General features: G+C 41.3%; 2 protein-coding genes across 8 annotated transcripts; one reads left to right on the top strand and one right to left on the bottom strand.

Moving 5' to 3' along the window:
- Positions 1 to 3,562: 3,562 nt before the first annotated feature.
- ZDHHC22 (zinc finger DHHC-type palmitoyltransferase 22) lies at positions 3,563 to 11,423 on the top strand. Of its 2 annotated transcripts, none has more exons than XM_027804685.2 (2): positions 3,563 to 5,184; positions 5,671 to 9,397. In XM_027804685.2, exons 1-2 carry the CDS (start codon positions 4,623 to 4,625, stop codon positions 5,823 to 5,825), a joined length of 717 nt encoding a protein of 238 aa, XP_027660486.2. In that variant the 5' UTR covers positions 3,563 to 4,622; the 3' UTR covers positions 5,826 to 9,397. The 2 variants fall into 2 exon arrangements, with proteins under 2 accessions (XP_027660486.2, XP_005438825.1); XM_005438768.4 differs by lacking the exon at positions 5,671 to 9,397 and adding an exon at positions 9,404 to 11,423 and having other exon boundaries at positions 3,569 to 5,184.
- Positions 11,424 to 25,348: 13,925 nt separating this feature from the next.
- On the bottom strand, positions 25,349 to 37,553 carry CIPC (CLOCK interacting pacemaker). Of its 6 annotated transcripts, none has more exons than XM_055715939.1 (5): positions 37,444 to 37,553; positions 34,672 to 36,609; positions 34,371 to 34,545; positions 33,318 to 33,487; positions 25,349 to 29,828 (listed from the first exon to the last, which is right to left on the bottom strand). In XM_055715939.1, the coding sequence occupies exons 3-5, from the start codon at positions 34,435 to 34,437 to the stop codon at positions 28,950 to 28,952; spliced, it is 1,116 nt and encodes a 371-aa protein (XP_055571914.1). In that variant the 5' UTR covers positions 34,438 to 34,545; positions 34,672 to 36,609; positions 37,444 to 37,553; the 3' UTR covers positions 25,349 to 28,949. The 6 variants fall into 6 exon arrangements, with proteins under 6 accessions (XP_055571914.1, XP_055571916.1, XP_055571912.1 ...); XM_055715941.1 differs by having other exon boundaries at positions 35,197 to 36,609; XM_055715937.1 differs by having other exon boundaries at positions 34,371 to 35,264; positions 36,470 to 36,609.
- Positions 37,554 to 62,240: the final 24,687 nt, after the last annotated feature.

The raw sequence follows: 62,240 nt of genomic DNA, 5'->3' as shown, positions 1-62,240 counted from the left end.
ATCACAGAAAATAGCACAGATTAACTCACTCATTTCAGGGGAAAATCACCATCAGACTGTATCCTGAATGCTAAACTAATGGGGCTGTCGGAAGCAATGCACATTTTGAGTTGCAAGAAATTATACATAATTTGGGAGGCAATTTAAAGTGAGACCTTGAAAGATGTTGAGCAGGCTGTATCAGAGCATGACATCACCTGTAAATGTATTTTATTCTGCTTAAAATGTCTGAGCACAAGGAAGTAGGAGATTCAGGGACCAAGCTACCGAAACTGTCATCTGCCAGTCATCATCAAATGTAGCCCAGGTTATTGAACTAGAAGATGAAAACACCCCCTGGCTGACAACTGCATAGATTATACCAGTGATTTCCCACCCTGCTTGCCAAGGGGACATACTGGGAAAGAGTCTATACCAGAGAAAGCCCCTCCACACAACTGGTCAGCAGAGGAGAGCGTGGTGGTGACGCTCAGCAACATCAAGGCTGGGGTGAAAGAGAGGGACTGGCAGCGGTACGCTGTGCTAATTTTGGGACAACATCTGCACAGTAGATAATAACAACAATAAATTGTTCTTACAGGTGCTCCTCAAGCCCAGCTGTCAAGGTCTTCCAGAGAGAGGCATATAGCATAATCCCTACCCTATTCAAGACAGGAAAATCTTGACACATGGGTGAAATGATACCTGCGGTTGAAAAGCAGGATGGGGAAAGACTCCATCTCCTGGGTCACAAACAGACTCTGTCCAGGGAAATGCTATCACCCCAGAGAAGGAAAAGGGAGATCATGTTTCTGAGTGCCACACATCCAAGTTCTCTCATGTTGTTGAGTTTACAGTGCCAGAAAATCAAATTCCTGCAGTAAATATTGTTACTTTTTAATGCTTGCTCCCAATTAACTACTGTTCTCATTATTCACTTAATCCCCATGCTAATCTCCTTATTTACCCATATCTCTCTCTTATAAACACATGCACATGCATGGGCAAATTCATCCCCAGACAACTTCTCCCTCATCCTGCCAACACCTCACCATATAAGAACAACAGCACTGAAAGAGGAATTTTTTTTACTATATTCTAAAATATGAAGCCAGTATTTTGACAGTGACAAATCAGAAGCGTCAATTCGCAGGAGCATTTTAATGATAGTGTGGGGGATAATCTGCTTCACCATTCTTTCATTCCAGTGGAAAACAGTTTTCCCTTCCCTTCCCTTCCCTTCCCTTCCCTTCCCTTCCCTTCCCTTCCCTTCCCTTCCCTTCCCTTCCCTTCCCTTCCCTTCCCTTCCCTTCCCTTCCCTTCCCTTCCCTTCCCTTCCCTTCCCTTCCCTTCCCTTCCCTTCCCTTCCCTTCCCTTCCCTTCCCTTCCCTTCCCTTCCCTTTCTTGACCTGCCCTGTCCTGTTCCTTCCCTTCCCTTGCTTCCTTCCTTCCTGCCTTCCTTCCTTCTTTCCTTCCTTCCTTCCTTCCTTCCTTCCCTCCTTCCTTCCCTCCTTCCTTCCTTCCTTCCCTCCTTCCTTCCTTCCTGCCTGCCTTCCTTCCTTCCTTCCTTCCTTCCTTCCTTCCTTCCTTCCTTCCTTCCTTCTTTCCTTCCTTCCTTCCTTCCATCCCTCCTTCCTTCCCTCCTTCCTTCCTTCCTTCCCTCCTTCCTTCCTTCCTTCCTTCCTTCCCTCCTTCCTTCCTTCCTTCCCTCCTTCCTTCCTTCCTTCCTTCCTTCCTTCCTTCCTTCCTCCCTTCCTTCCTTCCTTCCTTCCCTCCCTCCTTCCCCTTTGACTACAGCTTATGATGCTCCCTATGCAGGCAGGATTAATGTCTTTCATGACATGCAGTTCCTTCAGTCAGGAGTCTTTAATGACATGAAAAGGTTTGTCTGTAATTTCTTTTTATTATTATTATTTTGATATAAGCCATTAAAACATGGAGAAAACACTGATTATTTAAAGATAAAATCAGGCTGGGTCACGTATGTCTGCTGCAAGCCTCCATCTACTTTAAATTGATGAGTTGAGGGAATATTGGAGAATTTTTATTCTCAGTAGTCGTGACAGGAGAACGAGGGAGGTGGGAGTGAGAGCCAGAGCAGCTCTGAGCTGCTTTCCCTCCTGTTCTGCTGAAGGTGTCTCTTAGTTGTTTGTCACCACAAATCCAGTGCCTACAGGCTGGTTTGTGCTTGCTTTTATTATTGCCACCGTTTTTCTGAGAAATGTTGCATCATGAAAGTTATCCAAGAAAAAAAGTTATTCCTGATAAAGAACCCTTGAACGCTGGGTGGCTGTCACCACCCTCCACGCCAGTACTCGTGCAGGAGACAGCCGCAGCCACCCTCTCCTCCAGACCTCTCTCCCTGGAAACTGAGACATGAAACACAGTTGAGTTTTGCTCTGAACCTTCTGGCAAAAGGAGAATCTCTTTTGGAGAAGCAGAGCCTGTGCTGAGGGGCTGGCCAGTGAGCCTAGGACCTAAGATGAAGTTAAACCCATCATCTTTCTTTGACTTTTGACCAGTGCAGTCTGAGTGTCCCCAGGGCCAAAGCTGCAGCCAGCAGCCCCCTCCTCTCCCCTTCCCATGTCACGGGTGGCTTCTCTGTGGAGGGAGATGGGGATGCTTTTCACCAGAGCTAGGAAGGTGCAGCACGTAGGTGTGCAGGAGAGGGAGAGGCTGTACACAGCGCCTGTGTAAACAGTACAAGGACTGTGTGGGTGGGCAGAGGGGGCTGAGGGTGTGCAGCTGTCAGAGGGCAAACATGTCGCAAAGCTTCTACCAGCATGTCATACTGCCCAGGCACCACCTGCCCGGCCCAAAGCCTTTCCTAGCTACCTGCTGTTGTGCAGAGGTGCCCTGAAAACCCAGGGAGGCTTTGAACTGCAGAGTCTCTCCCCTAAATTTCCCCTTACATCAGGCGCTGGTTGCAACAGGGGCAGCTTTGGGGTGGCAGGGGGGCGTGCAGAAGCCTCCCCCCGCCTCCCTCACCCACACCGTGGGACGCGAGGATGCTCTGCGGGCTGGAGAGGCAGGACGTCCCTTCCCACCCCCCTGGTCTCCCGGTGGCACTTGCCAGGGCCTCAGCGCCCCAGGGTCACCCGTCCCCTGCCCAGGGCCCGGGCCGTGCGCGCAGGGAGGCGGAGGGACCCGCCGCAGCCGCGGGTGGTGCTGAAGGGACAGCTCCGGGCCGCGCCGCGGGGACACGGGAAGGGACATGGACAGGGAAGGGACACGGGCAGGGCAGGGACACGGGTAGGGAAGGGACACGGGCAGGGACGCGGGCGGGGCAGGGACACGGGCCGGGCCGAGGCAGGGACATGGGCAGGGACACTGGCAAGGGGAGCGACAGGACACGGACAGAGTCGGGGGAGAGAGAGAACCGGACAAGAACAGGACTGGGAAAGGAGAGGGAGGGAGGGAGGGAGGGAGGGAGCGGGAGAAGAGAGGACAAGGGCTGAAAAGCACAGGGCGAGAGACAGCGCGTGAGACGGAGACAGACACGGGGCAGGGACAGAGGTGGGGAACAGGACAGGGACAAGGCCGAAGCTGGCGGGACAGTAAAAGAGCCGGAGGGGAGGGGAGAGGGGGAGGGAGAGAGGGAGGCAGGGCACGGCAGGCGCCGGGCTGCCTCCGGCTTGGCTGCGGGGGGAGTTCGGCATGGCCGGGGGCGGCCGGAGCGGCAGCAGACACGCCGGTACCGGGCGGCACCCGCCGCGCCCGGGGACAAGGGGACTGCAAGGTGGCGGCGTGCAGCCCCCAGCGCCGCGGGGCCCCGAGCCGCGGGGGCTCTGCAGACACCGAGGCTCTGGGGAACCCCTGGGGCTGGCGGCGAGGGGGTGCTGGGGGTGCCGGGGCACCCACACCGCCACCCAGCCAGCTCCCCGCTGCGTTCGGTACCCCGGGCTCGCCTGTGCCCCGGCGATGCGGGCTGAGCCCCGGGGCCGCCCGCCCGGCGGGGATGCGCCGTGCCCGGCCGGAGCTGCGGCTGCGGTTGCGGGGCCGCCCGGCTCGGTAGCCCAGCGCCGCAGGTTGCATCCGGACAGCACTTCACCAGCTGTTTTGTGCATTTTCTAATTTCGTGCAGAACAGGGCAGCGGTCAAAGAGGTAATCTGTAGATCCGTGGCTTTAAGGGATAAATTAGAGCATTGGATTTGATCCGTATTGCAGTGGATTAGAGCAACCTCTCCCCCCTCCCCTTCTCCTCCCCCCCCCCCCCCCCCTCCAATTCACTCCCCCCTCCTCCAGCACCACCTTTTTTCTTCTCATGCAATACCAAAACTGACCCTGCCTGGCAGAGGGACGGTGCTGGGCGAGCAGAGCGGTGCCCACAGCGCCGGCCGCCGCGGGAGCCGGCTCTCTCTTCCAGCCTCCGCAGCCCCGCCGGGGCATCGCCGCCGCAAGTGCCCGGAGGCAGGCGCCGGGGCCGGGGGTCTCCTCTGGGCGCCGGGAAGCGGTCGCAGCCCACGGGCTGTCCCCTTGCCCCGACCCGGCCGGGGCCGTGGGGCGGGGGCGAGAGGCCCCCGGGGGGCGTTTGCCGGAGGCAGCGGGGCCGGGACCGGCAGGAAATGGAAGGATGAAGTGTGCAGCCGGAGCGGTGATGTTCCTTCTCTCCTTGCTTTCCCCTGCAGGAACGTAATCCGCAATGCTAGTTCTCAGGTTGCTCAATGTTGTCGCTCCAGCCTACTTCTTGTGCATCTCCCTAGTGACCTTCGTCCTCCAGATCTTTCTCTTCATCCCCAGCATGTTCAGAGACCCTTCCACCACCCCACTTTTCTCTCCTGCTCTGCTGCATGGGGCCCTCTTCCTCTTCCTCTCAGCTAATGCCATGGGCAACTACATCCTTGTGATCCAGAGCTCCCCCGAGGACTTGGGCAAGGGCTTAAACTTGGGCAAAGGAGCCGAAGTGGTGGCGGACTGGCTGGATGGAAGCAGGTCCCCTGGCTCAGCCTTGCCTAGCACTCACTTCTGTAGACTGTGTGCCAGAGTCACCCAGAGGCATGACCACCACTGTTTCTTCACAGGGAACTGCATCGGGAGCAGGAACATGCGAAACTTCATCATGTTCTGCCTCTACACCTCCCTGGCTTGCCTCGACTCCCTGGTGGCAGGCATGGCTTACATTTCTGCGGCACTCTCCATGTCCTTTGCGAACCCGCTGGCCTTCCTCACTCTTCTGCCTCACTCCATCAGCCAATTCTTCTCAGGTAAGGACTCCTTCCTGGGAGATGAGGACCCTGTTCCTCCTCCAGGGCTCCTGGGGTCGGGGGGACATGATCTTCCTCGGATAGCTGTGTGTGGGGAGCAGTGGTGGGGAAATGGGCAAGAGGGACAGCTGGCTGTGTTCATCAGAGCCCTCTTTGGAGGCTAGAGAGAGCCTTTGCAAAGGGCTTTGATTCGCCTGAAATAGAGGCTGGGACCCAGCCAGGTTATAGCCACAGACCTATTAGTAATGCGTTAGGCTCTGGAAAATGCCCCATAACCAGCTTGCCAGTGACAGAACAGGGCTATCTGTTGTGCAGGGAGTGTGTTGCAATTAGACGAAGGAGAGGGATTTCGCTCATTGTACTACAGGTGAAGGGGATCTTTTGCCTGTCCTACAGGCAGAGGTGGGAGGTCTGTAGGATTTTGTATCCTACAAGTCTGCAGGTTCCCTGTATCCCAGTGGAGATATTCTCATTCCCTTCTTCCAGGTCCACTCACCGCCTCCACTGCCACCCACCTCCTGCCTCCTGCCAGCACAGACTTGCTGAGATCTTGCCATCCCTCCAGCACAGGAGAATTGGGGTTAAGGCAACAGAAACCAAGAGAGGAGTTGATGGGACAGGATGACGCACCTTTCTTATGACCCTAGTCTGGGACAGAAGTCTGCAGAGAACCAGGGGAAATTCTCTGTTCCTGCTCTTTGCAAGACCTCCACCCAAAAGCATCTCTCTCTTTCTCCTTGTCCCCATCCCTTACCCTTCCTTCTGCTTCTTCTCATTTCCTCTCTCTCCCTGCCTTTCCATAAATCTCCACAACCCTTCCCCCTCCTGATTCTGCTCCCATAACTCTTCATCTGCTCTTACAGCCTTGCCTCTTCACCTCTCAGCATGCCCTCAAACTCTCCAGCCTCAGCCCTTCCCCTGTGCAAACCCAGGAGCTAGGTAAAACCTGATCTCAGAGAAGAGACTGTGCAGGTAGCCTAGACTGTTCCTCTGCCCTGAAAGTGACTGCAGAAAAATGCCGTTCCCCCACTATGCAGCTCATACCTTGCACACTTAGATCAGCTTTCGTTAGACTAAAATAGGTATGCCATATATTTTAGCTTTGCAGATTCAGCTGATCTCGGTAAGAAGGGACTGGAGTCTGTTTTGGCTCATGCACCATCACCAGAAGAGTTGATTATGATCTGAGCGTGGAGTCTCCACTGCTGGGGATACAGGAGCCAGAGAGGCCCCAGCTTGCTTTTCAGATTCCAGGCTGGGTTTGCAGGGTTGCCATCTGAAAACAAACAAATATCTCTCTACTTGGCAAATTAGCAGATTTGTCATGGTAATCACTGAGAGACAATAAACATGAAATCCTGCCATGACATTTTTATGGAGTCATTTTTCCAAGCAGAAGAATTTTTGTAAATAATGTTGCACAAGCTTCACTAGCATTAAAAACACTGGGAATGATTTTCTGGTCTGCTCTGCTAAGCTCTGCTCAGCACAGCAGCCTGGGAGGGGGAGCAGGGATGTGGGAGGCAATTACCAGGGAATTAGTTCTCTCTCTCTGACTCTGAGGGCTCATCTACACCGAACCGGTCCTGGCTTATGTTTGAAGAGCCACTGAAGTGCCCCAGCTCTGGTGGCAGCAACTGCAGTGCCACAGGCAGCCCGTGGGCAGTGTCTGAGTGGGACACCACTGGGCTGGGTGCAGGGCTGGGAACTGGGAGCCAAAACACCCTCAAGAGACAGCAGCTCCCACCAAACCTCCAGCTCAGATGGGGTGAGAACTGCTGCTTCACACAGAAATATACGGCCACGGGGCACCCCAGTTGCTTGGGAGGAAGGACAAACTGGGTTTCTACTGGTGCATTTAATCTCCAGTACAGGAAAGAAAACCACAGCCTGGAATAGTTACCTGGAAGGGTTGTCCATCTGATATTTTTTAGCTAACATAACTGTTACTTCAGGGTTGTGGTAGGATCCAAAGAGAGCACTGTTACATCAAGGAAATGCTTTACCCTTCTTCTTATCCCTCATGTCCTCTGCACTGGAGGAGGAGTAAAGGAGCATGAAGGGTGAATTTCCTGGTCTTATGTCAACTGAGTGTTCCCTGCTTTCCTGCTGGAAAAATTTTCAGTTGGCTCATTCTGCCCAGACTGTGCTCAGGCATGGATTTCAGAATCTGACCCAGAGCCTATAATTTCAGTCTGTGATTCAGCTTTTCTGGCATAGATAATATATGGCAATAAGCTTGAGATCACATCAGGTCAGTTAGAGCAGAAGTGAATCTGAGACTAAAATGGACTGTGGTGATGAGGGACAAAGGAAGAGCACCTTTGTAAACACTGGCCAGACTGGATCCACAAAAGAAATTATAGAAAATGCTTTATGTAGGTAACCTGAAGAAAAGGTTAAAAAAAACCATATATGTGGAAAGCACGGCTCAGAGATGCTTAATATTTGCAAAGGGAAACAAGGGTAATTACTTTCTTGATGTTGAATATGAGCAGCTCATAGAAATAAAGCTTACAGATGCCTTGCAAAGGCTCTAAGGAAAATAGCTGTCTTTCTCCATATCCCATCTGAACATCAGCTGTAGGAAAGAACAAATGTCTGGCACACTCTGGGCCAGCAAAAGAGGGGTAGAGAAGCCCGTATTTAGCTCTGGGCTTCCTACCTGATAGATTAAGTTATTCCGACAGAATTGGTATGAGGATTTGTCATCGTCCTAAGGGGCTTGTTCCTCCCTTGCTGCATTGCATACAAGGCCCACTAAGCTGAATGGGATCTAATGAGAAAGGAAAGATGACATTGCATTTAGGAAGAAAACTGAATGACTCCTGTGCCTTTTTCAAGTAAGGACAATCTCTGAAAGCTTGAGGCTGTAGTCAGTGTCCTTACAAATCATCCTCAGAGGAGCCTGCTGGCTGAGCCCAAAGCTTGACATGATTGTCATGGGTCAGCCCCGATCTCTCACTTGCAGCACTGCCAGGTGGGGAAGCCAGGATTCACAGATTGCAAGAACAGAAGACACTACCTAATCCAGCCTTCTGTATAAGAGAAGCCAGAGATGCTTATCCAGCCACCCTTGTATTGAACCTAAAACCTGAGGCTGCCACACACCTCTGCTGCCCATGCCATCTCTGCTCCAGCAGAATTGCTTCTGTAGGGCCTTAGAGCAACCAGAGCTTTCACCTGCCCAAGTCTGCCCCGTGGGCTTCCAGAGGGATGGGAGCACGTGAGAGCTTTTTCATTCCTAAACCTCACAAGAACCAGTGAGAGGATACCAGCTATTTATATCAGTATTGACACACATCTAATTTTCTTTGTGTGTCTGTGTGTAAATATGGGTCTTTAGTAATACACCAATATACACAAAATATATGTGTACACATTCATATACACACACAGAGAATATTATTTTAATGGGTTTAGGTCTGCCTACACACTGAAAGGTCACTCAGTGATACCTGCTATTACACTAATATTTTCCAGAAGGAGATCTAAAATCATTGTAGAGGAAAAGGTCCACAGAATATTTTTATGTAAATAGTCTCAGCGTAAATATACAACACAAAACATGTTGAATTAGGAGCTTCAGACCTACAAAGTATTTTGAGTATTCTAGCACAGCTTTAAAAAAGGAATTTGGATTGCATTTTTGAAATTATCTGTTTCTTGCATTCATATGAAAACTGCCTTTGCCCAGTGGTAGGAAAGTCATTACTGATTTATTTTTCTTTTTTAACATATTAGAGAGAGAGAAAAATCCAAAACCTTTCTGCCTAGTATCAATGCACACAGTAAGGCTTCTAGAAGCATCTGCATGCTGTAGGACCCACATCTCTTTTCAAAAGAAACCTGGAAAACTTAGATTCACTGACAAGCAGGTAGATTCTTAAATAAATTAACCATTCTTCAAAACAGCACTGAAGTCTTACAGACATGCTTCACTTCTGGCTGAATTTGCCCCTGTAATCTAGATCCTCACATTAACAGCAAAGGGAGAAGTGTATGGGGATCATTATCCCATTTTTTTCCCCAGTGGGGTCCATTGCATCAGATGCTACAACGGAACGATTTTATATCATTAGATCAACCAGCCTGCCTTGTTCCTAACTCCCCACTCATGGCCCATCGGTTCTCGGGGCTGGGTGTTACACTGCTGTGTGAGGTGTGTCTAAACTCTTTCCTTTAATTTTCCTCCCTCCCCCTGACTTTTGGTCTGCAGGAGCTCTCCTTAGCTCTGAGATGTTTGTCATCCTCATGCTCTACCTCTGGCTTGGGATCGGACTGGCCTGCGCTGGCTTCTGCTGCCACCAGATGCTGCTGATCCTGCGTGGGCAGACACGGTACCAGGTGCGGAAGGGGATGGCGGTAAGAGCCCGGCCCTGGAGGGAGAACTTGCAAGAGGTCTTTGGCAAGAGGTGGCTGCTAGGACTTCTCATCCCTGTGCTGAACGTGGGAAGTGACTACCATAGGCAGAAAGAGAAATAAAATACCCATGTGTGTGTGTGTGTGTGTGCATCTCATGCACACATCACCTCTCCTGTTCTCTCCCACTGTCTCCTGGATCGCTAAAGAGCTGGGCTACTCCATCTCTTGGGATTGCAGCCTCTGGGGGAGGAAAGGACTGGGTATCAAACAGAATAAATTTAGCATATTAACTAGGAGATCAGAAACCACGTAGATGAAGAGATAACTGCAGCTTAGTAGTCACATCACTGCATCTGCGTATGTGGCAACAGTCTTTGAACTAGCAGAAAAATTAGTCAGAACCTCCTGTGGCTCCCTGCCTGACTGCTCCAGCCCCAGCCCCATCAGCCACCCTATACAAACCCTAATCTCTGCAGCAGGAGCTTTCAGAGAGCCTGGGCTGTTGTGGTAGACGGCAAGAACAGCGTCTGTTCCTTGGGAGGGTTTTGCAGGGTGCCTTTTTGGCTCTTATATACTTGAGGTAACTTCACATTACTGAGAAGCCTTTAATGACAGAACTGCAATGCAATCAAGCTGCCCTAGGAGCAGGCTATGCACGTGGCTAATGCAGCAGGTAAACCTTCTCTCCACAGGCTAGAAAATCAGGAAGAAAACAGAGGGAAATGCAGAATTTCTCATTTCTCTTCTTGATCTTCTCCCTATGCAATGATATGTCAGGACTGTAGCTCTGCTACTTATTTTTAGCAGTCCTTTGCCCAATGACACAGTCCAGGCAAAGCTGCCCTTCTGACAGGGAGCAGCGAGCGGATAAATCACGATCAGATGGAGGCACAAGGAGAGAAAACCACAAAGGTGAATGAAAAAGCTGTGTTTGAGAAGCTGTGTGATTAGGCAGGCTATGCGTGCCTGTGAGAGAGACAGAGGTGTCAGAAGGGTGCCAAGAGCCCTGCTGACGTGGCTGAGCCCTGATGCATCACCCCCTCGCAGGGGGCACCCGCACCATTAGTGCTGTGAAGAGTTCAAAATCCCAGAAGACAGGAAGGTTTTCCAGCTGGTCAGGATGCGTCACTTTGCACTAAAACAAACAAAAAAAAATTTACCTCGGACATCCCTGCCACACCATAGTTTACAGGCTCTCCAGGACAATTCCCTCTCACATTGCTGCAGAGGGGTAAATTCATGCATGTTAGAACTCCATTAAGGAGGTTAATGGAATTATTACAGGGATTAATCAGCCTAATGTGTCAGTTGTTTTCTAGCTGCAGCAACAGCCCCTGAGATCAGTGCTGAGATCCTATGCTAATGCCTTAAGGAAGGATACCATGACATCTCTACCAGGATCATAGCGCTGGCTTTCCCAGCAGCTGCAACAAGAAGCCTCCATTTTGGCAAACTGCATCAGCTTATGTGGGCTGGATAGGAATCCATTCTTGAATAGGCAGCAGGAGAGTATGCTGACAAGCCGTCAAAAATGTTTTTTCTTCCTCAGAAATGCTCTCGGTGCATCCCAGGTAGGGGAAGGCACTTGCTTTCATCCTTCCATTTCTCATGAGCCAGAACAGGGGCACTCATTCCTACAGGCTTTGTAACTGTCTTTCAGTGCTTCACACTTGTATACACGTTTGGATCAATAACAAAGTCTGTTGTGATAAACAGAGAAACCATGAAAATATACTGGAAAAACCCTTAGCTGGATAATTAAAACATACAGGATACATATTCTTCCACACTGTATGTGTTCGCATGAACACACCGATCTTTCCATGCGTAATAGGCTGTATTTTCACTAACAGTGACAATAAAAAGTGTTCTGTTTTTTTACATGAGTTGTATTGTGCTTTTTGACAGTTCATTAGCTGTCTCCGTACATTTGTTACAGCATACACACAGACATGTTGAAGGAAAAAGTTAGGATTTTTTTATTGGCTTTTCCGATAATTCATATCATAGGATTTTGGAAGAGTCCTTTCACCCTTTCCACTTTAATGTAATGGCCAATCTAAAAATGCATCTAATAACCAACTTGCAGACCCATTTTAATTACTGTTTATGAATTACACTATCAACCTCAACTGAAAGCTACAGAAAATTAAGCTACTATCATTGCCCACAAACAGCATCCTGATGTAAATTATTCCTCACTGGCACGATAGCATCAAGGTGAGCAGACAGTCACCTTGTCACTGGAACCAGAGCCAGTGCCTCGTGCCATACACCTTGCCTTGGAAGGATTCCCAGGATTATTTTTATTCCACGGACTGGTTGATCCCACTTCTTCCCTTTCGTGTATTTCTAAAGGCAACAGGCTCCCAACATTTCAGCCAGCAGCTCCCTCACGTCAGCAGAAATCATGGTTTGACACCCTCACCCTCTGCTTTTGGCGTTTGATTGATGCTGCAGTCCCAGGCAGCTTGTGGCACGGGGCACCTGCTGCCACACTGCCCCAGGTGATGGGTGAGCTCCTCGGGGCTGCACGCTGAGAAGGGCACAACCAACTCCAGTTTCAGTGGCCACTCTGCAAGGACAGCCCCCACGCAGCACACGAGGATTAGTTGTCCATGGAGCCTGTTGCATCTTCTCCCCAGGGTTGGATCACGCCCAGCCCCTGTGTCAGGATCGGAGCTCTCCACCCTCACTGTGATGCTGTGGTCCTTGCTGAAGCACCGAGAGATCCCAGTCTGAGTAACCGCAGCAGTTCCACACAATTATTCTTTCTGTCAGACACTTCTGCTCCCGACTGTAAATAGCTGCATCGCCATTTTATGCAGCTAAACGGTTCCTTTGCAGCAAAGTACTGGATTTCAGCAGTAGTGGTGGAACTTTGAGATGGATACAGCCTTAAAAGTTACAGTCCTTTGGGATGAAGAGAGCTATAAAAACGTGACATTAGACTGACCCTGTATATTGGCTTATTTCTTTGCTCATTCCCAAGTGTGTGGACTGCCCTGTTTGGGGTAAGAGTGGTGGTTCTGCAGAAACAGTTGAGAGTTGCTCTTTAATTATCCAGCTGCCCTGACATCCTTTCCTTGTCATACCTGTGCATGCACTTACAGAAACCCTTGGCAATAACATGTAACAGGGCTCAACGACTGAACCTTTGCTTTTAGCTATCATTTAGAAGATGAAGGCTGAGCTCAATGGCAATGTCACAAATTCTAAATTTATTCAATGGCTCTAAAGTTTTATAAGGGTAAATAATAAAAGCTTGTCAGTTTCTGTGCTTAGAGAGCCATTACTTATTATCTGCATTTTATTAAATAGCAGCTGCAATAGCAAAGATATTTTGGATTATGATTTCTTGTGACAATGTCTACATGCTTACAAAAACCCCAAAACACTTAGGGCTTCTCTGGCTTTGGAAAATCAGATGAGCATCATTTCTTCTCTGATAATGCTTGTGTCTGAAGTAGAAGCTCCCCATTGCTTAAGACCTTGCACAGAAACCATAGACTTTTGCTTATTGGCTTATCTATTTTAAGTGTGGCTACCTGAAAAAGTGGTGCCACCTCTAAAGTCTCAGAAGTCTTTGCAATGACAGTATAGAGTAAATTAGGGATGCAACCATGAAGCAAACCAGAAGAAATATGTTCTTACGTATAGTGAGAATCTTATCCAAAATAAAAAGTAGATGGTTTTCCTTTTCAAACTGCACTACAGGGCAGCCCTCAAGGCCTGCATGCAAAATGATTCCATCTGATAGCTTCAGAGGATACAGAGTTAAAACATGAAGAGTCTCAAGTAATAAGGCACAGGGAACGTACGAGAAAAGATGACATGGAACTGCATTTATCTTGTTTAAGAAATAGCCAACTCAAGGGAGATGATCACAGTTCAAAAATACTTGCAAGGAGACAGAATAAATGAATGAGGAGACTCATTAACTGTAAGGAGATAGGTGGAGAAGGACCAGCAGTTCTGGAATGAGAGAAAAAAAACCTGAGGTCACTGCTTAGGGCATCTATTAAAACAGTCAGAAGAGAGCAATCAGAGAAAGTGGTCCCAGTGAGAGCAGAAGTGATTTGACATTGGTAGGGATGATGCACTGAGAGGCATCAGGTGGTAGGAGGTATGATAGCAGAATTCAAGTAATCTTCATGGATTATCGACTGATTGAATGGACACAAAGAAAGTCCAGACTGAGAAAACTAATTGCTAATCACTTTCTGCACAAAAAAACCCCCAAAAACCAAACAACAAAAAACCCAAACAAACTCAAAGGCCCAGCAGAGCCAAAGGGGTTTTTCTGCTCTTGAACAGCAAATGTTACAAGCAGGAGGTGCATGGGTAGAAGTCATAAGTAGCAGCAGCAGAGTCTGTATGGTTCTCTTTGAGTTATTTAAAGACTACCCAGAACTATCATGGCTGGAGAAAAGCAATGACCTACTTGTTCAATATAGATAAATAAAGGGAGAAGAAAATTAAAAGCATATACGGATTCTCTGTGCCCTGCTAGATATTAAATCACTGGGAACATGTCACACATACTAGCAAACAGTAAGATGTTTTCTAATTAGCTACACGTCCACATGTGGCTTCTCTACTTCTCCAGCTCTTTTCCATAAAGCCAGGGCAATAGAAAGTTCTTGAAATTACACCAAAAGCCAGCACATATGGACCAAATTAGTGCTCCAGTGCTCTTACAGAGCCACCCAGCCAGCAGCCCTGTTTTCATTACACCAAAGACGTTTTAGCATTGGTTGTCCTGCTGAATCTAACTGCCAAGTGGTGTCAGAGCTTAGGCAGGCTAGTCCCATATCCCTTAAGGCTTTTGGATCCAGCTTCTTCTAGCGTCCCCAGACGTTTACAAATAAAAAGTGCAAGCTCTCAAGTACCAGTGTCATATGCTGTTTGCATAGTGCCTCATTTAACATGTTGGCAGACACCTTAATAGTAGTTCCAGAAGTGTTATCAACTAAAAATAAATGGAGCATGTTGATCAGTTTACTTTGAAAGAAGCAAAGTGGTGGACAGCGATAGCAGTGTGAAAGGCTCACCTTGTGATCAACAGGGATGGGAGAGTGTCATTTGTCTGCTACTGATTTTCTAAACTGATTTTCTAAACACTGCTTTTGATCTACCTTGACCTCGATGACTTATCAATTTGGGTTTTCTGTGATGACTGTGTACCCACCAGCTTAGGGGAATGCACAGCCTCTGGCATGTATTTCAGCTGTTTTGCTCAATACCACCAATCATTCCCAGATTCACATTATTATGTGTGGCTGGAAAATTTAAATTTCCATTAGATGTCAGGCCAGTCTTTTAGCTGCTTGTGTTGGATGAGAAGAGATGAAGACATGAACCTATGTATCATCAGACTGCTGAATATACAATATATTGGCTTGCCATCGCTATACCCTTGAGATTTTTATATATTCACTGGGCAATGGACCCACATGAGAGTGCCCTAACAAGCAGCTGCTGAATACAGCCTTGTCACAGAGGCCGTTATCAAGGAATGATGTTATCATCCAGAATGGCTTGAGACCACAGATGAGCTTTATGGTCAGTGATAGAAAAACAAGCGACAGATCCAGCATCATCAGCCAGGACTTCTAATGGTTTGTGATGGCTGGGAGGAAATTGTTGACCAGTACAACAAAAGCAATCTTTGTAGGTCTAAACATGAACTGCCAAAGTCACACAGGTCCACAAAGTCCAGATGCTATGAAAGCTGCTTTGAGAAAAACTTCAAAATAGCATTACCCAAAGGAGCGAGTGTTTCACTAGATAAGAACTTCCAAACACACAAGGTTAAGATCAGTGTTTTGAGCAACTGAAGTTCCTTCAAGACTTGGAGAACCTGTCCCCCCCCCAACAACTTTCAAGTATCAGTTCTTTATTAATCTCCACTGAGTTTGATATTCAAGGCTGTCGCTAGATGTTCTCCCAAAACACCCAGTGCAAAATTAGAGTTTTATACAATACTGAAGTCCACCATGGATCCTCCCAGTAGTATGTTATTGATACTATGATTTTCTTCTCTGAGGAACACCTCTAACAGTCAGTAAGATGGATTTGTCTGAGAAAACCTTGACTAATCAAGCAGTTTGTTACACTAAACAAAACTTGAGTGAGATTTTGGAAGTGTTATTGTCAAGGCAAAGAACTTTTCTTTTTCTCTTCAAGCCACAGGATAGGGTATAAAAATTTTTTTGGACCCATCTATCCACACCTCTAAACTAGTACGCACTAGACTGCAATTTTATGAGTGCTTTAGCAGTCTGCCCTTATACTGCCATTGTCACTAACATCTAAGGAAATAAGCCAGTTTGTGAATATGAAGCCTTGAAAGAAGGCACAAGGAAATAAAGGGGCTGACTGCAGAAAGCAAAAGGTGACAACAAAATTCTGCTAAGCTTTCAGTGACACAGTTCATAGAGATTTAAAAAAAGCTCAAAAAAATTTGTAAATTTTTTGTAAAAAATTTTTTTATGCCAGGAGGAAACCTGAAATTTCAAATCAAACTGTAAGACCCAGTTTCTGCCTCCCAGAACCGGTGTGTTTTTCAGGTGTATGAATTCAGCCCACCACCACCTCAGCTCACTCTGTTGCTTCAGGGTAGTCAGGAGTTTCAGAAATGTGTCTGTACAACCCATGCAGCTGGCAGGCACGGTCAGCCTGGGCAGAGCCGGTGTCCCGCTGCGTGAGATGCCATCGGGTCAGAAGGAAACGTTACTCCCCAGGCTGTCAACGGCACACTAAAAGCCCCTTAGCTCAGGCGAGGATCCTTCACGTAACACAGAAGCTTTCTGTCAGATCCAGGTTTGGAGGAGAAGAAATTCTGCAGCCAGGCCAGAGGCAAACACCACACCTCTCGCCTCAACAGTCTCTTTTTGGCTTTGTGTACCGACTACTCCTTACGAACTAATTTGGCCAGAGCTTGTCCAGCGTCAAACAGTCAGCTATTGGCATGTTCTGGGAAAGGATGAATTTCAGCGGGGGCTCATTAGGATATATATTAACTTGATGGGAAAAGAGTAGGAAACTGAAATATGTGAAGGAGCATGCCAACCCAGCCTACAAATTATAGCATGATGGACAAACTCAGTATGAGCCTGCAGAAGAGGGTGGCAGCATTTCAGACTGCGTATGAGAACGAACTTGAAGCAAAAAAAGTTACAGTAAATGTTTTCCATGGTGCTCTGATGCAATAAAGACATGGAATATCACATTCAGCTTTGTCTTCATCAGTCAAACCAGATGGAGTTCACAGAAAAGCCATAAATGATTAAGAAGCTGAGAAATGGATTAGTAAGAGGAAAAAATGGTTATATTTGCCTAGCTTGGGTAATTACAGCCAAAGTGGATGTGAGGAAAAATGTGGCAACCGTCCATGTATTTTGGAGGATGGAAGAAATAATTCTTGTTGGATAAACAAGCATCAGCTAGAAACAGAATTCAATTCAAGAAAAGGAAATGACATGCTAACATTTCAGCAAATACTTCCAAACAGCAGTCCTTCCTCTGTCAGCCTTTAGAATAAACTTAGGTTGGAGAAGCTGAAATCTTCACATCTAGGGAGCTACAGAACTGAACAGAGGAAAGCACAGTGAATAGGGAATGCTGTTGCTGGAAAACTGAGGAAGAATAAACCAGAGAAGCTTCCACTTTTTTTATCTAGACAGTTGCTCAAGCTTAAGCCAAGAGGCTTACATACTCATCATACTCACCCGGGATTTGTTCATATTATTATGACCCTTTTCTATTTTGCACTGCACCTTGTTGCCATCTCAGCTGGGTTCAAAATAATTATTAGTATCAGTGCTTTATTCAATAGAAGCAACACGAAATACAAATAGTTGTGCAAATAAAGTAATCGTATATATAAGCGATATGTGTTGAAAGAAAGAAGCACAAAACAGGGTTTTGGTCTTTATAAGCATGGGATTAGAGCATGGGATTCCCACATGGCTTCTGTTTGTAAACGCAACAGCAATGATTCACAGATGGCAGAGAACTTCACAGTTTTATATCCATGAAGTAATCTTCTATTCAACGATGAGTTGTGATGATATTTCTCAGCATTTCAATAGGACTAAGAGGTACCCAAACCACTTAGGTTTTTACACTCTTTTATACTTTCAAGTACTGTCAGAATGACCACTCTGTGTATGTAAACTGAAGAAATCATACCTATATTTCTATTGGAATTTTTTTAACCTTGAAATGAACAGTTAGGTATGTAAACTTCCCATAACACAACTTTCAGGTGCTTTGGAGAAACATTGTCAATTAAGAACTTCTGGAAATCTCAGAACCCCTAAATAAATCAGCTACATAAATATATGCAAACTGAAATGTCATAATAGGTTTAAGATCAATTTTGAATCCTGACATAATTTTAAGGTATTCTTTCTCTTCTTTACTCTTGCTCCATCTCCGTCTCCTTCCAAATCTAATACAGGGAAATGTTTTTGGTTAAACATAGCAGGTCATATAGACAAGATTTACATGGAAGAATTGGGAGACCTTCACAATATCTGGGAAATAGCAGAGAGAAAGTAGACATTTCACTAGTTCAGCTATTATTACTTATGAATCAACTAGAATGACCTTTCATACTTGTTTGATAAAATTTACTTACTGAAACCCCAGTGGAAATGTAACTAATACATAATTTAAATCTCAAGCAAAAGCCTAAGATTAAGGTTTACATTTAAGCCAAAGCATTAAGAGGCTCTACAGATTTTCTACAAATTTTCACTCCCCATAGGAAGTCCCTGAGGCATTAGAAGCATTACTCTGGTGGTCAGAAGTCTCCAGCACTACATCAGAGAAAGTAATCCCTTTGCAGTTAACTATGCAAATGTCAAGTCTTTTAACAAATGTGAATTTTGGGAGGAATGTTCAATCACTTGGGTTATATAGGTGCACAAATGGTGAAACCATGCCCCTAAAGTTTCTTCAAGGCATACAAAAATTCCACTTACTAATGCACTATTATAGATTACAAGCCATCTGAGAGAATTATAAATCTTTATGCCATCTCAAAAGTCAGTCCTTATAAATCCTGCGTCCTGCTCTTTTTCACTTCAGGCTTTGAAAAATCCCAGTGTCTCTGCAACAAAATTGTGCAAACTATGTAAATACATGTAAGCAAGCATGACAGAAGCTCCATGGATGAAGAGACAATAATAAAAATACTCAGCCCTACTACTGCAGAGCACTATAGCTCAGTCCAGCAAAAAAGATTTGAGCATATTCTACAGCTGCACTACTCACACCTTCATTTTACTCATGTGTTTCTCATTCTGAGTATTGCAGCCTAACCAACAATGTCTTTCAGGACTGCATTGAGTGTATTTTCCCGATTTCAAATATTGTAACTTTTTAGATATGAAAATGTAACATCTGATAAGCCTCCAGGCTTTTGACCCCAGTTTCACATGTTACATTACCACAGTTACACGAACAGGTTTACAGGCTGGGGAGGAAAATGACATGCGTGGGCATAAATTAATACATGAGTGGGGCAAGGCAGATGTCTACTTATACCACGAAAGATTTTTTTAGTCTCTGCAACACAACCAGCTAACACTTTCTCCATTCTCCTAGCCTTATCAATCTTGAGATATTTATAAAAATTTCCCTGGATAGGCATAGAAGTAGAGATTTTAGCCCCCTACATTCCTTCCATTCAGTTTTGCAAACCACAAGGAACCAGTCTCTATATTCACTTGTGGAATTACATTAGGGGAAATTAACTCAGTGATTATACAGTTTGATTTATTATTATGAAACAAAATGTAGGTTAGTATAACCACATAGATACTCAGACTTTAGAAAACCCAGCATTAGAACCATGACAGCCCACAGCCATGACTAGCAATAAATACCAATATTGCAATTCTTATATGAGAAGCATAAAGCAGTTTATAATAGGGAACAAGTATTACTTTTCTAATTTTACAGCTGAGAAGATCAAAGTGTCTTCTCCAAGGTGAGACCAGGAATAGAGCCTGCGGCCATCTCAATTCCAACCGTATGTTATCGTTTGAATTATTTCATGTTGCAGTAGCAATGCCAGTGCCAAATGCTTTTGAGCTGGGTGCGATTTGCAGGATTAAAGCCACAAACTTCAGCCTACAGCATACTTTTCTGGATGGAGGAAAAAGGAGGGGAGAGGAGCAAGCACTCAATGAAAGCAGCAAGTTGATCTCCAACATCAAGATGCATTTCAGTTTACATATCTAGATCAAATGGGAAAAAAATAATCTTCTGCAGTTAAAACCACAGTGTTCAGATTTTTAAAAAGAAACCTGAAAAACAGGTTTAGGACACTGTGTATGAATGGTTATCTTGAAATCTATTTTCACACACCTATGAGAAAAATCCTTGGTAAACATCGCTGTTCAGTATTCTTTTCCTCTCCTCTACCTTTGTTCAGCTGCCACCTACTTATGGCATTAATTTTGTGGAATTTACTTCATCTTTTTCCACCTTCTTCCCCTCAAATTGTTGAGATTTTCCGTGTCAGACATATTGGCAACCAGTTCCTCAAAGTTCTCTTATTTTATCTTCTACCTGACATGACTGTTTAGATTGTAGAAAAGGAAAGGAAAAGGAGAGCACACTGAGAACAGTGTATGATTTAAAACAAACATTTTGTCATGCCAAGGAAATATTGAACATCAACGGCAATCACTAAAACAAGATTGAGAGCGGATACTACACATCATAAATATCACATCTACATCAAGAACTTTTTTGAGTTAATAAGAAAGAGACCAGGGCAAATCTCAAAAAAGGAAAAAAGTCCAAAAGCATGTTAGACATGTCAGTGCTAATGGCACTTGTTGGACCTTCAGTGTGAACACAATTGCCAATAAAAATGTCATGCTGTTATGTGTGCTCAGGTTAGAGCAGTTCTGACCTGGTGCTTGGGTGCCATGAAAATGTACAAGAAGAGTCAAAAAAAAGAAAGAATTGACTGCTGCTGTATTTGTTCTCATCCCAAAAAGAAACAATTTCAGACAAACAGACTTATTTTTAGTCACATTTATATTTTAAAGGGACCTAAACCAGATACAGTAGCACATTTACTGAAAAATGATGTGCTAAGGACTGAACTTGCATCAGAACTGGGCGTGATAAATTACAAATGCATGTCCAAAGTTAAGCTAAGCTGTGGAGAACAATGTGGAGGTTTTACTCATCCCCATCCTAATGTAAGATAAAGGCAGTTGCCTGTTATTATTGTCTATTTTTTAAGAGGTAATAGTGAATCTTTATAGGGCTACTGAGTGCTTGCTTGTTACAGAACCAACTGCCACAACAGCAAGATGAAGCAAGTATACAGGTACTCCTCTAAGGTGTTCACCAATAGATAAACAGATGCTATAATGACATGGAGCAGAAAAAGTGATATTGGGGAGTAAACTCGCTCCCATTTCAGGATTTTTTATTCATAGGCATTCATCTGCTTCCACTCACTCAACTGAGCTCACTGATAAATTAACCCCTTTTACATCTGAAGGCTCTGGTGTCTCAGGCTGGTAGGTGTTTAAGTGCTGGCGAAGCAGTGGAATGTGAAAAAAAGCAAGCCTTAGAAACTGCAACAATGCTTCCCATGACTGTGCTGGCTCCAGGATCAAGCAGAGGCAGTGCACCATTCTGCTCTGTTTAACATCGCTGTTTTAAGTTTGGCTGCAGAAAAAATGAACAGGGTAACAATTTTAATGAGCAGGCAAGTTTTACCTTTGCATTCCAGCCTTTCAAAGAAATCGACCCTTTGGCTTTGGCCATGAGGCACGCGTTCAGACTGCCCAGCCTGATTTTGAACTGCAAGAAACTAGTGTTTTGAACTGCAAGAAACTAGGGCCATTGGTGTAGCTGTGCACCAACATCTCACTCTCAATGGCATCGCCTCTCTAACTGCAACAGTCTCCACCCAAGCACTGCCACTGCAGACCACAAGCACAGCAACAGACCCTCAGCACAGTTCACCACTCTGCTCTGTTCCAGTTCAGGCTGGCTGCAGCTCCCATTATACATCTGGAGGCGTTTCAGTATTCAGATGATTAACTGCAAGCTCAGACTTGCCTTCCTTGCACAATTAGCATGGAAACAAATGTTTTTGAATTCTTTCCGAACACTTCTCACACAACTGATGTCAGCAACCCACTTTCAGAGTGTTCTCACAAAGCATTATCATGTAAGCACGATGCGAGCATGGTCAGCGATGGGATGTTGATCAGTGAAAGCCAATCTCACTTTGATGAAGACTATCCTGTTCTGATTTCTGAGCATGTTTGGACATATATAGCATTATCATTTGTGTGGGAGACAATACTTAGCAAGAATACAAAACAACAGGCACTGTTAATATTCACTCTGGGTAAAGCAGCTTTCCTACTGTCTACTCATATTTCACACTTTCCACACTAAACACAGCCCATCTCACAAAATAAGTCATTGCATTGAACTCTGCCTCTGGCAAATGCAGAGCAACGCCTATCTGGCACAGTGATGTTTTGTACCAAACAAACCCCTTAATATGATTTTTAATTAGAATTTTAATGAATACGGTGAAAAAATGGAATTTGTACTCACTGAGCTAGCAGTTTTCTCAGGAGATGCTGTTTCATGCTAACTCAGGAGTTCTCTATTAGTCTCTCCTCCATCACAGACAATTGAGCAGTTTTAGCTATGTGGGCTTCTGCTTCTTCAGCAAGAGGTGATGGAAACATCCAAAACAACCAAAACCAACCCAGTGAAAGACGATGAGGGTAAAGGGAAGTAACACCTTCCCCCACCCCTGCAGCCCAGACTATTCCCACAGTGCTTGAGGTTCACTGAAAAATGAATGCTACAACTTATGTTGCAAAACACTAAGCTTCCAGCCAAAATAAATTTTCATTTCCAATAAAAACATAGGAGATTTCTATTGAAAACACAGAAATTTTTCAAGCAGTCCTATCTATTAAAAAACAATAAGGATTGGTTTTCTGTCTGTTACTGGATTTTTTAGTCCTGGTAAATATAAATGGCCTAAAAACCCCCTTACTACTGCCATGGAAAAAAGGTAAGATTGCCTAAGTGGGCATGCTAAGAGTCATTCCAGTTCCATTAAACTAACTCAATTAATTTAATCGCAGTAGGAACGAGATGAAAACAATGAAGATGTTGATGAGACTCCCCTTTTGGCCCTGGAAAGCCTACTTCCTCCATTTCTTAAAATGTACGAGATGCATAAGAAATCTTTATGCTGGCAGTGCTCCAGTTCAGGATGGAAATTATATTGCTGCAGTGCAGAATGGCAAAAGCATTTCACAAAGATTTCTGTTGAGCAATTAGAAAAAAGTCAGATGTATTCCTCTCATATGATGACAGCAGCTTGATTTCCACTTCAAAAAGTAATTCAGGGTATTTTAAACAATGGTTATTGAAAATTTTAAAGTCAGCAAGTCTGAATAAGTTGCAATCAAAAATTTAACAGGAGCTAACCAAGGAGCTCTCTGGACCATCCATACTATTTCAAAGAATTTCAGAACACTAGGAAAGATTTCAGAGGACTGAGGGAACAGAGGAACTAATACAGCATCAACCTTTCAGTGGGTAGGCAGACTGCTCTGAATGAACATAGGCTGGACAACTGAGAGAAAATAATGGAATAACCCATGATTTTTGATTAATCCAGGCCATATAAAGCAAAAATAATTGAAATTAATGAAGCTTGTAAGAAAAAGAGCTGGCCAAATAAAATTGACTCATTTTGATGAACTAGAATTAAAAATTGGTTGAGGACAAAGCCAACAATAGAATTTTTATACTTCTGATGGGCATTTAAGTGTGCCACATGACACAGACTGAACCCAGAATTATACAAAATTAATCGGATGGCATGAAACGCCTTACAACTATGGGTTTTGAATCATACACAGAAATCTATTAAAGACTATCTTCTACTCTTATTTTGAAAAAGGTATAAAATTGATTCTTGACTGTAACACAATTTAATATTATTTTTAATAAATAGAACACAACATAAAATTACCTTTAAAATGTAAAGGTGTAGAAGTTTTGAGAGAGAGAAGCAGACATAATTAATGAATGCAATTGGTCACTTACTAAAAACAGGGGTTTTGTTCTCTGTCTGGAAACTGCTTTCAAAGGACTGCGGAAACAAAAGGACAGGGGTTCACCAACCGCAGAAGCAAGAGGTCCAGGGATGATTTAGACTTCCAATCTGATGCCATGGCTGAGGCTGCTATAAAAATGAGGCAGAGTAGCAGCAGGAAGGGTTGACATTGTACAACTCTTTTAGCAATCCTGTTTTGCTATTATGTTCAGTTATGTTAGTGTTCCAATTAAAAATGCATTTAAATAATTTTAAAGGACCCAAAGAAGAGCACCACAGATGAATAAAGGATTCAAAAGATTTGAGAGCTTATCAGTTACTTTAAAAAAGAACGCTGAAGAATGACTTTTTCAGTTTGTAAATGCCTACAGTGAAAACAGTAACGTCACAGCATGCACTTCACTTTAGCAGACAAAAGGCAAAAGATCTGACAGCTGGGTACTGAAAGACAACAAATTCAGGCTCAATTTAAGAGGCACATTTTTAACAGTAAGTAATTACATTTTGAACAATTTGGGTGGATTCTTCATCCCTAGGAGCTTTCAAATCAAAGCAGAATGCTTCCTCTATAAACACGCTTTAGTTCAAACAAAAATTTGAGGAACTCTTGGAAACTGCTATACAAGGAAGCAGACTGGACACACAGCGTTTGCCTTCTGCCTTGTGAATCAGATTACACTGGAACCATTAAGTTTGCTTCGTGGACGTACCTCAAAGGAGGTACTGATTTAAGAAGGAAAAGAAGTGCAGTGCACCTGAAAGAAGCAATTCACCTTTTTGGCCTCAGTGAAATAAAGGTGAACAGGCCTGATATCCTGCAGATAGATGAGCCAGAAGAGACAGACACCTGAAAATTCCCTGGGTACAATTACCCATAATTTTTACAAATACAAAATTTGCAAACACTGAGGTTTCTAGTCTCAGAAAATAAAATTACTTCAATTGATGGCACTCCTTTTTGGATGTAAGGTAATGAGATTAAAGTCATTGCCTTGCCTGGTGCCAAGAACTCTAACCAGAATCTCTCTTACCTTAGAACAGGATCTCACACCACAAGGCTGCTGGATGTTCTGGGCACGACTGCCCAGTTCTCACTGCAAGAGTCATCTTTGAACAAAGACAAGACTGTGTAAAGATAGCCCCATTTTGAAAAATGTGCTTTAGTGAAAAGTTGGTATAGAGATTTTGTTGAAGAATGTTCTTCAAGACAGAAAAGTTATTCACTCAAGTAATTCTTTCGGTAGCCAAGATCCTACGTTCGTAACTTAGAACTCCTGCATACCCAGCTGACAGGATTAAGATGCAGTATAGGAGTTCACCCTGCACAGACGGTGAGCATAATGTACAGTTATCACATAGAGATAACAGTTCAGAGATTAAAAAAATCCTTCCAGGTTGTTCATGACAGATCTATGGCAATGGTCACCCATGACAATAATTTTCAAGAGTTCTGTACTCTTTTACTCATGCTCCTCCCAGAGACCCTTTAATTCATACATACTGTTAAAGCTCACATGACTCTCTTCAGAGATACATCATAGTATCACTTTTGGATCTCCACTTTCCCACATGGGCAACATGTTGCTGTGGAGCTGTAAGTAAAGTGTGCTTTGGAATCAAGGGCTTTGCAGTTTAACAGCATCAAAATAACCCACAACCTTTTCAAGTATATACTTTATTTCATTCATATTTCACAGTCTGTTTCTGTAAAGTTTTAGCAAAAATGTCATGTTCTATAACAGAGTTCTTGGGCTACTGTATTCAGAGCTGGCAACAGACTTAGAAAGTACAGAAAATGTTTACATTCCAACTAAAGCAGTAGCATTTGAAAAATACGTAGTAAAAGTAATCAAAAATACCAACAATTATTAAAACTTAATAGAAAAACAGCAGTCTGACCCATCAAGCGACCCCGCCTGCTAGTTGTCAGCAGCAACTGAAACCCTAACAGGCCATCCGATTTGACTTTTTAGACTGGGACAGCTGTCTTCAGCTAACTTGTTAATACAAAGTCTTGCTGCTTCAAAGGTCAAAAAAACCCTGGAAGTTGCTTACAGGTTTCCAATCAGAGAAGCTAATGTTTCTGCTCATATCTACTGGACCACTTCCAGATCCTGCCCAGAATCAGGATCTATTCTGGTCCTGATGTAGTCAAGTAACTTTCTCGACACAGTTCCAAGCTAACCTATTTTATTAAATTGCAACCAAAAAAAGGAAAGCCCTTATTGTTTAAAGGTTTACCAGGGCTTCCAGGAATAAAGGCTGCTAAGAGAAACTGAACAGAACGGCAGTTGATGACATATCTATCACTGGGGTCTTCAACATCCTCTTTTTATAGATGTTGCATCAAGATTTGCAGTTATCTAGGGATATGGTTCCTAAGGGGCCCCAGATTTACATATAATAGTTCCAGAGTGGATTTTTCTAGTTCAGCAAATACTATTATAGTCTGGACTGATGCCCAGTACGAGATTTCTAACCAGCTGCTGGACTTTATTCACAGATTTATTGAATATATGTTTATACAAATTACACCAGCTGAAAGGCCCATCAGCTATAAGCACACCCACTTCAGGTCATCCTCAGTGCTGTTGGGGAAAAAAATACATGTAGTACTGTGAGGGCTATAAAAGATTTCTACCAGCCAAAGTCTCCCTAAGTCAGAGGGTATTACCCTGCAAAGCCAATTTTTCCTTCCTTTTACTCTATCAGACCAGTGGAAATAGGATGGAGAAGAGAATACTGGTAGGCTTACTTTTTCTTGTCTCAAACAGAAAAAAGAAAGAAGTTGAACCCCTGCTGACTTCCTTTCATCTCCAGGTAGCCTGAGTCCATCCATCACCTTGTTTTCTAGGGCAATCACTTCCTAAAAATATATACATTCTGAACCTCAAATTCCCCTATTTGATGGGTAAAATAATAATTTTAGGAAAAGTAGAAAAGATATCCCATGCATTTTCTCACAGCTCACCTCTAGGTGACACCTATTACAGGCGTCAATCAATGGAACTGCCTCCTACTGCCTCCTTTCCTTCCTGTAAGAAGCTCAGAAGAAACAAGCTTATCTTCTGGAATACTTTCACAAACGGCCGGCCTAAGGTACTATCACATCTGTCCTGTCAAATGTCATTTGGTAGAGATATAACAACTGATTCCAGTAGAGCTAGATCGGACATGTCCTACATTGTTACACTGTACTATGCTGTGTTCTTGTCTTCTGCATTTGCTGGCTTAAGTTTCAATATTGCTGTGCTGTGAATGATGAGACATCCTAGTACGCAATTATAGCAGGTATATTTAAAAAAATACATGACAGAACACAGGCTATGAATGCTTTCCTTTTAATCAATTCCACGGACTGCACTGGTCTCTGGAGGTGGGCAGGATAACCATGAAAGGCATGGCTGCTAGTCTGCTACAGCTCCACTAGGACAAATCCTGCCATGAAATCTCTCTCTAGGCCTATGGCTACTACAAATATGATTCACATCTCCTCTTCGTGAGGCATGTACGGCATTTTTCATCAGTGTAAAAAGGGGGAAATCCCTTAGAAGAGAGAAGGCCCTCTCAATTTCTCTAATGCACGTATTTGAGGAAGACTACAAATGCATTCTCTACAGTTTTCTGCAATATTGACTCCCAGACGCATCAGAAAATGAAAAGGTCTAGTCACAAATTAGCTAGACATCTACTCTACTTTTGTTTATTTAAGAATCTGAAACAGATGATAGAAGTGATCAAAGCATCAAAATACCCAGCCACCTAGACTGCACAATTTTTTTGAAAACACTGTCACACAGAAAGGAACATACCATAAACAACCCAGATTCCTTAACTTTCTTAGACAAAGCCATTCTTGGTTCTCTCCACAGACTGCCTCGGAAAAAATCCCTTCAGACTGGAGGAAATGACATAACTGAATGTCTAGGTAATGTCTGTAGAACAGCTTTTGTAACATGACTACTGTAGATCTCTACTAGTAAGGCTTAGTATCTTATGCACACAGTGGTATTACCTGTATCTCAAGGCAAGCAGGCTAGGAATGATGTAAAATTATGTGGAAGAACAGTGTTTTGTGGTTTGGCTTTTGGTGGTTGGGTTTTTTAAGTTCAAACTCAGGCAAATAAAATCCTTCAGGGAAATTATCCAAGCTGACATATCTCTCTCTCTTTCCCTCCTGTTCCCTTCTCCAGGTAGATTCATCTGATTTCTTCAAATAAAAAGGAGAGGGAAGGGTCTCGGGAGAAGGACCTGTTTCTCCACAGGCCATTATGCTCCTTTTCCTTTCACCCCCCTTTTTTTTTTTTATATACTTAGCAATCTGATTTCACAGAAAAAACAGGAGTTTAGGCTTGTAAACTAAAGACACACATACCAAATAATACGCAACTAGTCTTGTCAAATTAAGCCTGGTGAGTATCTTCCTTGTATTGTTTTTGAAAAAGTCACTTTATGTGTCTTTAAAATTAAAAGATTTTAAAAAGTCTTTAATAACAACATTCAATTTGTTAGCTACTGAGAAAATCCGAAGCCACTTGCCCTGTACACTTATTAGCCATTAATAAATATGGCTTTGGAACAAACACTTCCAGTGCAAGCCTTACGATTTTTGCTCATTCAACTCTACAGATCAAAATCAAATGCATACTCATCAAAACACATCATTTCGCTTCGGTCATAAGACACTCATCACTTTGACCAAAGACTGCAGCGAATATAGGCTGCTGCTTCAGCACAAGCAGATCTCCAGTAATTCAAATGTGTTAAAACCACACAGCAAGACTTTCTGCTACAACAAAGGACAACAGCCTAAGGATACCACCCCACCAACGTAAGTTTCCTCTCCTCACACCAGCTCCCTTCATCTACTTGCAACTGATGATGGCCCAATACTGGGGCTTGTTCTGCTGTTCCCTTCTCAGAACCGACTACCTGAAGATGTGAACAGGAAGATGGATGCTTGCTTGCAGAACACTGCAAACAACTGTCTTTCCAATGCAAGAATGGGAACATGCCAGCACACCACATCCAAGCTTCTCGAGTTCAAGGGAGTACCCAGAGTTAGCATGGAGTTCAGGGTCACACTGAAGTAATAAGTACCCATTCAAGACCCCAACACGCTATTCCAGTCCCACAACTGGCTCTGAAGACAAGCTGTTAATGGCATGCCACTTCGCAAGTCCTGGACTCAGAAAATACTCAAGACAGGAAATAGGAGGTACAGAAATAACTTGACCAACAACTATGTACCTTTTTACTAAATGTTGGGATACGTGGGATCTTCAAGGTTGTTATCAGCTTTATCAGATCCTGTTAGAGATGCTTCTAGCTCTGCCCATGACTGTGGAGCATTGTTCTTTATTGCCTCTATGAAAAGCTGTGTTTGGTGCTTCAGCCGGTCCAGCTCAGCCTGAGTCACCTGGTTCTGATGAATGAGCTCCTTGGTTTTTAAAGTGATCTCCAGCAACCCTGACCTGCGTAGCACAACAAGCGTATTCTGAAAGCGTCTGCACTTGCTTTGTTGTTGCAAGAGCAACTCAGGGGTTGTGCAAATCTCTTCTGGTACCAGTGGGGGGCTCCACACTGCAGACTGCACCGTAGTCTGTGCTGCACTCTCGCTCTCATGAGGGGTGCACTTTGGTGCCTGCAGAGTTCCAAAAGGCAAAAGGGGAGTCAAACCTGGCACTTTCTGAGTGTCACTGGAAACATGATGAAAACCAGGAAGAGCTGACAGTTTTCCACTTGTCACCAGCGTTGAAGAATTTTGCTGGTTAGAATCCTGAGGGGTCTTAAAGCTAACTGGTAGGTGGGCAAAAGGACTAGTAGGCAAGCCTGTGCTCCTTGATACAGGAGAAGTCTCCATCTTGGGTGCTTCTGTGCAGAGTCGTTTATGGCAATTGGCTCCTTGATGTTCTTCTAAATCAAAAGAGTGATCTCTTTTGCAAGGCTGTGGTGCTATTTTGGGATAAGAATTCAGGATGGGCAGGTAATTAGTGGAGTCATTTCTCTTTTTCCCAACAGGGTGAGGGTTAATGGGAGGTGGGATTGATGGACGAAGAAACACTAGCTGTGGCTGAGCTGGAATCACTTCAAAGGATGGCTGTACAGTCCAAGATTGAAGCTGTGATGAACTCCCCTGAGAAGCACAAATAGGGAAAAAACAGAAGTTTTACCACAACATTGTAGAAAAGGATAAAAAAACCTTATGAAACAGATGGACTGTGCCATTTCTCCATATTTGATATACACTGTCCAATTAATACATTCTGAACAGTTTTCCATCAAACTCATCCTTCTCTTTCTCTGATAACAGAGCACAGCACCAGAATCAAAGCTATAACCCGTAATCCTTTTACAATGGAGCAGCAGATAAATTTAAAAACAATTCAATCTGAATTGATACATGCTTTTCTAAATGAGGATTACAGTGCATGCTTACATTGTACAACGCTCATGTAAAAGTTTGACCCAGACTTGGGGTTGAACAAGTGTATAGAGAAGGTGAAACATAATTAAGCATCGTGGTTGTGAAATTTTAAAGAGTCAAAGACTGCACAGACATTTTAGGAACAAATCAGACCCCCTCTATGTTGAAAGGCAGCAACTCTAATCTTGTCAATTCTATTCTTACAGCAAGCTTTTGAAATGGTTATTTAAAATAGACAACAGCTGTTCAGTAACTCTTAAGTACAATACACAGTTTCAATAAATTTAGAACTCTGAAGTAGAAAAACAAAATGCTGAATATTAACCAGTGCAAGAAAAAAAGCTTGTTGTAAGCCCAGAGCACTTTAACTCCACACCTCTGCTGAAATAGTGTGCGCCAATAAAAGCACTGTATTTCAAGAAAAATGCCCCAAGTTTTTACTCCTTCCCACAAGCCATATTCTGCAATATAAGGAAATACATCAATTTTTACAAGACATTACCTCTTCCTCCTCCAATACATTACTATGGAACTTCATGGTATCTCCTGGCCAAAAAGCATGCCTGCTTTTCTCCGAACATATCAAATGGTCTAGTACGAGATACTATTTCTTTCTGAAGCAAAAAATGCCACTTCTTAATCTATTTAAGTCATCACCACAATTATACTAATATAATATACTGTCAGCTGTTCTTCCATTTCCTTCCAACTTGGAATGCTACTGGCAGGCCTGCTGAAGGCCCAGTTTTTAGCTAGCACAAATGCATTTTATTATTTTTGGTACAATACTGAGTCATCTGAAATCCATCTTCTTTCCTCTAGTTTCACAAGATTTAAACTGGCAAATGCTAATGTGCTTTGCCAAAGTTCGTTCCCACAGTAAAGGGCTAGAGCACAAGCAGGTATCACCCACCAATTCAGACACTGAGACTTGGAGATGAGATTCAATTACCTACACTGACACAGAATTTCTTTGGTTCAGTGGCCAAGATGCTTATGGAATAGGGGTACAGAATAACTACCTGTAAAATATTACTACCTTGTCACAGAAGAAAGGACAAGCATATTCATAAGAAAATTATCCGGAGATATTAGGAGTAAGGAAGTATATTAATACCATGGCTATACACACACAGGACAGAGCATACACAGCCTTAATGAGCCAGGTTTTGGGGGAAGAAGTTGTCATTTACTGCACAATTGTACAGTATCTAACACAGCACCCCAAAAATCACTGAAGCTAGAAAAGCGGTGGTAACTGCTTATCTTGTTCTTGGGTTTTTTTATCTGTTACCTACTTTCTTCTCTCTTCCTCTCACCTTGTATTCTACTCTTGTTCTCCTACCCAAAATCTCATTTTTAGTGGAGAAGGACATGTTTATTTCACTAATTCTGCAGTGTTGTTTTGGGATTATTTTTTTTTAATGAAAACTAACATCGTGCATGTATCAGTGTCACTTGTCTAAAAAGCCTTCCTACTTATTAAGGACTTTTACAGGACTTACAGAAACCTTGCCACAAGCAGCACCGTGTTTCAGAGAATTAATCCCTGCTTATTTTTTTTTTTTAGTAACATTGTTAGCTGTTTACACTCTGAAATTGGGACAGCAGGTAACCATCAATGCACAGGATCACAGTGGTTCTAAGACAGAAGGATGATGCTGATTGAAATTGAAACTGGAACAAATAAACAGCCGTAACTGGATGCTGCTTTTTTTTTTTGGGGGGCCAATGAGCCCAGCCAATCGCTGTGTTGAAAAGACCATTTTAAAAATATGATCAGCATGACTATCTGAGGTAACTAGGCATAATGGAAAGAGGCAGAAACTCTTCGTTATTATTCTGATCTAGACTTGTTGCTTTTGTTTATTGCAGTAAACATTTTTCAACTTGACAATATTGTCCTTAACCATACATAATCAGACTTAGATGTTATGACACACTGCTCAAGAAAGAGTCTGGTAATTTTATCTATCTCCAATTCTTCCTCCCCAAATTACCTTTCTGCTACACTACCAGTTTGGTTTTTGTTTGTTTGTTGTTTTTTTTTTTAAATGTATATTAGCCAGTTCTCCTAACTGTTTGCAACACAACCTGGAACTTAATACTAGACTACCACTGCAATCTGTGTTTAATTTTTCAGCTCTGGGCCAAAGACTATCAACCTTTGGTGAAGCTTTCCTACTCCCTACTAAATGAAAAATTCAGCATTTGTTTAGACAGTATTGTGTCCACACATTTAGGAATACAAGTATAAAATTGCTTCTTGTCAAGATAAAGCACAATACTCAGATCAGAACCATCTCCCCCACAAACGCATAACCTGCCAAATACTAACAGAAGCCAGTATCTGTGTTAAATTCAAATACTGTGTATCAATGCTAACAGGTTTTGCTTATTGTCATAATAAATCCAGCAGAAAAAGAATCAGGATCTGTATTCTTTTCTCCCCTTCTCAATGTATTCTCAGAAGTTTTCTAATAAAAACCACTAAAGGGCTTTTTGCTCTGCTCAGAAAACATGAGTACAGAGCAAGAGGTCTAATACTATGGCATCACTTTGAACTTGGAGCTCTGGTATCTTGTTGCAACATAAAAATTAGGAGTCTCACAGATGTGCTGGAAGAACACACAACCAAACATTGGAGGACATAAACAGGGAATGTAATTGTTGCAATATCAGCCATCACATGCAACCAAGACAAACAACTGTCAAAGTAAAAATACCAGAGCTAACTTCAGACATTGATTTCATTTTTTGATTTATAACACTTTGGATTAGTGTTTCCCATTGCACATAAAGCACTTTTACGACCAAAGAACTAGAAAGCAAAACCTATCATTCTACTTTACCATCCTTATTGAGAGAAAAGGAAAACAACAGCTTTCAAAAGGAAAAAAAAATAATTTTTCATCGGATCTTTGGTGCTATTTACATAACATTCCTAAAGATCTATTTTTTGGGGAACGCTTTGAGACAAGGAGGTTTAGTAAATGTAGCAGAGCTTCTCCATTTCATGTATTTTCAGTCTCAGTGATTCTAGCTGCCCCTCAAAAGAACAGGCAGTCACAAAACTTTTCAAGTTACCAGCTATTTTCTGAACTTCAACAACTCTGTAAAACCTTTTTGAAAGGAAAAATATTTTAAAACACCATTTAAGAACATGCAATATTTTCCAACATATCATTTCTTCCCTACCTGCTTAACTAACACATTTTTCATTACGACCATAGGAGAAAGCGCAGGAAAGGAGCTGCTTGTGGTCATTGGGCATCGCCATGGCCCATCCTCTGCGTTCCAACCCAACGCATTCAGCACGTCCTCTGAGTCAGTCTGCTCCATAGCACTCAGGCACTCTGAGCTTCCATCTGCCACATGTAGAATTCAGCTGTTAGCTGTTTCATATGCAGTATCCTTGCTATTGCCTTTCAGATCTACTATTCTGCTTCCTTTCAACCAAGTCACAAAGAACAATAAAGTTTACTTCTGGAATACCAATAAAATTAGATCTGCTGTGACAGCTGTCAAATAGCCTTTAATAAAGGACTTTCTATTTCAGGCCAGTTCTCATGCAGATGTTGTCTCCCAAAAAATCTATTAATTTTTGTACTTTTGTATTTAGTCTCCCGTGGACTATGCACTAGCACGAAGACTGCTCTGAAATATGGTGCAGGGAAGAATTACGGGCTCCAGCATTGCCACAGCTTCAGTCTGTGCTGCAGGCATTTTGTGTCTTGGTATCTCTCATAAAAGCATTTCTTTTTTCTTTTAAAGGCTATCTTTGCAGGTTTTTTGAGTATTAAAATGGCATACTGTCTACATTTTACTGACATTATAATAATTACTCTCTGGTTTATCAGGCTCTACTGACAATCTGGTCAAATTGTAAGAGACATCAGGCAGTGTAATCCAATAGTTCATTTGTCCCTACAAAGAACAAAAAGTAATTTTGCATCCCCACTTTAGACTATGAAGTCTGAGATCTTTCCATTCATTTCTTTATTAGGCACATTTTAAATTCCCATGCCATTTAAATTCAAGGATGAACTTTATAACTACATAAAGCTCCACTCCAAAAATGTTTTGATGGTAGGATGATTGCAGATGCAACCTGTCTTGCACAGAAAGCCCCAACAGGTAATGAGACACAACTATAAGGGACTAGAGTCAGATTTGCCAATCATCACCAACAAAAGCAAAGCCTGAGCAAGATAACACACACACACACACATATAAAAGGTAATGCTAAACCTGAATAACCGGAGTCCTTGTCAGATTCAGCTGCCGCCATGGTGAAGTGATGGTTCAAGCTCTTCATTTCTGTCACTTTGCCCAATAATTCCTTGAGGGTCTCAACAGATGACTATTTTGTCTCCATGCTTCCATAGTGCTGCAGGCAGTTTTTAACACCTTTTCCATTGAGAAACTACAAAAACAGTTAAGAACACAAAAGGACTTTCTCTGAATCTAAAGAAAGTTCCATCAATATAAGACAACAGAGAAGGCCATGTTTGTCCTTATGGAAATCTGTACAGGCAAAAGTTTGCTGTACCTGTTAAGAAACCTGTAGAATTCTGTTAAACTCCCAGCTTCACATTTGCTGTTTATCACACATTTTGATTAGCAAAGGCTTGCCAATAAAATGACAGTTTTAGTCCCTGCAAAACTCTCCAAACTATGCATGTTTAGTAACACACTACAGAGCAGAAAAGATATGCAAAAATTCTTTGCATCAACTGAGACTTCACTTTGTAGAATCTTCTGGACTAAAGTTAGGTGCTTTTTTTTCAGTTTCAGGAAAGTTTCCACAATCCAATCTTTCAGTCCCCTGTACCAACTACAACAGAACAATGTCATATTAGGCATGGCTGTTGAGTCCTTTAAGATAGGTTAAAAGATGCAAAAAATTCAAATGCATAGGAAGAAGAAATTAACGGAAGCAGAAATATAGTACAGATATTTTACTTATTTTAAAATGTCATTGGTTTCACTACTGCTGTGAATGCCATCAGCAAATCAAAGGTATCTTCAAAGCACTGAAGACATGGATGCAGCTGAAGGGGCAGAATGCACCTGCCTCATTCAGCTCCTTTCTTCAGTGGCTGAGTAAGTCAGAGCACAGGTCAGCCAATCTTACTGAATTACCTGAAACAGAATCATTTAATACTTAAAATTAACAAGTACACAATAGATTCATCTGGAGAACACAACGCATAAGTAATTTCTAACTATGTTACAAAGTCGGTCATACAAGGTAATAATTCCTTACTGTACACACAATACTTGGGAAATATGAACATGATTTCCTGATCTGCTAAAAATGTAATGTCCAATTCTATGAAGCTCAGCAACATGGGTAACCAAGATAAAATAGCAGATATGAAGTGTATGGTTGTTATCTGTAATTAAATCAACATCCCTCCAAGTCAAGTGGGATGGTTGCCTATTGCTTTTTACACTGCCAATGAGCTAACTGAAGAGTTTCAGCACAGAAATATCTCAGGTTATTCCAAGAATGAAACACAGATAGAAAACTAATGTATTAGACAAGTTTCTCCACCCAAAAAAAAAACCAACCCCAAACCAAAAAGCTAAAAGCTTTTGTTCTTAATAACTCCCCCCCCCCGAATTAAGTTACTTAGGCCATATTTATGTTACAAAAACCTAGCTACCCCAGGGCCTGAATCCCAAAACAAGTCAGCTGTGCTGGGTGAAGCCCATACAACAAATACAGCTGAACCTGCAAAGCTGTAGGTTTGTTAATACAGTCTGTTTCACTCTCAAAAGTTAAGTCAGTCATCAGAGAAAAGAAAGTGATCAGAGGATATGCTGGGGCTAAAGAACTCCATACTGCTAAAAACGCAACACATACTATACGTCCAATGCACTCCTAGGGGAGACCTGGCCTTAGAAATACCCTCTTCTTCCCACACCCAGAATGAGAACACTGGGAGGCTGACACTAAAAGCTATGAAAAATCAGAAAAAAATGTATAATTACACTATGGCCTCCCATACTACACACTGGTCACAACCTTCAGTTGCTTCCTGAGGGTAGGCAGACTCTAGTAAAACAGAACAAAGTATCTGCTCCTCTTAAAAACAGTAGCTGAGAGTTTGGCTAAGAGAAAAATTACAGAATGAAGTACAGAAATTATTTCTAATATTATTTGTAGAAATTATTTCCTTATAAAGCAACCCTCGTGTGTTTCATGTTAGAGCTCTGTATTTAAATTACAAATACAAGAACTCAGGAGTGCGCATCACACTCAAGCCAGCAGTACATTAATGGCAGTATCCAGTGCAAGCTACTTCGAATGACATTGCAGCAGACATTCTGGAAAAGTCTACCTCAAAAGGCAAGTTCCTTCTTAAAGTCCTGAGAACTGGTTGTTAGAATTCTGCTCCAAGATTCCGTCAAGCCTTGGCACCTCCAGTAAGGAATTCTGTACATTAGGTAACACTGCTGAGATGGTAGGGAGAGTGTTTACCTAAATACAAGAGAGAAAGAAGAGAAATTCCTCAGTAGCTATGCATCATTTTTCACTCTCCATCTTCCACCACACCTGCTGCCCTGCTAACAGGTACAGAGCAAACATAACCACATAAAAGCAACCTAGATGCTATCCCTGGAATGCAGGATGAGGTGGGAGATGGGGTTTAAGCCCCAACCCACACTTTTGTTCCGTAGTCCTTTCCCAAACAAGGGTATTTTTAAAGGAAGTGAGACAGACTGATGCTACACCTCCAAAAAAGCAGAACTAGAAACAGAAGGAGGGCTAGAAATAAGCAAAACAAGAACACACCATCTGCTAGCCTTGCATCAAGGGAAGCTTTGGGAAGGACTGGCACAACTTCCCTCATGGAAAAAAAACAAAACAACAACCAAACCACAACTGAAAACAAACAACCCAAAAGCGCCACTCTCCCGAGGCGCCGGCGTGGGAGCCCCCGGCCCCGCCGCGGCCCAGCGGCTGCCCCCGCCCCGCAGGAAGCACCGGACGCCGGCCCTGGGGCCCTCCCGCCGCAGCGGCCACCGCTGGTCCCGCCTGGCCGCATCCCCGGCACTAGGCCCCAGGCCGAGCCCGGGCGGGCCGCGCCGGGGCTCCCCGCCGCCGGGGAGCGGGCCCCGTATAGGAGGGGCCCCCGCGCAGGCGGGCCGAGCCGCCCGGCTTGCGGGCCCCGGCTGCCGCCCCGCCGCACAGCGAGGCGGAGCGGGCCCCAGCGATGGCCGGGAGTCCCAAGTCCCCCGAGCTGTTATCGCTGCCTCAAAGCCGCCTCCCCCCGCGCCGGGCCGGGCCGGGCCGGGCCGCGCCGCCCCTCACCTGGGTGCAGGCCGCCACAGGTCTAACCCCGCCGGGCCGCGCATGCGCGACACCCTACCATGGAGCACGAACCTCCCCCAGCGCCTAGACAAGCCCAGGCCGGCAGGGGACAGTTGCTCCCTCTGGCGCTGCGCGTTGCCTGAGAGGCGGGCGAGCTGGCGGGAGGGGCTGCAGTGCGCGCGCGCGGCCGTCGCTCCCCGCCGCCGCCGCGCGCGCTGCGCTGAGGCGCTGCGCTGAGGCGCTGCGCTGAGGCGCTGCGCTGAGGCGCTGCGCTGAGGCGCGACGCGGTGGCGCGGCGGGGCAGCGCCCCTCAGGGGAGGCGAGGCGGCGGGGCAGGGCCTCTGCGGGACAGCAGGGACAGGCGCAGTGCGGGGGTCCTTACCGCAGCCCCTGGAGCGCGGTGGGGGTTGGTGTGAGGTGGGAGCGGGCAGCCGTAGGTGCGCAAGGTTGCACACAGGGTCTGTCAGGGGGAAGGGGCCCTGCCAGCGCATTGGTTTGAAGTCGGGGATGTGGCAGAAAGGAGCATCTTCACTGAAAAACGGTGTGGGTACCTCCTGTTGGCCTTGTGCCACATGGCTGGGCAAGCGTGCGAGGGCGTGGAGCATTTTATTGCCTGGCCTGAACTTCCAAGGGAAGCGGGGTGATCAGAGCCAGGAGTCTGGGCTGCTGCTGGACTTCCCAAATATTGTGCAAAAGGTCCCATCTCTACATGTGAGTTCAGACTTCGTAGAGCCTCACATGCCCCAAGAATGAGAGATGATGGCAAAAATACGAACGCTGACAGCCACTTACCAAGTGAGGGAAGCAGCACCAAAGAGGTCCAAAAGCTTCAAACTTGTGTCAAAGACGGAAAACATGGCAGAAGGAGAAGCTGTCATGAGTAATGTATCACTTAGAAGATTTAGAGGAATTTATTAAATTCTTCTATGTGGTTGGTAAATACAAGATAGTGAAAGACAGATGTGGATTTGCTTTCCATGAACTGCCTATAAACCAAGGGCAAATAAGTAGGAGGAAGTGAATCCTCTGGTTCAATGAATACAACTAGAATAGCTATTGTTGTTCTGAGAACTGCATAAACACTACCAGCACCCAGAAGTCTGTCAGAATATTTTGCATTTGAACATCAAAGCCATTTTGTGAGAGAAAACTGGAAGGGCTGAGCAAAGACCCAATGAATTCCATGAATATAAATGGATGAAAGAAATACTTCCATTGTTATCATGGTCTTGTTAAAGGACCTGAAAGACGCTGATTAAAAAGATCAACATGATCTAATAACCTCCTGAGTGAAAAAGAGAAAAACCTTTATTCTTAGCGTAGTCTCATAAATAACCTGTCAAATGCAAAATAAAAATGTCTGGGATTATGTGAAATGACACTGTCATTTTGAAAACGCGATGCAGAGTGAATTCCAGTCCTACTAACGCAAAGTGCTGTGAAAGAATGCCAGTGACACATACTCCTAGGATGTATTTTTGAGTATTTAAATACCAGAGTTGGCTCTGAGTTACATCTGAACGGTACCGTGAAAAGTGTGATGCCTGGATGTGGATTTGGTTCCCTTACTGTTCAGGAAGTTTGGGTTCTGAGGAAAAGCATGCTAAGAATGCTGTTGCATCATGATATTTGCTCAGGCATGGTCCTGGTTGCCTTATCCCCAGAAACAACCCTTACTAATCTCCACAGTGACCAGAACTCTCAGGATATGGAGTATGTGTGGGTGCTCACTGAAAACAGCTCATCAGAGAGCGAGCGATCTGTCCTGGTGACTGACAACCTGCCGTTACATTCAGGTAATTCAGAACAGATTCTGGATGTGTGATACCAGGCCTTCACCCAAGGGGCAGCAGGTAGGAGAACTGAAATACTGTGCTGTTTAATAGAGAAGTTTTCTTGGATAGTCAAGGTAAACTTGTGTTTTAAACTAAATCTCATCGCCTGAATTCTCACTGAATGCAGTTGAATTGAACCTTAGGTTTATAGTGAGCATTATCACCTGAATTCTCCCTGCTCCAAAATGCTCCTTTTTGTGGTTTTAGTAATCTTACTGTCATTACTTCTCTCCCTTTTCCTTTCATCTGATTCTCCATTGATACAAGGTCTCATTTACTGTGTGCTTTCAGTGATTCCTGTCAGTGGCAACAGGATATTTTTCTTTTTTCCTATGTTGTACTGTGGTTTGTTTGTTTATCCTAAAGGTGAGCATTTTGGCAAGTAAGTATTAGCTTTTTGTTCATTTCCCTGTTTATTCTGGTCATACAACAGGGAAAGAGTGAAAAGAATATGGGTGAAGTATGACTGCATGTTTACTCAGTTTAGGTGTTTCAACACTTTATTTAAAAAAAGGAGTGTTGAATCTCTTCTTCCAGGAGAAGATGCAGAAATCATCTTCCATGGCTTAAGAGGTACAAAAGCGAGTATTTATCCAATGAGGCAGTTAAATAATAGGTCTTGTGTGGTTACTGAACAGTTAATAAAGGTGTTGGTGCATGGACTTCATAAATGCTTATGGAACAAAGAATCTTTTGTCCTAACACATCAGTAGAAAGAAATTTTTGGCAAACTTTGGAAGTAAAGCATGGCCAGGCCAGAAGAACGTGGTTTCATAATGCATTGTCTGAGCTGGAGAGGTTAATAGTTTGTCTGAAAACACCATGAACTCAATCTTTTTTCTTCATATACTCACCAATTTATTTTGCTGTATCACAGACAAAATACAATTTAGTAGGTACTGTATTACATTAAGTTAGTCTGCAAATAAATAGCTTTATTCATCTCACTTTATTGAACCAAAGTCTAACTTTTTGGTATTCTGATACAGATATCTTTGTTCCTTCTATTATTCATTTCTGTAATTTTAATACATTAATAGAAGAATATAGTTCAAATGATGCCTCTAAGTTTTCATTGGTCTCAACTGAAGAATGAATTCATGTGGATAAAGTATTTGCTTCACCTTTCAGCAGAGGGGCACTAAATCTCAAATATGTTTCATTTTATGTTTGTGTTAGCTGTGTTTTAGGACATTAAAACAATATGAAACCTCCAAATCTGTTTGAGAAGACGTTCCACATGTGGGTTTCATTAATAATTAATATCTTATTTAATAAATATCAAAGCATGAAAGAGATACTGTGTGATCACCTCTGACCTGAAGTTTATCACAGGTCATAGAATTTCACCCAGCGTTTGAGTTAACAAGATTTTTGTCTAATGATGGTATTTCAGCAATGGCTCATTTTTCTTCTAGATTTCAACTTTATCTAGCTATATTTCCTTTTCAAAGTACACATCTTTCAGCTTCTTGTATCTATCTGCAGCTTCATATTTACCATAAATGTCTCCAAATTAAGGGAAGGCAGAAAGATGGTAATTTAACAATAACAAATGATTAGCAGAGATGGCATATGAAGAATAAAGCACCTGTGATGCTCTTTACACTCTTCTGTACCATTATCATGTTGGAGGAGAGCAAAGGTGGGTTTAATACCCCCTTTGCAACTCCTAGACTCTTGGGCCAACTGAGGATCTGGGGAAACTAGCCCTAGAGACTGCTTTTAATCTGTGCAGTGTCAAACCATTTCAGCAGTCCAGAATACTTTGGAGAGCAGCATGCCCTTTCGGACTCCCTCACTTCCCAGCACAGTCATCTTCTCTGTCTGTCTTTGATACAGCCTCCAGTGTGTGGAAAGCTACAGGGTGTAGAATGATGGCTTTAGTCAGTGCAATGCCATCAGGGAAATCCTCTCATGATACTGTTATTTTCTGATAGAGAAATCTACAGGATTTATGCTGTTTTCATGAAAAAGCTACTGTTCACTCCAAAGTAGGCTAGATATCATGTTTTCCCAGAGATGAAAAATTATTTGAGTTTGTATTTTGGATGTTGGTGGTTGCTTTGGGAGCTTTTTGTGTTGTAAGTGGTAGTGTCTTAAGGCCTTCTCTGCTGACTCTTTACTATGGGTTGTAACTTGTCCAGTGTCTTCATTTTTCTAGTTGCATCTTAATTTTGTGAATTGAGAATAAGAAGTATCTTTATATTCTACATGGCTTCTGCATTCCTGCGTTATTTCTAATAACCACTGGGTGTCGTGTGTCTCTTTGAATTACAGTATCAGGGAAGGTGAAACTTGGTTCCATCAAGGACTGCCTGTCGACTCCTTTTCAGGATGAAAAGAACTTTATCTAATTTACATAAAATTACAATAAGTACTCCCGAATCTTGCTTTAAAACAATTTTATTTATATGCCAAGGGCAACAAATATGAGATATGGATACCACAAACAACAGCCTAATTCTCTACATGATTTATTCCCAATACCGTTTACCCAGTTGACTGAATTACACATTGTTTGGTGCAAAAAAAATAAGATGTCAGCAGGTAATTAAAGACAGACAGATGACATAAATGCATAATGTAGCAGAATTAAGGCTGCACTGGTGATCTCAAATCTGTATTTTCTGAACTGATGGGAACTGTACTTGACATGACTATATTTGAGAATATTATTTTGATAAGGATTTTGTCCAGTTGTTTCCTGTCATTTCTACAAGCAAATGAAAAGGCAAGAATTCATTACTTTGTGTGCAAGGATAACAAATGTACCTCATGCAGAAGAGAATTTGAACCTTGAACCTTCAGTACAGACTTCTGCTACGGAGGATTAAAGACTAGCCATATTAGTTGCATATAGAAGGATTAAATTTTCTACAGACTAGTCATTAGAGAGATCACATGATGCAGTAACATTGATATAGCCATGTGCTGTGCTTTATAGTACAGATAGATGAGCCAAGGGTATAGACTGGACGCAGGCTTTCCAAGAAGCTCAGATGCCGCTGTGACTCTGTTGCTTTCCCTGTAGACTTGTTATGTTAGATGGCTGAATTCATCTGTTGTGTGTGGGTTCTCTTAGTAGTGGTTGAGGCTTTGCTTAATAATACGATTGTGAAACATTCAGAATTACTAGAGCCATTTAAAAGACAAATATGGAACTGGCTCTTGGTTCGCAGAGCAAAGTATTTTCCCCCTGTGCTAGGGAGCAGTAGAGCAATCCATTTTACCTTTAACTTAGAAATCTATGCTGCACAGACTATCACAGTGAAACACTGAACAGTTTGTGTCCAAGGCTACAGGAATTGTGAGGGCTTATAGGAGCAGATCAAGAAAAAGCTGCTGACTGCTGATTGTTCGAGTGGCCTGTGTATCTTGTAGCCAAATCTGAATGGATTTTTATGAGACTGGAATAAGGCAGTGTGCTTTGCTGACAGTTCTTCACAGATCTTCAGACCAACTTTCTAAACTTAGGAAGGGTAGCAGCTCTTCTGAAGAGGTGTTTTACAGGAGGATGTTAGTATTAATTAGAAAATCTTTCGTTCTGGAGTCATTATGGACCTTGCCTGAAGTCTGTATATTATGTTTGCAAGCCTCTGGCCAGGGAGAAACTAAAACCCAGTTATGATTTCAAGTGAGATAGCAGAATGGACAGAAGATACCAATTGGATTCCTAATCCACACAAAAAGCTGATTTCTGTTCTGCTGAATTCAGGATTAGCTACTGGAGGCTCACCACTTTTGAAAATAGGGCCACTCGTTTGCACGTCTTTGGGAAAATAAAGTTTCTTGGAAGTGTTCTGACAGTAATTGTCTGCCAGATCATATTGATTTAACAAGGTAAAATCTTTAAAGAAAATGTGTCTATTGCTGAAAAGTCCACTGGAAAATTACCTATTTTGTTTTGACTTCTATAGCAGTAAATACAATGTTAATCAGTACAATACAAAACTAAAAAGAAGTATAATAGAAATAAAATCTGGTGATGGTCCATTTTGCTTTTGCCTTTTTTTTTTTTTTTTTAAGTTGTAATGTAGTTATTGGTTTTGGTCAAAACTTTTGAAATCTTGGAATTTCCTGGAAGGTAGAAATACTCTCCTTTCATTAAAATTAATAAACTCCTCTAAATTTCCAACCTTCCAGAACGGTTTTAATATTTTTATCGAATTCCTCAAGTGTGATTGTAATAGTGGTCAGATAAAATGGAGGATTGCATAGTGGGAACTGTAATGCCTGAAAAACGTATCTTTCTGATCCTAAGATAGTTTATGTAATTGGATTTGTGATAGCCTGCTGTAATATTGTTTTCCTTTGTATCATTGCTACATAGAAAAAAATAGCATTAATATTAGATGTTTGTATGTTCCTGCAGACCAGGGAAAGAAACCTGTCGTGGAATATCAGAAATGACAGGCATACCCAGGCTGTCACACTCTTGACCAGCTCTGCTATGCTGACAAATACACAGCTTCAGTAGGGCAAAAGCAAAGTATACTAAGGATGGTAGAGTATTTAGCAGATGTTTATGGCATTTGTGGCTCCAGGAGTAGCCCTTTGTAGATGTAAGACTGAATTAGATTTTTTCAGTTTTGCCAAGGGCAGGAAAAATCATATCCAGTCAGGGAAGACTGTTTTCCATTTTTGTAGGAAGTTCTCCACATGATGGCAGTAAAAAACCTCTGGAATTCAGAGGTGGTTTATGTTTCACCTTCAAAAGCCAAAGGGAAAAAACAACCCAAGATGAAGAACTGAGTATGTGACTGAGCTTTTAGATTTCCCATTTTTCTCCTGGTAGTCCTTAAATTCCCCAGATAGTTTTCCAGACAGCTAGGCTACATGCAACCTGGCACAAGGAGAATAGGTCACCTGTCACATTCTACTATGGCACAGTGTCACTCACAGGCACGACTTCAAAAGATATTTTTGGTTTCTTATGCTGTGCATTAATGTGCAGAGGGAGAGGATAAGGAAAAAAGAGGTTGTTTTTAATCCCTGTTTGAAAACTTGTCCCTGCCCAAAGAACTCGGAGACTGTAGCTCATCGCTTCAAGCCACGTAACAGAGGGCACTTGGATAAGGACCCAGTTTGCCCCAACTGGGCATTTGACCAAGTTGGTTTCATTGCTGTAACAGTGCCAGACAGAGATTAGTTGTGGAATGAGCTTGTAGTTGAGACTCAGCCTGCCTAGAGCGCTTGGATAACTTGGTGTATGGAAGCACTTAGAGGGGAGTGTATTTAAAGAACCCAGAGGCAGCTGTGTGGCTAAAATTAAAATGCGTTTCTCTTGTATTGTTTTTGCTTGGTTTCCTGTTGCACACTCTCGACCTGTCTTACGAAAGCAAATGGGCAAAGGAAGGGGATGAGTCAAAGGGGTGAAATTGATCCTAGAAATTCCTGATTTGCTTTTTACAGCTTGGATGCACAGATATTTGACATGAAAAGGCCTGTGGCTAAAACCGTCTTTGAAAGTCTCCTCTTCATATTCATATGTCTTTCATTCCATTCTTCATTCAGTCAACCCATAGATTTTCTTTTTGTGTGTGTGCAAGGATTGCTGCTCTATACCTTTCTCCCCATCATTCCTCCCCAGAACATAGGAGGTCTAATTATACAGTGCCTAGCATCAAAAGTAGTTCTCTATAGCTAATCGAAATGGGTGTAAAATTATCAGATATAAGTAGCAGAAAAATACTGGTGTGTAAATGAATGTCTAAAGTACAACTACAGATGAATCAGACCAAGATCTCGGATAAAGAAAAGTTAAAAATACGAACAGAGTTAGTTTATAATCAATAGAGCAATTGCTCCTTTAGCAGAAAGATAATTTTATTTGAGAGAGTATATTACTTAGAAGTCTTAGCACAAAAGACATTTAGCAATAAATTTATACTCAAGACACTTCTGACATGGGAAATTATTACCCCAGAATAGCACATGGGGAATTAGGAAATAGATTTTAAAACTTGACCAAGGTCATATAGGAAGCCTGTGGCAGTCAGAACACCATGAGAATGGTAAGGGCAGCTCCTGTTCGCCATTTCCTGCTCTGATCATGTGCCTTATAGAGGTTGTAGAGCTTTGCTGTCAGACTAAGAACTCGCTTAGTCTGATTCCCTAAAAGCTGCTTTGGAGATAAATAAAAAACTCTTAAGTCATGGGCAGCTTGAGATATGATTCCATATAATCTTTTAGCAAAAGGGAAAAAAAATATTTATCTGTCATGGCAAATGTAAAAGGACTATTCAAAAAAACCCACACACTCTCCAAACCAACGAACGTACCTCTTCCATCTGCTTAAAATTCCCTGTAAAACTTTTCTAATAATTTAGATAATAATTTTTTTAAAATTACAAATATATGTTAGGGCATGCAGCTTTCCTAAAGAGTAGGAATACTATTAAGGAGAGAGATAAAATGGCCAGCCTAACTTTGCCACTGATAAATGGGAAAGTAGAAATCAGGGGCCTAACTGCCCACTTTTTGAAACCATAGGTTGATCAGAAGTAATAAACATAATTGCATGTAGCTCATCATTCACTGATATAGCAAAACTTTATTTTCAAAAGGGGTTCAATTATTTGTGTACATGTAGCATTCCTGTTTATGACAAGGAGAGTTACGCACCGAAAGGGTCAAATTAGCAGTTTGAACTCCCGCAATGTCAAGGGTACTCTAGAAACAATGAAACCAAAAACCAGGGGGTAGTCAACAGAGTCTGAATAAAACAACAAAACTGAAACTGTTACTTGTCTAAATCAGCCTTCTGCATCAGCAGTCATTTTGGCCAGTGTTTTGGGTATTCAGCTGAAATTCTCTCAGGGGTGAAATATTCAGGAACAGTAGCCCCATTAAACGCTGCTAAAGACTGCCTTTCACAGCTACCAACTTTTTTTTTTTCCTTTTTTTTTTTTTTTTTTTCCTGTCTTACAGATAATGCTGCTCTGGTATCCCTGTAGATTTTCTGCAGGAAGAAAGGATGGTGATTACATTTTCTGGTTTGTTTTTCCTCTTCAGAAATAGCTCAGTTGTGAATGACCCTGTGTGATGAGTAAGAGAAGTTCAGTATGCAGTTTTGGTGCTACAGAAGGGCCTGCCTGTAATTTCAATGCATATTTCCCAAGTCCTCAGAAAGGTTATTGGGGGTCTCCATTATGTGCAGTCTAGAGCCTGCTACAATTTTCTCATACAATTTAATCTGCCGCCTGGACAGCCTCCAGTGTACAAGCAACTGACAATCTACAGTCTTTGGAATTGATTTCCTGGAATCGTGGAAGGCCTACTTGGCCTCCAGATGACAGATGTGTGCTGGAGCTCTCAGTGCAGCAAGATGCTTTGCGAAGATGAGAGAAAATTTACCCCATTTCAGCATTTTCTGTAAGCTTTTAGATCTTCTTCTAGTGATTTTAAAGTATTCACTAGGATATGAGCATCATTCCAAATGGGAATTATTAATAATAGACCTTTGTTTTCTGTAGCACTTGTCATCTGGGGACCTTTATCGGTTTGTAAGTATTCTTTACCCCACTTATAAATTTGATAACTGTTGTCAAAGTCATTTTACAGCTGGGGAGCCAAGAATTAAAGGACAGATAAACGAGTTGCCAAACTTCATGCACCAGGGTAGTGTCATCACCAGAGAAAAAGGTTTTAATCTTAGAGATTACTTCAAGCAGTTAATGTGCATTCATGCTTTAACTCTCTTATCTTCACTAGGATTATACCTGTACTTCATTTAAAGCACATGAAATGTACATGTTCTTCTTAACAAACAGAATACCTGCATAAGTAGTAAAGTGAGAAAAGGATCTGAGATTTCTAACTGATTTTCCCATTTTAAGGCTAAATATTCCACCCATTTATCTTCTGTATATAGAAAATGCTACTATGTCTGGACTATAGGTGCCGTTTCTTCCTCTTATAAACCGACCTCTCATACTGAGGGTCACCAGAAAAAACCCTAGTGGTGAATGGACATCAGGAAAAGTTTGGGTTTGTTTTTTTACTGAATATGAACAGTTCTATGAGAATGGGTGTTAATTTTCTCCCTTGATGGCAGGCTAGGCAGGCAATCTGAAGCCCAAATGTCTGCTGTCCTTTCAAATCTAGGAATGTGTCTTCAAACATAGAAATCAGGAACAGAAAATAGGAACAGAAAAGCTGGAATTCTTAATACAAAACTCCAACTCAACTGGCATACTAATGGCTTGTTGGAATGGCTTGTATGACTAAAATAGGTGTATAAGGGCACACAACACACAGTGGCTTGTCCAGAAGAAGATACATACACCTGTTACGAGATCAGGGAGATTTCTGTTGAAATCCCAAGCCAGAAATATCTGTTGCATAAGGCTTGAGTTCAGTTTTGGCACTTTTGTGGGGGTGGCGCTGTTTTGAGGTGGGTTTGTTTTCTTTGAGAAAATAGCCAATTCCTCTAAGGCACAGAACTTCACAAAAACAGGCAAAAAATCTTACATAGAAGGGAATATAACTGCTTACAGAGGGAGAGCAAAATATATGAGGGTTTTGTGACAGCTTTGGTACAGAAAGTAGAGGAAGCAACTAGAGAGGGTAGAATACAATCTACAGCAGCCTTGTGCTAAATAGGATGTGGATGAGAACATGAGAGTGGAAGAGAACTTGTGTGAACATGAAAGTATCAATGATCCTTTTGAAGGAAAGGAGGGAGAACAGCAAAATAGAAAAACAGGATTTCAAGAAAGCATACTTCAACAAACTCAGACTACTGGAAGATCTCATGTCGTGGAAGAGAACGTTAAAGGAATAGAGAAATTAAGCACTCTCTGATGAAAAACATGCTATTCAGAATTTAATGATCCCAATGCAAATAAAGAATAGCAAGTAGGTATGTAGCAAGAAATCATCTGGTGGAATCATATACATTGACCTCAAACATGTGAAAGAGTCGTACAGGAAATGAAAATTATGTGAGATTACTAGGATTAGTATAAAGGAATGCATAAGTATGTGGGGACAGAAATCAAAAAGAACAAGGCACAGAAGAAGTTATAATTAAGAGGAACAAGAAACCTTTTATAAGTGACCAGCTTAAAAAATATGTTTTTATAAAGAACATTACAGTTTATGACTGTTGAGTTTCTACTTGAATTCTGTAAGGAATAAAAGAAAGACTGAGAAACTATTCAATACTCAGTTGAGAGAGAACTAGTAATGTAACATGTCTTAGGCCAAAACATTTAAAGCCCTTTTTTTTTTCAGTATTCACTGAAGAAGTCTACTGTAGTCATGTGGCTGATACAATTATTATGAAAAACAAAGGAGCATGATCTTACAGCCTAATAAAATGGACTCTCGCTTATTTAGAGTGCTGGCCAAAACTATTTAAAGCTGTCAGCAGGCACCTCTGATAACCTGGAGATGCTTGCTAAGGCTCTAAGAGATTGAAAAAGAACAAATGTAGCACTTAATGGGTAAAAAGGAAGAAGCCAGGGATTTTTACATCAGTCAGTTTAACTTCCTAAAAAATTACTAGAACAAACAATGAACAAATAATCAAATTAGTTATGTTATATGTAAACATCTGGAAGACAGCAAAGAAATGGCTAACAGAATGGATCTGTTGAAAGCAGCCCATGTCAAACCAATCTGTTTTCTTTCTGCTTTGGGCTAACAGGGCTGTGAACAGAAGAGCAATAATAGATATTATGTGTCTTCATTTCAGCAGAGTTTCTGACCGTCTTTACATGTTATACATACATACCATATTTTTCTAAGCAGAGCAGGAAAACTTGATATGAACACCATGATGGTAAGATTGGTGCAGAATTATTCGTAAAGCATACTCAGACAATAGTTAGCAATTGTAGTGGTAGTAAAATAGCAAAGTAATCAGCACTGTCAAACTGGAAGAATGTATCAACTGGGTTGAACAAGCATGTCTCCTGTGTCTCATACTATTTGGTATTTTCAGTAGTGGCTTGGGGACGGAATACAGAGTATGTTTATTCCATTTACAGATGGCAGTGGGCTGGCCACAGCAAGTTGGAGGACAGAATTCAAATTCAAAATGGTCTTGGCCAGTTGGAGAAGCAATCTGGAAAATTGGATTTAGTTCAATATAGAGAAGTTTCATATTTAGGTGGGATTAAGCAGCTTTAACAGCTTGGAATGGGAAGTAACTGGCTATTCCTTTAGAAGAAGATCTGGGGGATAGAGTAGTCTCCCTTGGATGCAAAAACAGAAATGTAGCCTGTAGGATATAGGAAATTATGATACTCAGCATCTCACCTAGATTATTATAGTTAGCATTTAACATTACACTTCACAAAAGAAGTGGGTTAACTGGAGTGAGTCCAAAGGAGAACAATGAAAGTGATCATGATTTATGAGGAAAGTTTGAAGAACTGGTGTTGTTTAGTCTATAGGAAAAGTAGTCCAAGATGAAACATATATTTCGATATATATGTCTTCTGGGCTACCCCAGAAAGAAAGGGAATAATTTTTCTCCATGTTCATCATGAATAGGACAAGAAATAAGAGGTTTGAAATCCAGCTAGAGAAATTCAGATTAGATACTAGGAAGAATAAGAAGGAATAATGAAGCACTGGCATATGTTATGAAGAGATGATGTCAGATCTCTGTTACTAGTGTTCTTTATGTTCAGACTACCTGTGCCCAGAAATGTCACTGATATTTCTGTCCTGCATTATGGCAGTAGCTAGATGAGATGTGCTTTCAAGGTCCTTTCCAGTGGCCTCATATCAGAAGTTTGCCCTTCTCCAACCTTGGCTTCCCTAGTCTTCTGTATATGTCAAACACTTCAGACAACAGTGATGGCAATCAAGCACTTTTCAACAGTATTCTCTTCAGTAAAATCTTGTAAAAAGGAAACAAGTGTTCTGATTTGTATAATACAAATGTTGGGACAATTTGCTCTATTAAGTACTGTGTAGAGTTGGGGGCAGAAACCATTAGACTTACACACGCTAGATATTTAAACCAAAAATAGCTTCTATGTTTTCACTGTAAAAGTTACAGTCAGCTGTAATCTATCTTCATTTTCCCTTTTCCCAAGTTTTTCCTCCACAAGCTTTTTAAAAAGCTGCTTTGGGAGCTTCGAATTGACTTCCAATTTAGTAATAAATTTTTGGCTCCACCTTACAGACTTCTGAAGGTCATATCTGTAGTTCAGCTAGAAACAGCAATTTCTGTCTGAAGCATCTTCTCACCAAAGAAGATCACAAGGCCTTAGGACCACTCTACTTACAAAATGAGAACTTGGAGCATTATTCTTACAGCTCAGTAACATGGTGGTAAGTCACTAAACAGCGTATGTTGAACTGTTAAATGAAAAATTAGTTCCAGACCTTCAGCAACTTAAAAAAATCAGGATTCTTTTCTAGAAAAGAAACTCCCGAATAATGTACTTTTCTACAAGTTAGGTATTGTTTCACTTATATTCCCGTCTCCCTTTTTGTACGTGAAATCTTTGTCAAATCATATTATAAAACTATAACATACTTCTTATTTGTACTAAGCATTAACATAGTTACAGAACTGGAAGCCTTAATAGGAATACATAATATTCTTAAGTCACAGGAGAACAGGAGTGGAGCTAAATGTTAGATATTGTGAAGAAGAAAATAGGTGAGAGTATCATGCAATCAAGGATGGATTTGATCTGCTAGAAATTAATGGAAGACAAATCATTGGAGAACATGGCTAGCACATCTTGTTTTCATTCTTTGCAGCGTTAAATTCAAGAAGTGGTTATTATTATGATAATCTTAGTAAATGGGAAAGCTTTTAATTAATACAACAAATAGGTAATTCAGAAGTAGCTATTACTAAACTTCCATGTATATTAACCAGGGCTGAGAAAGGGAATACTAAAAGACTTAGTAGGAAAAAATGATTGGAAAGACTGAAGTTATGAAAACAGCTAATTTTTCTGAACTGAAATGTAAGCATTGTCAAGAGTTGTTAAATCACAAGATAAAAAGAATTCACACTTATTTCAAAAAGAAAATTAGTTTCCTCAGAGTCTCCACATCAAATGAATGAAGCTTTGTCTGTTGAAGTGGAAGAGAAAACATGAGTTTGATGATCTTCTAAGTGAGACATCTTCAGTGTCATTGAAAGTTAGCCACAATGAAAATGTAATTCCCTACGCTAGGTCTTCTAGCAGCTCTTCAACAGCAACCTCCTTTCAGAGCATTCTCAGTTCATCTTTGAAAACCACAATATGACAGATCAATTGGTGACTGCACCTTAAAAAAAAAAAAAAAAGGCAGAAAAGAAAGAAAGGAAGGCAAAGGCTTGAACTTGATAGAAAGTTGCAACCATCTTTTCTTCTAAAAACATCACCTTCAGTGTAGTGCAAAATGAGCAATTTAAAGGTGATTGAAGCACTTTGCCCTGAATACTCTCATTCAGACAGATTTAAATTTGTGGTTTCATATTAGATACTGCAAGTGAAGAGACAGAAGAAAAAAATTAAAGGAACAACTAAAAGAATCAACTTTGACATTAAAGCACATGGTTCGTTGCACATGAGAAATGATCCAATAATGGATACAAGTATCCGTAGAGAAAAATGAGTTCCCACTTAATGCTATCGATTTTGTGTCTGAAAAGAAAAGCAAAGAATATTGTGTCCAGGTTGGTATAGATGTTGCTTACTAGTTCAAAAGAAAAGCATAAAAGGGATCTTTAAATTTGTTCTAATGACGGAAATAAAGAGAATAAAGCCATTTACATTAAAAATCACTTTAAACTTTTGCATGGTAAGTGTTTGATATACATTGAAAATATAATTGTGAAACATTATAGCATCTAACACCATCTTATGGCATGTTTTGAGAGTTCAGATAGTCTCCTGCAAGCATCAGTTTCATGTTTGCTTGATGAGAAGACAAGGATTGATGCTGCACCTTACCAACAGCATTTGGAGGAACTCTGTGGAAAACTGTTGACCTGATTTTCATTTGCAGTAAGATGATGGCTTGCATTGCATAAAGTGACCTAAACCCACCCGTAAGTCCATTTTGCACCACCCAAGCAGTGTTACACCACCTTTCTGTCAAAGGAAATAAAATGTAAAAGGTCTCTGTACTTTCATCAGAAATAACACAGGCATTCAAATTTGTGTTGAGCCCAAAGTGAGCTGTGGTCAAAACACAACAGACTTTACTAATGTTGTTTTACAGAGATGCTGCATTTACAAAAGCATGTTGTGGTTCTGGGGGATAGAAAGTTTATGAACATACGAGTCTATTGTCATGGTCACAGTGAAAAAATGGCATATCTAATGAACAGCTAGAACCACACAGGGAGAAAAGATGTGCTTTGATTGTTACTGGGTTTTTTAGAATTAGAAATGTTATTTAGCCATCACCAATTATTAATACAATTGCTGGATTTTGGTCTAAATTAGGAAAAAGTAGGAGAAATGTGGTAGGCTGGCTCTAAGCATACTTCTTTCTTTTAACACTTACAGGCTTTGTAGGTGACATATATGGGAAGAAGTTACATCACAATTTATGTCAGAATAGTAAAATTTGGGAGTCGAATCACAGCAGATAGATATTTAAATTCTGAAAGATGTCAGTTTTACAAAATATATACAGTTCTGTTCAGCAAGCTCAGTATGCCTCTATGGTGATTCAGATTAATTTGGTTGAATTGTTAATCTCTGAAAATAGCTGTTTTAAAATATTCTGGAATAGCTTGTCAGATTCTGGCAGGCAAATTCACTGAGCATTCTCTGACTCTACTGATCTTCCTTCTGCCTAATAGGTCTCCTTTTGAAGGGAGTAAAAATGGTCCATTTCAAAAATTTCTCTGAACAGACTAGCATGGACCGTGACTTTTCCAGACATCATGCTTCTGGAATGCCACAACACCAGAGGAGAAACTGATAAGACCTTTTTCCTTGTATTTTAAAGCTGCTAATTCTTGCTAAGAGGGAGAATGGAGGAGAGAGAATGCAATCTACCTGACATACAAAGGAATGGATAGGAAAGGATAGTCAAGGGTCAGATAGGGGTACAATATTTGTCAAGATTAGAGAAGAGCAGCACAAGCTAGGATCAGTAAACAAGAAGGGAGGAAAATAAATTATTTAATTCAAAGAACACGAAATTAAACCTGAGTCCCAGTGTTCTTTTCCTATCATAAAATATACCCCAAATCCACTAGCAAAGTGCATCTTACTCCCCTCTACCCTCTGACCTGTATTGCATTTACCATTTATACCAGTGCAGTCTGACTTTGACAGCAGTGCGTACTACGAATGTAAAGATTAGAACCCTATTATTATAAAGATCAACATAGGTCCATATGATGGAATTTGCATTCACCCCTAATTAATTATTTATTCCATGAAACTGGAAGAATAATAAAGTTGTGTGAACATTCTAGAAGGTAAGCAGACTGACCCAAGCAATTATAGATCTGTTAGCCTGGCATCTATCTGTGCCAATATGATGGAAAGTTATTAAGGATTTATTAAAAAAAAAAGGAATTAAAAATGGAAATATAATGAATGCCAGTTAAAGTAGATTTACACAAAATCAAACTAGTCAAAGAAGTCTGATTGACATTTTTATGTTTACTGATTTGTAGAAGCAGTATATAGAGATTGTTATAAATCAGTTGAATTGGTGCTGAAAAAAACCATTCTAATTCAAGAATGAACCCTGTACAGTGACAAGGCACGTGCTGCTCTGGTTGAAGAACTTGCAACACAAAAAAGTAGTTGTTTATAGGGAGTCATCATGGAGTTTACCTTGCACAGGGATTGATAATAATGCTATCTCTAGGCTAGTGGAAGTCTAATGCTGTTCAGTATTTTCCCCATTATTTTAATAAATAAATGGTACTAAATGTATTGAGTGAAATTTGTGGATAATATAAAAATGGGAGAAATAATAAATACTGAATGAAGCCAGGGGAGCCTTGCAGGACCACTTGGACTATTTGATTAAATTATGCCCTTTCAAAGAAAGTTAAATTTTAACACTGCCAAAAGCAAGATCATATATTTAGGAACAGAAAACATATTATCTGTTGGTCTATATGAAGAGGAGTTGTTTCCTGCAAAACTGATTCTGAAAAGACTTCAAGGTAACAGTGGACAAATGACTCAACATGGGTCCTCACTCTAATGATTTGGCAAAAATAGGTCATTTGAATAGGAAATGGACAACTTAAGAGGTCATTTAAATTTTGGATATGTCATTGGCACTGGAATCCTGAATAAGTTTCTGGGGCTTGCATTTTAAAAAGAATGGTGAGCTCTCTGAGTGGATAGAGCGCCATGGAAATAATTCTGGAGAACTGCTTTGTAGTTTGAAAACTGAAGAGTCCAGTCTGCTTAGTGCATTTATAAAAAAAAGAGAGAGATAAATTATTCAGAAGTTATTTGTTTACAATATATAAATACTTTCTTGTGGAGAAAATCCCACATTCTCAAGGGCTTTTCATTTTAAGGGAGGTAGGCATAGTACAGTAGCATCCTTTTGTGCTAGAACCTGTATACGGATAAATTCACATTAGAAACAGACCTCAAATTTTTTTAACAGTGATGAAATAAGCTACAGAGGAAGGTGGAGATTCTTTATCTCCTAAGATGAGGATTTGAAAGTTTCTCTAAAGAAATATTGATAACCTCCAAATCAAACCAGGATTGGGGTTTTTTGCATGCACTTGTGAAAAATAAGTTAGTAGCCTTAGTATAAAGTAAAAATTAATAGACTGTGATATGCCAGAGATCCAACTAAAGGATTTTAAAGTCTTTTCTGACCATGAATTTATAGAAAAAAAATACATTCTACTTACAAAAATATCTCAAAATAATTTTAAAGTTCTAAGTCATGCATTCAGAAAAGGGAAAAACAATGTAGGCTTCCTGGGCAAACTTGACTCCAAACTGTTTTATCTGTGCACTATGAAATAGTCCAACTTTAGATGTTCGAAGTCATGTAGAAAATGGATAAGGTACAAAATAGGGTAAAAGGCACTGTCTGGATAGAGCAGTGGAATAGTACCGTGGAAGTATTATGTGATCATGCAGTTATAAATTTATTCTGATGAATATGCATGAACAAAACTACTGCTGGCATTTACCAGCTTGTGAATGCTTGTCTCTGCAACATTTGTGATCCTTTAATGGGAGCAGTGAGATCGAAGAGAAATGAGAAAGAGGCCAAGGCAGTCAAATAGAAAAAGAGTATCCTAAAGGCAGATCTCTCTGAGAAGGCTATAGAGTGCTTTAAAAATGTAGTGGAAGAAAAATACCTCTTTTAGCGGTTGTTTCTGTTTTCAAAAGAATTATTTAGACCCAATTCTTAATTTACTTTGTCCTGTCATAGATCTTAAATCTTAAAGGCTATTATGTTTAACTAATTGCTAGATTGATCAGTTACCTTGTTTGTCCAGGCATACTAGGTTGGCTGAGCAGAGCTAGATGGGAGTCTGGAGATGCTGGAATGAAAGGAAAGAGATGTCATTTCTGTAGATTTTGTACACGGTTTTCCAGTCTCAGGGATGATTGAAAACTATGATTGAAGAACTGTGAAAACTCTGTATTTTATTTCACATTTCTGTGGGCTGAAAAGGCAGATAGAGGAAATGTCATAATTCTTTTTATTCAGAGAGAACTTAATTTTAGTGATTGCTCCTTGTTGTCAGCTGCATACAATGACATAGGGGTAGCTTTTTCTGGCATATGCTACCTCAGGAAGAATTTAAATGGGCTTCTCTCATGGAATAGTAATAGTAAAAAGAAAGCAATACAGAATAATAAGAAGCAAATATAGCAAGCCAGTGAATCTGTATGTTCATCTGTTTACAGACTATAAACTTGCATCTTACAAAATATATACCTTTTTGTTTGAGAAAATTTCATTGCATAAAACTTAGCTGTTCTTCATTTCCCTTTGCAACACCTTTCTCATCTTCCTTTCATGAAATAAGGAATGAAATCAATGTAATAACTTTTTGTTCACACTAAAGAGAAAAATTGCAACAACCTTGGTGCCTCTAGTAAGAAGTACCAGTGGGAACTATACCTCTTTGTGAATGTTTTCTTGATTTCAATGATATTCTTCAAGTATCACTGAGCCAAACAATGTTTATGGAGTTTCCTTCATCCTGTTTTATACTATGCAGTCCATTTCTTATATGACATCGACCATAGCCCTAATATAAGACATGTACTTCCATTAGTTTGGTGACCTACTATATTTAAATATGAAAAGAGGTTTTATAAGGAGGAAGTGTGGTCTTCATGATTTGAGAATTGGGTATATTCAAAGGACAAGGATAATATACCCAATTGTAATAATGACAGGGTAACAGAAATTACTATCACCAGTGTGGAAGAATATAGAAAATGTAGACTTCTTACCCTGCGAAAACAGGAAACCTTTATTATGTGCCAGAGAGAACTGGCACATGCAATTGCAACTCCACTAGCAAGGATTTTCAATTAATCTTTCCATTCTGGGATGGTAGCATGTGATTGGCAAGTATCAAAACCTGTTTGTTTTTAAAGAGAAAGGGAAAAGCTACAGGATTGTTGTTTTGACCCTGATGTTGTTCAAGGTCTTAGAAAAAGTTTGAAAGGAAGGAGTAATCAAGATCATGTAAATGTGGGTAAATGGGATAAAATGTGAGATGGTTTATCAAGAGTTACACAAACCTCAACTTTCTTTGATATTTCTTTAAAAGGGGCAATGCAGTGGGCCTGATCCTTCTGGATTTAGGTAAAACTTTTGAAACAGTGTTCATGGAAATCATTATAAGCAGGAGAGGAGTGGAATTAGAATTAAAAACTGGCTAAAGACTTAGAGTGGGGTATTTTGAAAGAGAAGTTGTAAAAATGTGGGGAGTTTATTTATGGTATTTTTCAAAGATTCATCTTGGGACTGGTTCTGTTTAATATTTCACATTAGTGATCTTAGTGCAAAACCCAGTTCGTGCTCATGAAATTTGCAGATAACAGAGAGTTGGGAGATATTACTAATCTTAAGGACAATCTGCCTATAAGATGGGAAGAATGAAATGACTGTCAATAGGAATCATCACAATGACCAAAAAGTTAATACTGCAAAGACATGCATTTAGGGACCTTTTGCTGTGTGCTGGGGACTCACTGGTCAGCAGGGCTGCAGGAAGTTAGACCTCTGTGTTTATTAAGATAAACTCACTAATAGTATTTTTCAGCTATGAAGAAGGCTGCTGTAAAATGTCAAAACCACATTTTCTGTGGATACTGGAAAATATTGATACAATTAGGATAATATGATGTTAAGATCTCATCTGGATTACTGGTATCAGTCTGACTATCTGTACTGGAAAAAAGGTGAATGTAAACTGGAACAAACCCAGGAAAGGTCTCCAAGGACCATTAATAGTATGGTAAAAAAGTCTTTTGAGGGGACATTAAAAGAATGTGGCTTGGTTTGACTGACCAAGATGAAGACTCAAAGAGGATATGATTACTTTCTAGAAATACGTTTGGGAGTAAATAGCAAGTAGGGAGAAGAACAATTGAAGTTAAAAGATAAGATCAAATGGATATGAATTAATTGATAATACATTTAGACAGGAGGTTAAAGGAAGTTCTCTAGCCATCAGAGAAATAAACTTCTGGAACTGTCTTCCCAAGTAATGGGTGCAAGGAATCTGAATGGCTTACAAGGTGAACCCTCATAAATTAAGGGCAGGCTAGGGATGGCCATGAAGTTGGAAAGTAAAGCTTGTGAAATGAGGCTTTGTGCATCAGATTTGCTGTCATTCGTAGAAGATCATCAAAGGAAGATTTGCTTTCCATGTGTGGATGTGTCAGGAAGTGTTTGGTGCCACGTGATTTGTTTGCTGTAAAACTAGTAAGTGGAGGAGAGTGAAGCCAGCAAAGTTGGTAATGAGATACAATGGCACAGATGAAAGGAAAGGCTAAGTAGTGGTGTGGATTCTGTCCTGCAGGTGCTAAGCATGTCCATGAAAGCAAATGGACTGTTCAAGGACATTTTTCAGTATGGGACCTAAGGGCTTCTGTGGCTGATATGTGTAAGGACAGAAGACTGGGCGCACCCACACACACTCATTAGATAAGATTCTTCATCTCTTGCTGTATCATGAGCTTTCAGTAGTAATTGCTGTATTTAATTGTTGCATTTAATTAATCTATCACATACTTCAGAGTTCCCATTCATTGCCTGAAGAGAAGAAAAAAATTGTTTTCTTCTCTTCTTTTTGGAAGTGTCATTTCACTTTTGAAATGTTTTCCACTCTCCCATCTCTCTGATGAGATTGACCAAGCTTTGATGGGATTTCAGATTTGGCGCACTGATTTCAGGTCAGAAAGAACATTTTTTTACTGGACAAGTTGGCAAGGGTCTTCTTGGGGTTGCGGCGTTGGGATGGAGGGTGCCTGTCCCTGTAATTTGTAAAGTGGTTCACCGTAGGATCATTTGAGTTCATTTCACCTAAACAAATCCCCTGTCATTATAGGGGCCTTGGGAGTGACTTCTGGAAGATGGAAAGGTTCTTGTGCATTCTTGTGCCTGTAGTGTCCTTCTCAGTTCTGTGTTCCAGGATTGAACTGATGCATGATATTGATGCTAGAGTTATGATTCAGAAAGTACTGTTTCATTGATGAAGTATAAATCCAAGTTCTTTGTTCTTTGATTTTATTAAAGATTAGTAGCATCTTTCTTAAGAATTGAAGTGTTAACTACAGCTTTGTGATTAATTACCAGCTGACTGACTACGTTCTCTCTAAAGTTTGAACTAGGCATGATATATTTCATCACTTCCTGAACTGCTGCACAGTACTATTATGTGCTTTTCTGCATTTGAGAGTTTGGATGCATTTAAATAATGGGACAGTTAAATTTATAATCATCATCATGCTGTCCTGCAGAGAGCAGTTTCTAAGACACATTGTGCTGAGACATTAACATTTATCATCTTACGTTGTTATTAAATTATTATGACTGGTGTTTATACTTCTTTACTATTAAATATGAGATAAAGTATAAATGGATTCCCTACCTTAAAAGGGATTGTAATGATAAATCCCCAAACCAGGCAAATAGTAAAGGAAAGCATTAAGGGAAGTCGTTCACATGGTAATTCAAAGCAAATGAGTATTTTTACCTGCAGAAAAGAAAAATGCAGCCCAAATGTAAGGTGTAAGGAAAAATTTAAAAGACACATGAGAGATTCTAATGGGGAAAAAAATTACTACATTCTGTCCATTTTTAATCTTTTACAGAGTTCCTGAAGTAGCTGAGCTGCTAATAAAATATTCAGTCTACTTTTTTAAATCTGTAATAAGTTACCATGATATTTCAAATATCTGTGTAGAGGTAAATGTTGTGCCTATTTATAAATGCTGTTGGGAAGGATACTGGATTTACAAACAAAACACAATGAAACCAATGGATTTATCAGAGACTTTCACATAGCTGCACTAGAGACTGGTATACAGAACAAACCTCTTTCTTATCTAAGAAATAATTTTGTAAAATTGTAAGTTATTTAAAAAATTTGTAAAGGTAGGTTCTCAAAATTTATTTAAAAGACATTATTTTTGGCAGATTATCAAATCTGGTACATTTTTAGTCTCCTTGGACCTTCCCAACATGGCAGTGTTTGTTGTTCCAGGGCACTGAAATTGCCTCTATGCCATTGAGAAACATGTTGTTATGGGGTATGTTGTGAAAACCTTTCCCTAAGGGGTCCAGAAGGGACATGGTTCCTAGCTTGAGAACTTAGTTTTTCAAGCCTTTCCACTAAGATCTAAAAAGACTAGACCATCTCCTAAAAGATCACCAGGTGTGGCCAGTCAAGCTTCTTTTCATTTAGCCTTTTAAAGGAGGAATTTTCCTATAAAGCAAGACTAGAAAAAGCTATAGGGAAACCATGGTTGCCTCATTGGCTTATAAGGTTTTTATAGTTTCTTCCTCCCTTCCATGGGAGGAAAGTACCTCCTTCTCCCCTCTACCACTGCCTTTTAATTTTATAGTCTCTCCTACTAAAAGAGTTTTTATCTCTTCCTTCTAGGAACCTAACAAGTCACAGCTGTTAGTTCAAGCAGCATGTAGGAGCTACTTTCCTGTTTTCACACAGTGGGAGAGTTTAAATGCAGAGTGAACCAGGGAGGGGTTTATGTGTGTTATCCCTGACACAGAACTGTTAAGTGAGTTCCAGGGGATAAAAGTGTAGAGTTTGTTAGATGAATTGAAGGAGAGCAACTCCTGCAATATGAGTGAAGAAGGGAAGAGAAGATGCTTCAACAGTAAATGGATCTGTTTAGTCAACAACCTTGGATCCTATCTTAAGGATAAAAGCTTCTTGCAACTAGACTGACTGGATCATTCATCTATAGCATTAGCTATAACTAAGCATGTACCGCTTAGGTTTGCCTGGCCAAGACACCATCATTTGGCACCTTTTGATGCCAGCTGATGAAGGAAATGTCAAATAATCAAACAGTGACTGATGCCTCAACGTGTTCAGGAAAAATTTTCTCTGGGCTAAATGAGAGTCCAGGAAAATGAGTCCTTTGAGTAAGGGAAGTCAAAAGTTCCAAGACAACATTTTATCACTGAATTTCTGAAATCTACAGATCCCATCTTGCTGTCATAAGCCTCTCAGAGTCAAAGAGGTTTCAAATTATTCTTTTGAAACTCCATTTAATAAAAATCGCGTTTAAGCAAGAGAACACCTTTAATGCTATTGCTGATAGTTTAGGAAGCTCTAGAGTTGATCTTCTGACTTTGATTTTCTTCCAGGCATTCTGTAGCATGGGCCGTTGATGCTAAGGTTCTATTCATCTGTCACCCATTCCTCTGGCAAGAAACGTCATTTCTATACCTGTCAGTATATAGAAGTTCAGGCATCACTCTCTGTCAGGGGAATACTTCTTCAGATGGTTTCAGAGTAGCTTGTGGCATGCCTTGCAAGTGCATTTATAGCCAGGTATACTCCCCTTGCAAGTGATCACTTAAAACCTTCTTATTTTTCCTTAGACAGAAAAAGAGGGAGGAAAGAGTTGTCTGCCAGCTATGTAGACTTAAATTTGATCATTCTATACAAAGCCGTAAAAGGTACTTTTAAAAAAGTGGAGGAGTAAAGAGAACTAGTTAGGTGGTATTAAACTGCTGGTGCTGGATGACAGTCCTGGGTTGGTTGGTTCATTGGCTTGCTTTATGAATCAAAAAAAGATATGTGGGAAGGAAAAAATAGTGTGGAGGTTGTAACTTTCATTTGTGTCGTAGCATACAGAGTAACTTCTGGGAAGTGGCAGGTCCAGCATTCTTCTTAGGCACTTAAAGACTTTTCCTAGTTTTGATTTGTTTAAGGCACTGCTTTCTGGTCACTGGCTCACAGAGCATTGTGCAAATTCAGGATTGTTGTGGCTGCCTGCATCAAACTTTCATTAGACAGAAAGCAAACATAAGGAAGATACAAAAAACCAAAAAAGAATTGTGGGGGAGCTGGACACACCGCTACTTTAGGGAAGAAAATGTTAATAGGAATCTTAAGTTCATATTCCAAACATTGAAGATTCATCCAAATGTGGTGGTACAGATATCATCCAGTATATCTCCTCACCCAATCATTCATGTAGCTTTCTCAGAGACAATTTTTACAAAGCCCTAAAGGAGAGATAATAGATATTAAACTGGGTGGGAGAAGAGGGGCAGGAATGCATAGCGATTCCAATGATGAAACTTGTTCCTTTCCCTGTCTCTTGGGTTGTTCAGTCTGACAACCTTCCGGTCCACAAACCTAAACATGTTGCCAAATAGCTGCACAAAAATAATTTCCAGAAAAGGGTGGCATCTGATTTATTTCCTGCATCCTACCCTGTCTTGTTGTGGTTTTGGCTGCAAGATTGCAAGTCTAAAACTGAGAGAAGTGTCATCGGCCCCTAGAGACACTGTCCAAACAATTGAACATGT

The sequence above is a fragment of the Falco cherrug genome, chromosome 7 (genome assembly GCF_023634085.1).
Source record: "Falco cherrug isolate bFalChe1 chromosome 7, bFalChe1.pri, whole genome shotgun sequence".
NCBI classification, from domain to species: Eukaryota; Metazoa; Chordata; class Aves; order Falconiformes; family Falconidae; genus Falco; species Falco cherrug.
Note: the sequence above shows the minus strand (reverse complement) of the source record. Positions and strands in the feature narration are given on the sequence as shown.

Coding starts and splice junctions, on each gene's coding strand:
- ZDHHC22 (XM_005438768.4), top strand. CDS start 4,623: ATGCTAGTTCTCAGGTTGCTCAATGTTGTCGCTCCAGCCTACTTCTTG. Junction 5,185..9,403: donor CATCAGCCAATTCTTCTCAG/GTAAGGACTCCT, acceptor TTTGGTCTGCAG/GAGCTCTCCTTAGCTCTGAG.
- CIPC (XM_055715939.1), bottom strand. CDS start 34,437: ATGAAGAGCTTGAACCATCACTTCACCATGGCGGCAGCTGAATCTGAC. Junction 33,488..34,370: donor CAAGGACTCCGGTTATTCAG/GTTTAGCATTAC, acceptor TACATGTGGCAG/ATGGAAGCTCAGAGTGCCTG. Junction 29,829..33,317: donor AAAATGTGTTAGTTAAGCAG/GTAGGGAAGAAA, acceptor TGTGCTTCTCAG/GGGAGTTCATCACAGCTTCA.